This window comes from Manihot esculenta, chromosome 9, assembly GCF_001659605.2.
Source record: "Manihot esculenta cultivar AM560-2 chromosome 9, M.esculenta_v8, whole genome shotgun sequence".
Taxonomy (NCBI): domain Eukaryota; kingdom Viridiplantae; phylum Streptophyta; class Magnoliopsida; order Malpighiales; family Euphorbiaceae; genus Manihot; species Manihot esculenta.
Window position 1 is genome coordinate 714,327 of NC_035169.2, and position 72,089 is coordinate 786,415.

General features: G+C 36.7%; 2 protein-coding genes across 4 annotated transcripts; both read left to right on the top strand.

Annotated features, from left to right (window-relative positions):
- The first annotated feature begins 2,157 nt into the window (after positions 1-2,157).
- Positions 2,158-4,786, top strand: LOC110622313 (putative uncharacterized protein DDB_G0287975). Of its 2 annotated transcripts, XM_021766780.2 has the most exons (4): positions 2,160-2,463; positions 4,034-4,187; positions 4,281-4,502; positions 4,554-4,785. In XM_021766780.2, the coding sequence occupies exons 2-4, from the start codon at positions 4,038-4,040 to the stop codon at positions 4,566-4,568; spliced, it is 387 nt and encodes a 128-aa protein (XP_021622472.1). In that variant the 5' UTR covers positions 2,160-2,463; positions 4,034-4,037; the 3' UTR covers positions 4,569-4,785. The 2 variants fall into 2 exon arrangements, with proteins under 2 accessions (XP_021622471.1, XP_021622472.1); XM_021766779.2 differs by having other exon boundaries at positions 2,158-2,463; positions 4,281-4,786.
- A 9,984-nt stretch (positions 4,787-14,770) lies between these two features.
- On the top strand, positions 14,771-47,466 carry LOC110623411 (polyglutamine-binding protein 1). 2 transcript variants are annotated; one of them, XM_021768350.2, is made up of 12 exons: positions 14,771-15,145; positions 15,221-15,255; positions 15,343-15,412; positions 15,552-15,630; positions 16,226-16,422; positions 16,642-16,695; positions 24,022-24,178; positions 30,978-31,191; positions 36,852-36,965; positions 40,451-40,573; positions 42,400-42,451; positions 46,867-47,466. In XM_021768350.2, exons 1-12 carry the CDS (start codon positions 15,023-15,025, stop codon positions 47,017-47,019), a joined length of 1,371 nt encoding a protein of 456 aa, XP_021624042.1. In that variant the 5' UTR covers positions 14,771-15,022; the 3' UTR covers positions 47,020-47,466. The 2 variants fall into 2 exon arrangements, with proteins under 2 accessions (XP_021624042.1, XP_021624041.1); XM_021768349.2 differs by having other exon boundaries at positions 14,772-15,145; positions 16,639-16,695.
- The last annotated feature ends 24,623 nt before the right edge of the window (positions 47,467-72,089 follow it).

Genomic DNA, 72,089 nt, shown 5'->3' on the forward strand with positions numbered 1-72,089 from the left:
CCAACGGAGATTCCGCCGGAAGGTAGGGATTCCGATGCCGGAATCTAGCCGAGTATTACAGCCTTGATGAGCATTTGAGCTCCACTAGCATCACGGGCACTCCAGCCCTTCTTTCATCAGGCCTGCCTTACTCAACTCTGCTCCTATCAGGCAGGTCAGCCATTCCTTCTGGCAAGTCAGCCCTTCATTCTGGCAGGTTGGCCCTTTAGCAAATCTGTAATACCCCCTACCCAGTTAATTAATTAACTGAGCCGGAGACATTACATTCTGTAACAATTAAATTATAAGAAACATTTCTATATCAAACCCCTAACATACCTTTAAAATTTCTAATATTTAGTTACTATTTCCTCTCCCTCCACCTTGAATTTCCTCCTTGATTCTCCCTCTTACCTTGAATATTTAACTAGGGAAAAGACTTGGATGAGATGGCTAGTAAATTGGGTGAAAAATTGGAAGAAAATAGAGTAAATTTGAAAAGAAGAATTTTAGGGAAGAAAAATGGGGATGGATGAAACGAGACTTCTTTTTTTCTTTCTTGGAAAGAAGATGATCCTAACTCTTTTCTTTTCTTTTTCTTTTATAAAATTAATTTGGGTTAAGTGGCTAGCATTAAGCCACTTGTTCCAAATTAAATGTTTAATTTATCTTTTCTTTATCTTCTCTCTTTTCTTTTCTTTTCTTTTTATTCTTATTATTTATTTATTTTTTTTTACTTTATTTTATTTTTGAGATGTTACAACTTCACTCCGTCAACAGCTTTTGAAGAATTCAAGCATGACTCCTTCAATTAGAAAAGACAAAATAGGAAATAAATAAACAAAAGAAAGCAAGAAAATAAATTTTAAAAAAGGAAAGAAATAACTAAAATAAGAAAATAAAATAATTTAAAAAAAGAAAGAAAATAATTCAAATATGGAAAAAAAATTAATTATGAAAAGAAATGTTTTTATTTAAGGAAAGAAATAAAATTAAAAGGTAGCGATATTTTTTATTAGATAAGAAATGTATTATATTGTGAAAGGGATATTCACAAACATAGTAAGTAATAAGACTATATAAGGAAGAAAATCATATAAACATGGAGATAAAATAAATTAAACATGGCATAAAAAAAGATAAAATATGATAATTGATAAATTAAAATATGGAAAAAATAAATTAAATAAGACAAAAAATAATAAGAATTATGAGAATTACATTAATTAAATAATCTATTTAGATTTAAAATTGAAGGAAAAAAAAGAAAATCAAATCTCACAATTATGAAAACTCCTAGCTATCGAAAAAAAATCTTAGCGGCCTTCTACTATCTATTTCAAAGCTCAAATATAAGTTAATAATATGAAATAAAAAATCAAAACACAATAAAAATAGAAATAAATAACCAAAAATACAAAAATTGGACCAATAGAAAATTTTTATCTAATTCTTGATAATTATGATACTAAAAGTCGAAATTCAATAAAAAATAATCAATATATTCAGAAAATTATGAACTTTTATGGAAATATCTTGCATACATAGAATGCACGGAAGGAAAAATGAAAAACACTCAAAAGACTTATATTTTTTAATTATTCTAATCGGACTATTACGATGTATATTATAATTTGCACAGTAATTTTATTTGTAATATAGCATTATATTAGAGACAAAAATGTGAAAAAGTCAAAATACACAAGCTATAATGCGCTTCTCAAACTTAATTTTAGACTCAAAAATCATTTTATTTGTTGGTCCTAAAATCAAGTTATTAATTTTTGAATTTTTGAATACTATACCGACTCAAATTCATAACCAATTTAATATAAAATAAAAAAATATAAATAATATATGAAACTTGAAGGAAATTTCATGAACTTAAAGAAAAATATTTAAAGAATCAAAATCTTTTATAACCAATATAAATAATTTGAATAGATCTGATTACTTGGTTGACTATAAAAAAGTAATAGAATGCTAAGAAAAATCACTAACGCTTTCAAGTCTGTTAATAGCTCTAATAGAAATAGCGACGAGCGTTTCTACTAACGGAGTAATATAATCATTATGGATTCCATTAATGATTGTGTCCATTACTAATGGACAATCAGTTCTGTTAAATATCCGTTATATATATTCTAATGGATATTTAATCCGTTAAAAAAGCTTAGTAATTTCATTATCTTTGTAATATGTTATTTTGAACACAGCCATCCGTCAGTGAGTTTTACACCCAAAACGATAAACCCAAAACTATTCTCTCCTCTAACGAATTCCAAAATCCCCAATTCTCGCGCCAAATACCTAATTCTCTCACCTCTATCTATCGAATTCCAAAATCCCGACAGTGCCATCACTGCCGCCTTAACTGCCATCACCATCACCGTCCACTGCCATCATCGAGCTCAACACTGTTTGCACTCTTCCGTTATCATCACCGCCATAACAGTTTCCTCTCTCCGAAACGAAACATTGAAGGTAAGGTTTTAATTAGACAAAATTTAACTGCATGTAGTGTTAAATAGCATCGACTTGGATTCTATTAGTTTCATGATTGTGTTGTTGGTTTTAGTTAGACAGAAATGGGCTAAGAAATGAGCCAAATATTATTATGGAGTTCAAAATTATGTTCTGGCGAAATTTTTAGCTTCCTGATGTTCTTACAATGAAGTTTCTTGTCAATTGCTACTGCAACCATTCAGAAATAATTTCACCTCTTTTCCTTCTTGTCAATTGCTACTGCATCCGATTTCATAAATTTGAACTGCAAAAATTACTGACAAAATGAATGGGCCAAAGGAACTTGCAAAAAGTACATAACAGTGTGAAATCAAATTTAGATTTTATTTTAGCTTTAGTATTGTCATATAATAACTAATTGTGAACTGTAAACATAACTGAAGAAGCAGAATGACTATCACGAAAATTGAGAAGAGCTTCATGTCCTGGAAATGCTGAAGATGTAAAATGATAAGGTTGATGAAATGTAATTAGAGAAGTAATTTGGTTAGAAGAAAGAAAAAAATGGCAATATATAGGTGCTGGTAAATCACCTAATTTTTAAACTTTATCTTTAATGATTCCCTAGTCACAGGTCCCCAATTCCTGTAAACTGAGGCATTTCAATTTGAGTGGTCACTTTGATCATGGGTTAAAGATCATGCTCTGCTGGTGCTTGATGGATTGTCTAAATCAATAAGGATGGATCAAGGGACTAACCCCTTTCTCTTTTTTTTTTTTTTGTTGGGTTCTTTTTCCTCTTCATTTATTACTTCATTCTTTTGAAATGGCTTAACTGAGCCAACTCTTCTGATAATTTAACCTAATTCAGCCCTTGTTTTTAGTGTTGGGTTTTGCATATCTTTCTTGTATGCAGACCATTGAGATATTATTCATCTTCAATGAAAGCATAATTCAAACAAATTTTGTTATGGTCTTCTTTTGAAACTTCTGTTTGCTTATTGTTGAATGATTGCATTGAGGTTAATTTTTGGGTAAATTGCATTTTAATCCCTGAGTTATACCATAATTAATGGATTAGTCCCTATATTTTTTAAACCGAATACTTAAACCGTTTTATTTTCATTCCATCCAAATGTATAGTCTCTCTATCGATTTCTCCGTTAGTTCAAAGGTAAATAGATGGTCAAAACTCTGAAAATTATTTTTTCTTTACACGATACTCTTATTGCATCATACAACACATATAAAAAAAAACTTTTAAATCTAAAAACTCAAATCTTCTTATGTCCTTTCTCATTAATTTTTATTATTCATTAATTTTTATTTTATTAAGGTCAGAAACAAATCGTATAACATAAAAGTCAAAATAAAGAATTTTGACATGGTGAGTTATATAGTGAAATGATGGATAAATATAGAAAGTAAATAATAAAATTATATATATTGTATATAAAAACTCCTGTCAGCCTTTTTTTCTTGCCACATAGAGCCACGCTAATCGCACTAAGCTTACCGCCAATTTCCCAAGTTAAATTCTTTTGGTCTTATATAATTTCATTTTTGTAATCAATTTGGTGAACAAAAGAAATATGCAGATCCAAGTGAAGTGTAGCTGCAGCGCAGAGAGCTGCCCAGAATGGGCCATCGTGGAATTGCAAGGTGTAGTTGAAGTTCAGCCATCACTTCAAGATCGCCTTCAAAACCTCGTGATTGGGGAGCTTTGCCGCCCTTCTTCACAGGTTTTTACATATGCAGTTCTTATTCAATTTACCTCTCCAATCAAGATTATAGTTGATTTTATAATTTTTCTTTTTCCGGATTGCTTGCTGCAGGAGAACTACACTTTCACGGTTGGGTATCATGAATTGACAGGGTCTAAGGTCACCTTGAAGAAGCCATTGTTGGTTTTGAAGAAAGTCAAGCTTATGGATGTGGACCAGGGCAGTGAAAACAGTTCAGTGGAGGTAGCATTGGATGTAATCGGCATTATCCGCCGCAAGATTTTGTTCAAGACCAGACCCAGGGCCTTGATATCAAGTAATATTCAACCGGAGGGGAGTAGTAGAGGTGGAAATCGATTAGGATAGCGGCTTTGGTGAATAGAGGGTTTATGGGTATGATTTGATGATGCCATGACTGATCTAAGGGTAGAAATAAATGAGAGAATTTGGTATTAGGATTATGACTGATCTAAGGGTAGAAATAAATTAGAGAAATTGGTATTAGGATTATGGGATTTGAGAGAGATGAAATGAAAAAGAGGAGAGTTTAAGGAAGGGTGTTTATGGAATTAATTTTTTTTTTTTTAAACAGATTTTAGGACGAAAAATTTTTAATTTAGATGGAATGAAAATAGGGAGATTTAAATTTTCGATTTTAAAAATATAGGGACTGATTTGTTAGTTATAGTATAATTTAGGAATTAAAATATAATTTATCATTTTTTTATTTTCTTTAATTCTGGTAGAAATTCAAGTTTTAAATCATTTAGAAGAAAAAAGAAATCCACCTTAATGTATGGAATATGTTAGCTTAAAATGAGCTTTTTAATACCTTTTTTTTTAACAAAAACATCAAGATAAGTATCTTATTCCTCCTTTCTTCAACAAATTCTTCTGAGTATTATCCCTTCTATGAACTCATAATCTTCTATCTCAAGTTTCTTAAGTTGCAAAAGGGTTTTAACAATACTAGTATTTTAGGCATTGTCTATTATGGCTTTTGGCAGTGAACTTAAAAGTATTTAGAGTATACTTGCCTTCACTATACATTTGGCATTTGGCACTGTCTATTACGCACTTCACTCTGCTTTCAGCCAACATGATTGCCTTGCTATCTCTATGATTTCTCTCTCCCATTTTCGCAACAATATTAGGATCGAATCCTGCAAAAGCTTCACTCTGGATTTATTTCATAATAATCAGCAAACCAAACCTCCTCGACTCTTAAAAACAAATCATGTATATCCTCTAATTAATTTATTAATAATACCTGAATAGTTCTTTTCTTTTAATAATTTCAGTCCAATTGTAGTCAATCAACATCCCAGACATGGTGAACAGCTTGAACAATTTGTTGTTTTTGTAATTATTAAATTAAAATAATTTCTCACTAAAAGTTGGCATACCACTTCATAATTATTAGTAGGTAAAACCCATTTATTATTGATTAGATATAATACACATCTACTCGCTTACTTATCGTCGTAGACTGGAACTCCCCAGCTTTCATCGTGAAAGGTGACGCATACTTTATCTGTAATAATATCAAATAAAATTTCCAACTAGTTAGTACTATAAATAATTAAAACTATATATATATATATAAATGCTAGTCTGTATCCATAGATAATTAACTTAATGCTTTGAAGAAACAAATTTATAGCTCTTAACAACTGTTATAATCACAAAATCAGCTGGGGCTTGATTCAACCATTGCTTTCTTTCTTTGAATATTCCAAGTTCCTCTCGGTTACTATAAATCATGGTGGAAGAAGCTTCAAGAGTTTCTTTACTTAGTTATAATGATTGATCACTTGTTATTTGTTTTTCTTTTGCTTAGAGATTTTATATGCTAACTACTATGAGAATGTCAAATGGTTTTGCAATACAACCTTTAAAATTATCTTAGTTAAGATGCTCAAATTCGATCAAAGTAGTTTAAACTCTTAAGTCATAAGAAATCTATGGTAATTACACCTGATTCTATATGATGGTAAAAAGCATATTCTTTTTAAAGAAAAACTTCTTAGAAAGTCAATACTAGCAAAATCAAAGCTTAAATTTGATTATTTATTACTAGAATGCAGAGCAAAACACTTTAACAAGGGGATGAAACAGGTTGTATATTTGTGAATTATGATTAGTTTATACTTATTTTTGTTTCAATATTGTTCATACCTGCTTGTTAATATTTCATTCTTCAAATGCAAAACAATGATGGATCATTATACCGCTTTTGGCTGAGAGTGGCCTGCAATGAAATGAGTTTCTTCCCTGAATTGGTACTTTCTAGTGACTAGTACTGATGGTAATTTACTTAATTAGTAGTAAATTCTAATGACGTGGCTTTTGAGCACCCAATTAGCAGTAAATTAGTAATGACTAAGTAAATAATTAAGCCTAAACAATTAAATTTTGGATTATAATGATATTTTGAATGCTATGATGATTAGCACATTAAAAAATAAAAATACAACCTCAGTGAAAAGTAGAGGACATTATATGCTAGACTTAAACTAATATGCTTGAACTTTTAAGCAAATTGATCGATCCCACACGATATCGCCAGATTGAAGCCGGATGTCTTCCCGACTCAAAGAGAATTTATTAAATTCCAAATTTTTGGAAGGAATAAATGAACTTTCCAGGTTGTTTAAATGGTGATAAAATTTGTTATCCTTGTAGCCGATTTAAGTTCAAAACCGTAGCAGTCAAGTATCATCTAATGAAGAATGGTTTTATACAAAAATATTTAGTTTGGTACTTGCACGGTGAAATTGAAGTACAACATGGTTCTGATAATGCAGTATTAGACGTATCTCATGGTTCTGATAAGGATGATCATGCTCATTTTAATTAGTTTGAGGATATGGTAATGGATGCAGTAGGTTCTCACGTAATAAATAATGAGACGTGAGATGCCAAATTTTAATGCACAAAAACTGTATGACATGTTGAATGTAGCTAAGCAAGAACTATGGCCTAGATGTCAAAATTACTCTCAATTATTAGTGATTTCACGTTTGTTAAATCTTAAGGTAGAACATCATTTCCCAGCGAGGTGTTTTGACCAAATTTGTGAACTTATAAAGGAAATGTTATTGAGTGACAATGTCATGACAAACAACTTTTACTCAACAAAGGAACTAGTACAAGGATTAGGGCTTCCTGTCGAAAAGATATATAATTTATTGGGGGAGATGATACATTTATTGGGGATACAAAACTAACCAAATGCAAAGTTTGTGACCATACAATGTTCAAATGACAAAAAGACAATGTAGGGAAAGGTAGGACTCTTATACCATATAAGAAGATATATTACTTCTCTATAACCATGTTTGCAAAGACTTTATATTTTGTCTGTTACAGCAAAGTACATAACTTTGCACAATGGTCATGCAAATGAGGATGGGATCATACGTCATTATTCAGATGCACTTGCTTGGAAGCATTTCAATCAAACTCATCTAATTTTTTTAAGAGATGCCCAAAATATTAGACTCGGCCTTGATGGCTTTCAACCATTCGGTCAATATGGCCAATAGTATTCTTCATACTAAGTAATCTTAACTCTATAACCATCAGAAGTTCTGACCATAAGACCACCTTTCCTGTCGAAACAAAATATCTTTTATTAAGAACCAAATTGTCTTTATTTCACTGCCACCAATTAGTACTAAAAAATACTTGTTAAAAGAGATTGCCTCATTTGGCTTGATGTGGATAACAGATACTGACGATCTAGAAATAAATGGTCGGATATCAAAGACAACTGGATGGCGTACATGAAGCATATTATAGGATTTGTCATATTGATAATCAAACATGATTCGCTACAATCTGGATGTCATGCATATTGAAACAATATTTTTTAGAATATTTTCAATATGGTAATGAATGTGAAGGGGAGGACAAATGATAATATAAAATAACGAGAAGAGTTAAAGGAAATATATAGAATGCTAAAATTGAATAAAAATTCAATCAGTGAAAAATATCCAAAAATAAGTTATTGTTTGGACAAGGAATATAAGATGATACTATGTGATTGGCTAAAAACACTAAAAATTTCCTGATGGATACGTTTTCAATTTAGGAAAATATGTTGACAGTCAGAAGTTTCGGCTATTTGGTATGAAAAGCTATGACTGTCATATCTTCATACAACGCATTCTTCCCAAAGCTTTTGGAGAATTATTGTCGAATAATATTCAACAATCGGTAATAGAGCTTAACAATTTTTTTAGATAAATTACTTCAACTACAGTTACTAATTGGGACATGCAACAGTTAAATGAATAGATTCATATGTGATAGCGGTTGTCGAAGCCGTAAAAAATAAACCTATTATCAATCAACAAAATAATTTGTAAATAGTAGCAATAGGGTCGAACCACAGGGATTTGACACTACGGATCTTCCTAATAATGACTTGGACAAATAAATAACAAAAATAAAAAGAGGGGGGATTTGTTTGAGATGATAGTAGACTAGAATTAAAACTAAGTAAAAGAAAGCAATAATTAAAAAGATGAGTAAATCAATGGGAGAAAGACTCTAGTTGAAGTATGGATCTTTTTCAGTTGTTTAAAATTGATCATTGATTCTTTGATACTCCTATTTATTTCAATAAATTAGTTTAGATTGTGGAAGGCGCTTCTCACAACTAAATTCCTCCTTAGTTTTAGTTTGACTAGGAAACGTTCACTAATCAAACACTAGTTAACAAGTTGCCAAGGAACGTCCTTGGAGTTTTTTACTTTTCAACTGTTGACTGCATTAATACTTAGAGAAACCTAATTCTAACATTGCCAACTGTGTGGTCAAGTTTAGATTATGCAACAAAGTGTGTTTGTGTTCAAACAATCTAAGTAATTACAGACCTAAATTATTTAAACTAACAATTTATCACTTATGCAATTAAAAGCAACAGGCCTTAATTGATTCTAATAACAAAGCAATAATAGCATGAAAATCAAGTTGCATAAATATTGAAAAATAGGAGCTCAACAATGGAGTTTTAAATCTCCCAATTCATCACAAACTGAAAATTCCCAACTTGAACTAGAAAGGAAGTAGTTTAGCCATTCATGGTGGACAAAAACACACAAAAAGAAAGAAGAAGAGTAGAAGAAGAAAGCTGTTGTTGTTGCTGCTGAGATTCTGCAGTGAATTCGATGATGCTTACTGGTTTTGGTGCTCTCCCTTTTATAGGTGAAGAGTCCTAATTCAATTAGGACTTCAAATCCTTCTTTGATTTGGACTTCATGATGGTCTTTAATTCCTCCTTGCTTTTGTATTTTATAATAAATAAAATTCTTTTGGTGAAGGATTTTCTTTGGGGTGTCTTTTGGAGTTGTCATAGGATTGATCCTGTAGTGTTTGAAGTAGGATAAGACTTCAATGCTCTTGAAATTTGAAATTTTCCTTTTTCTCGCGCTGCTGTCCTCCTTTGCGTCAGTTTGATTTGGGCAGTGATTTGCCCAAATCGCTTGCCCAGATCATTTCTACAAGTCAGTCCCAGTTTCATGCTTTAGTTTCCTGTGAGTGATTTGGCCAAATCACTTCGACCCAATCAATTTTCCAGCTTTTTCTGCATTTTTTTCTCCAACTTTCCATTTTCTTCCTTTTCTACAAAAACATCACAAAAACATAAATTAAGCTGAAAAAATATGTAATTAAACAATAATAAAGATAGTAAAAATATTGCTAAATTATGTTTGATCAATATGATCCTTTGTAAGCTTGAACAAGTATTTCCTCCAAGTCTGTTTCACTCAATAGAAAATTTTTCAGTACACATTGCATATGAAACATCAATTGCAGGACTAGTATAATATTGGTGGATATATCCATTTGAGAGATATACTTCCTAACTGTTTACTAATATAACAACCTTGTTTATTTACACACAAAACTTTGCTAACTGTTATTTTGGGGTCTAATAACAAATACCTAAGGAAGTTAAAGAACAATGAAAAAATAAGGCCAAGATGAAATGTTCAATATGCAACATTTACTTGGTGGAAGAAGCATATGCTTTTTCTGCTCATTATTTTGAACCATATGTCATGACGAGACACCGAAAGTTGCCATGCAACTTGCCTGAATTTACGTTGATGATGATGTACCGAGTAAATTAAGCATATTCAAATGCTCAAGTAAAACACTTGGAAATGAGAAATTGAGGTATATGATTGAAGATGAAATCCAAGCCGCTCAAACATATATTCTCTTAAATTATCTAAAACTGAAAATATACATTGGGTATATATTAGTAATTTTAGTAAGAAATATAGATTCTGTTAAATTGTACATTCTATTAAAATCATTAATGTTAACTTTATATACATAACATATATGTAGAGCTAGTAAAGTCGACACAATCAAATATTATAGAGGCAATTATTGTTGGAAAACTGGAGAAAGAGTTTACCAATTGGTTTTATAATTAGGCAAATGATTTGCAGAATAATGGAGATAATCAAGTTTATAAAGGATTTGTCAAAGGGTCTACTGAGAAGTATCATAACATTTGATGGGTATATGGCCAATGGTTGTAAATTTAACATAATTAGAGGAAGTTCTAACAATAATACAATGAATTTTAGTTTATGTATAAAAGGAAGCAATTATAATTCATAAGAAAGTGACTACTATAGGCAGTTGGTAGAGATTTTGAGATTGGAGTATCTAGGGATACCTATTAAGAGAACTGTATTATTCAAATGTGATTGATTTGATCTAACACTATATACTAGAACCAAGGTACATAGAAAGTATAGGATAATTGATGTTAACAATAAGCGAAAGTTCAATAAGTATTAACCTTTTGTGTTAGCCTCTCAGGCAACACAAGTCATTTATGCTTCATATCCGAGCAAGCGCCATGACAAAGACGATTGGTGGGTTGTGATGAAAGTTAAAGGCAAACCTGTTGTATAAGTAGCTAACATATTTGCAAAGAAAGATGAACCTTTCCAAGAAGATAAAAATTGAAAATGCAGAAGTAAATCTAGATAATGTAATTGAACAACATTCACTGCATGATCCAAGTTAGGAATGATTAAAATTTATAATAATGTTTCCATTGATGAAGACGATTTCCTTAGTGACCCTAATCCATATAAGATATAGATAGTGATAACAAGTTCGAATATGATGTATCAGGATAAATTAATTTACATCCTTAAATGTCCTATAATTGTCCATATGCATACTTTTATGTGTAAGTAATTTAGTATATATGCAAGTTTGTTATTTAATATTATTGTATTTACGCAATTATTTTGTGCTAACAAAATTATTACTTTTTGTTTTTCATAGATGAGAGGTTATGGAAATGACACAGGTAGAGCACGAGAAAGGTTTAAGAGGTTAAAGGTACCCGTTCAGATAACTGACCATGCAAGTTGGGAGGAGCCACCTTCAATTGATGCAACTGATCATTAGCCAAAAGTACCACGAATGTGCACGAGACTTGGTGATACACTACTCTAGCTATGGGTACTACTTTCATAAGGAGTATAAACATCTCATGATGATCCAGTATGTCCACCATTAGCTCCATGTTCCATTGCATCAGCTCCACATCCCACTGCAGCTCCTCCACGTCCCATGGCAACTCCTCCACATCCCGCTTCAACTCCTCCACATCCCAATGCAGCTACATGACCTTCGGTATCGCATGCACAATTATCTCATCCTGCATCCTCTTCTCCTACAACATCAACTAGTATAGCAACTTTTACATCAGCATCTGTATCACTCGATCCTTTTAGGTCACCTACGAATTTAACTACTGTTATAAGTGACATAATCATTCTAACAGACCATTTCTCTTATTAATAATGTGTAAGAATGAATTAATTTTTGGTTAGTTTTAAATGCATTGTTATTCTTTAAACACTAATTGATGTGAATATATATTGTATCCATCGAAGTTGTGTAGTCGTCGAATCACTCTTATAATAAAAGTGTGATTGGTTGCGAAAGGTCACTATTGGAAGATTGTACCACATGACGCGAATGATTTTATTGGCAAGAATTCAAGGTGAGAATAAAATTATATGTACATTGTACCATATTGTGCAACATAAAATGACTAACTGATATTATATTTTAATATTTTTATGAAAATACTTTCTATAGGATGAAGCAATTGACAACTTGGTGAAAATTGCACGACAAAAAAAGGCTACTGACAGATATAAGGGGCTTATGTATGAAATCAAAAAGGGAAAGACAAAGAATCTAGCTATATTAGATTCTATTTTGAGGAAGTGGCAGGAAACTTGGAACACTTTTAAGTATAAAGAGAAGTGTGAAAAGTTTTCTACCAATAAATGCAGTGAGGCTGAAGGGATAGGATCTAGCATTTCCAGACACACTTGTAGATCAGTTTCACAATATATTCATCACCAGAAGACGATATTAATAATTATAAAAATGTTTATTTATTTATTTTTTATTGTCATGATAATTGTTATTCTTAATATACTTGTTAATAGAGGGAAAAATTAGAAACAGAACCACATATTCATGAGTTTTTTAAGGCTAAACATAAGAAAAGGAAGACAAATGAGTTTGTTGACATCAGGTCCCAATCTATTTTATGTAAGCTGATAATATATTCAGTTATGGTTAATTTTTATTTTCCTAAAATCTTATCAAATAAATATTAAGTTAATTAATTTTATAATTTGAGAGAAATTTATTCACTCAAACATCCGCTCCTGCATCTCCAGTTCTACAACAACAACGTGATGATGTCCCTGTCATTCAAATGATGAGTTCACTAACTTAGTTTAGTTTAGTATATATTTTATGTTGCTCCGAATATTCGACACTTTTTATTTAATTTATGTAATTTGGTATAAATTTTATATATATTAAATGTTTTAAATTTTAAAAATCTTTTAATTTATATATTGATTGGTTTGGTTCTTGCATATATAGAAATGATGAATATATATGAATAATATACAAAGATTGCATTATGCAAATTAAGGGTTGTGATTTGAAAATAAAATTACTGACGAATTACCTAACAGATTTTAATTGGTATTGCTAGCAGAAGACATCACTTTCTATAGAAAATAAATTAATTTTTCAAAATATCAATGGACAATCCTTTTGTGTCAATAATGAACCACTAGTGGAGACTTCCATTAGTAAAAGATCATATCCATTCTGAAATATATTCAATTTGAAAAACTAGAAAATATAATCAAATTATATTTTTCTTTATAGAAAATATATTTTTTAAATACTTTTCACCTTAATTTTTATATTAATTTTAAAATAAAGAGAAAACAAATTCATGCATACATATATATAAATTTAATTATATAATTATTAAAACCATGTTTTATTTCTATTCTCTAATGGAAAATCACGTTTTTCAATTTTCTAATATAAGAAAGAAAATATGGAAAACAATCATTTCAATATTTTCTAATTCCTTTATAAAATTTAGAAAATAGAAAATTTGATTTTGTTTTTTTATTAAAGTAAAAAGTTAAAATGAATACATTTTCTAATTTTCTAAAAAGTTAGAAATAATTCTTTTGGAAAATAGGTCTATTTTCTATAACTAGATACATTCTTTAAGTTTTTATAATAGAGAACAAGATAAATTAGAAATTTGAGAATTTAAAAGGTATTTTTGGAATTATATTTTATTTTTTTTTCTTTTATTAGGCTTTTATGATTGACTTAATAAAATTTTGGACGAAATGGTATGTAATTTTGATAAATGAACTAAAATATGAGATCATTATTATTTAATTTCTATAATATAGAAAAACTCAGTAGTTAGTCTATTGATTTTGAAAAATATATTAAAAGATCTGACGTTTTTAAAAGTCTATTAGTTAGTTTCTTTATTAATTTTATCTCTTAAGTATTGTAAAAAAGTTTAAAATGTATATAATAAAGGATTAATTAGTAAATTTTTTAAAAATTTGAGAGATTAATTAATAAATTTTTTAAAATTATAAGAATTAAATAGTAAAATATTTAATAGAAAAAATTAATGGAAAAATTGTCTAATAAATTTTTTAAAATGTTAAAAAATGTTTTAATATATTTTTCAAAATTGAAGAATTAATTAGTCAATTTTTACATATCATAAAAATTAAATAATAATTTTTCTTTAAAATATTAAATTTTAAAAATAAAAAAATAAATTTATTTATTATACTATATCTTAAAATACAATTTAATTTTTAATTAATCCAAAAATGAAATGGAATGGTATGATAGGCTGAATTCTTTATTCCTCTACTATTACCGATTTATATAAAAACATTTCTGCCTCCATTTTATAATTTTTATTAAATAAGATTATTTTATTAATTTTTTAGTTATATCCGTATTAAATATATTAAATATTTAAAAATATTTTAACTTTTTATAAAAATAAAATAAACTAAAATAAAATTTTAATAATTAATTTATATGTTATTATAATTTAAAAAAAAGTAAATGGATAATATATCCCGCAAAAAAAGATAAAAATGATGAGATTAGAGAATAATTTTTAATTATGTTTATATGGATGGTAGATGCTCGCTGAACTAAATATCTACAGGTTACTATATTCCCCGTATTCTTTTTTTTTGTTTTCATTTATTTCCGAAATTATATTCCCGGGTAACAGGTTTCTGAAAAAGCTTTAACAAGACCGAAACGGGATTGATGAAGTCATTGTGGCTCTCAAGGGCAAACCCCAATCTATAAAATATTAGGAAGCACTTGCTTGTCAAGGAGGTTCGTTTGACTCGTTTCCACTTCAATTTGTAAAAAAACCCTAATTGAGCCTCAATCACAGTCTAAAGAGAAAACAGATGGGCGAGGAATTGTTTCAGAGGGGTGAAAATCCAGTGCCTCAAGTTTATTATAATCCATCACTATACAGCACTGAAATTGACATTGACTCTGTAGCCCAGAACGCCGTTCTGCGTGAGCAAGTAATCATCTATACCTTGCTTTTTCACTGCTTAACCATTATATTTTTATACGATTTTTGGGTTTGTTGTCGATAGGAAATTGCAACCCAAAGAGTTCTACAAGTTCAAAGGTTAGTGATGATTCGCTATTAGGTAACATTTATTCCAAAATTGCTAGAATGATGGTTAAATATGTGGGTTCTTGTGTATGTATTTAGAGAGGCAGGTGCAACTCCAAAAGATGATACAGATATTTTTGCTGAACGCCGTGACCCCAATGCTTTAAAGGTCTGTGATATGCTGATGTTTTTGTATGATAATAAACATTTTCTTGATAGTTAGTCGCATTTATGTGAATCGTTATCTCTTAACTGTTAGTGGTGTAAGTTCTCTACTAGATTTTCATTTATCAATATGTTCTTTGCAGGAGCACCTACTGAAGATGACCACTGAACATCGTGCCGAAATGGCTTTAAAGCGCAGGAAGCCTGCTGCTGTTGAAGAAGGTTGGTGATGTATTGCCTTCGTTGTTATTATATGATATGGTCACATCTTTTTCCCTCATTTGAACATGAAGAATATGTAGCATGTCTGATCACTGAAGATTTTCTTGGCAAATTTTGCAAAGAGGAATTAGCTGGAAAGGAACAATATCCTTTAGACATAGAGGGGAAGAATTTGCTATCGTGAAAGAGCTAGAAACTAGCCTTATGGTTCTTCTTAATGGAAGAAAATCTAAGGGTGAGGGCAATGTGGGTTTCTCAAATATGCATGGATAGGGTTTTGTATATGCATAAGGGTGACAAAATATCAAGGTGAGTGTTGGCTGCCAAATAAGCTCTTGCTGCATAGATCTGAGAATATATTTTACTTTTATATGACCAATCTATGTAGATAGGAATGTTACTTTGCGCAGTGGTATTTAGCACAGGCTATTCAAGAGAACAACAAAATTTTTAGTTTGTTGCAATTTCTTTGAATTGCTGAGTTTTCTAAATGGTGCATTCAAACAATATACATCTGAATTTCAGCCGTGGACTGATCTGATTTAACTCCAATTATTTTGTTTGAAGATGTGCTAATCCCTTGCTTTTATGGCAGGTCATGTAGAAATTGGAAATGGCTATGGTGTTCCTGGTGGAGGTGCGTATTATGGTTCTTCAAGGCCAGAACTTAATAAAGAGTCAGAAAAGAAGTCTGCTTCTAAGGAACTCCCTGAGTACCTTAAACAGAAGCTGAGAGCAAGGGGTATTCTAAAAGATGACACAGGAAATGGCCATCCTTTAAAAGACGACAGTGTAAGTTTATTTTATTTGAGCCCCTAGTTGCCTCATTTTTATTTTTATTTTATTTTTTTAAACAACATATGTAATTTGTTAGCCATTTGACATCACATTTTGCAATCTCAACTTGCATGTCTATTTTAAGTTTTCTTGATGTTTGATTTTTGCACTATTGGTGTTTATTTTATTTATTATTTATTCTTCTCAAACACTTGAAATTTTGAATTGTAGAAGTTGGAGACAAGTTCAAGTCAACCAGTTAATATTGGAAAGTTGCCTTCTGGATGGGTATGTGTTTTTGTTTGTATAAGTCTCTTTTTATAGTTGTGTTTTCTTTCTTCTAAGATCAAAGAACTATTAACATTCTTGCACCTGAGGATTAATTTCATCGTCCCTCAACTTAGTTGTCTGTATCTCTGAATTCTCTTAACTTTAATTTATGTTATAAAAATCCCTTAACTATAATTTGAGTTACATCAAAATTCCTGTAACCTATTATTATTGGTTTACAGGTTATCTTATGTTTAAATTTCACTCTCCGTCTCTAAACTTTGATGGATGTATCACAACCACTTTAATTTAAATGATAAAAGTTTCTAAAATTCAAGCTATTTTAGAATTTTTACAATAATATTCATAAGTAAATTATAATTATGATTTTATAATTTTCTTTCAAAAATTTATAATCAACTTAAAAATTTAATTTTTTTTGTTTATTTATTTGCCATTTGTTCAAATTTATAGTTAGCTTAAAATTTATAATTCGATTTTAGGTTGATATCATATTTTTATTTTTATTTATTTTAATGTAATTGATATCATAGATTATGTTTTCCTTTTCAAGTTGGAGCTTAGATATTTATCATGTCCAACTTGTTACAAAGATATTCTATCCAAGATCCATTTAAAGCTTTAGTGAATAGATCACCCAATTGCTCTGCTATCTTCACATAACTCGTGAAAATTAATTTTTCTTAAATCTTCTCACAGATGAAATGGCAATCAACTTCAATATGCTTAGTCCGTTCGTGGTATACTGGGTTGAAAGTAATGTGAAGAGCAACTTGATTATCACACTAAAGTTTTGCTAATGACACAACATCCAAACCAACTTCTTCCGTTAGATGATTTATCCACTGAATCTCATAAGTGAATTGAGCTATGGCTCTAACCACATTTTGCTTATTACTCTTCCAAGACACTAAGTTTCTTTCAACAAACGCAGAGTAGCCTGTAGTTGACCTTCTATCACTTTTGGATTACGCCTAATTAGCATTTGAAAAACACTCAACTGCAGTATGTCCATAATCATGGTAGATTATACCGAGTTCAAGGTTCCTTTTTAGATAACATAGAATTTGTTCTAGAGTGGCCCAATGTTTCACTGTAGGTGTAGACATGAGCTGGCTTACAATGTTCACTGCAAAAGTAATATTTGGACGAGTCATCACCGTAAGATAGTTCAACTTTTCAACCAACCTCTTGTACCTCTCTGGGTTATCATAGGGGTCGCCATCATCTTTTGTGAGACATATATTAGGAATCATTGCTGTGCTGCAGAGTTTAGCTCCCAACTTTCCAGCTTTTGCAAGTAAGTCAAGGACATATTTTCTTTGAGATAGAAAAATTCCCTTTTTACTCAAGATTTTGACTCCTAAGAAATACTTAAATTGATCCAAGTCTTTGGTATGAAAACTCGCATGCAAGAAGGATTTGAGAGAAAAGATTCCTGCACTATCATTTCCTGTAATGACAATGTTATCGACATACACAACAAGGAGGATAATACCAGTATTTGAATTTCTATAGAATACTGAGTGGTCACACTTGCTTTTTTCAATCTAAATTCTTGAACAACTTTACTGAACTTGCCAAATCACGGGGACTTTGCTTCAATCTATACAAAGATTTCTTCAAACGATAGACTTTCCCATACTCCCCTAAGGAATAAACCCAAATGGTTGCTCTATATATACCTCCTTAGAGATCACTATGTAAAAATGCATTCTTGATATCTAACTGATGTAAAGACTAATGATGAGAAGCAGCTAGGGAGATGAATAAGCGAACCGAGGTCATTTTGGCCACAGGAGAAAAAGTGTCAGAGTAGTCAAGGCCATAGGTTTAGGCATAGCCTTTAGTGACAAGACGAGTCTTAAGCCTTGCTACAGAACCATCTGGATTAACTTTGACAGCAAAAATCCATTTACAACCCATAACTTTCTTGCCAAGGGTAAATCAACTAGTTTCCAAATATGATTTTCTTTTAGAGTCTTGACTTCCTTAAGCATTGCATCACGTTATCCAGAATGGGTCAGGGCCTCCTTCATTGTCTTAGGTAAGGAAATGGAATCTACAGAGGCAATTAAAGAGGTAGAGGAAGGAGACAGGTGATCATAAAAAAGAAAATTAGCAATAGAGTAGGAAGACTTACATTGTCGTTTACTTTTGCGAAAACTAACGGGAAGGTCGAGGTCACTCAGTAGTTGATCTGATGGCGAAGTAGATTTTGGTGCAGGTGGACATATACATCAGGTACTGGTCTCCCAGAGTAAACTTGAACAATTGCCGGTTTATCAGAAGGCTGACTGCTAGAAGGAATGCTACCATCAGATTGTGCAGTAGAAGGCACATTAGAGGAGTTCCCACCATCAGATGTTATTCTATAGATGAGCCACTCATCGTCCTCCACCTCACTAGTAAAGGTTTGTGCAGTAGTAAAATGAGAATTTGCTCAGAAAAGGCTACATTTGTTGAGACTAGATATTTATTGAGATTTAGAGAGTAGCATCGATACCCCTTCTGAAGGTGAGAATATCTCAAAAAAATACACTTCAAAGCTTTAGGATCAAGTTTAGTCACATGAATCTCGAACATAACAAGTGCTGCAAAAAAGCCGTGGTTCTAGAGGAAATAATGGCTTATTAGGAAAGAGGACATTATAAGGAGTCACCATTTAGTATTGGAGAAGACATGCGATTAATGAGGAAGTATGCTGTAGAGGTAGCATCAGGAATGGCTTAGGAACTTGCATTTGAAACAGCAGGGCTCGAATAGTCTTAAGAAGATGTCGATTCTTCCTTTAAGCTATCTCATTTTGACCGGGTGTATCAACACATGACGATTGGTGAAAAATACCATTTTGAGTCATGTAAGCTTGGAATGATTCTGACATATATTTTTTAGCATTGTCACTTCACAAAATTTGCACAGAAACATTAAATTGAATCTTGATTTCAACATAAAAGGCAAAAAAATGAGAAAACACTTTCGAATGATGCTTCATAAAATAAATCCAAGTCATTCTAGAAAAATTAGCCACAAAAGTGACAAAATATCTGAGTTTACGCTTAGACTCAACCGGACATGGTCCCCAAACATCCGAATGAACTAATTCGAAAGCAGACTCAGCTCGTTTATAGACTCTAGGACTTAAATAGCTTCGATGATGTTTTGCAAGATGATACAACTCACACTCTAGTGAAGATACCTCATGAAATTGAGGGCATGGCTTCTTCAAAACCGAAGAAAGGATGTCCAATCGATAATGTGCTTCGAACGAAGACACAATAGTGGAAGTGGAACAGACAATAGACTGAGGCACCCATGCATTCAAAATGTAGAGACCACTAGATACATGTCCTTTACCAATAATCTGCTTCGTCACAAGATTTTGAATGAATGAGATAATGATAAAAAAAAAGTGAGACATAACAATTTAGGTCTTTGGTAAGTTTACTCACAGAGATTAAATTAAAAGCAAGATTATGTAAATTTAGCACAGATGATAGGGTAATAGAAGAAGTGAGTTTAACGGTCCCACAACTCTCAATATTATAGGTTGACCCATTAGCTATGATAACAAGAAAAGGTTATATATGAGATCGGAAGCTGGCAAAAATATGAGGATTACTTATCATGTGATCCGTGACACCAGAATCAATGACCCATTTGTGTGAAGTGGAGATAATGCAAGTTTTACCTGTCTCGGTAATAGTAGCTACTAGAGTAGACCCTTTCAACTGATTTTTTTTTAAAATTTTGGTAGGCGATGGGATGATTTCAGTAATATGGATCTTACTATTAGAAGCCTTTTTAGCCAAAACTTAGCACAGAACACCAATTCACTTCACACAATTCTTCAAGGCACAAAATTAGGCCTTAAAACACTAGGATCTAGAGCTTCCTTAGTCACAACAAAGGAGAAACCCAACTACAGCAGCGTCCGATGGCAGATCCGCCGCTGGAGACTGGATGGAAACCACGGGGCGACCTCGTAACAGGAACCGTAGGCTCGCCGGAAGCGTCATGCTCCTCCACGCCCTGGCGCGTGACATATCGAACCGACCTTCAAACGGCGATAACTGCCGGACTTCAGGGAATGGCCATAAACACACCTGCGCGCCTTGAAAAGTTGGAGGTGAGACCAAACGGGTACCGGATTCCAGTGACCCAACTAAACAGTTTCTCTTTACCGAGAAACTAAAAGAAAAAAAAAAGGACCTTTAAACCCAAATACTCTGATACCATGTGACAAGACAAGAAACAATTGGGCAATGTATGTGTGTCTTCTCTATTGAAATAATTGTGTTTATATATGATTACTAGTCCTTGTTAAGGCAACTATTAAGAATCCTTAATCAATCAATCAATAGTATCAATTAGCCTATGATTATATAATCTCCTTTAATTATATACAGATTATATTCACACTCTAACACAAACAAATCAATTAATCAAGGCTTCTCTCCTATAGTCTTACTTCCTTTTCCGTTCCCACACCTGTAGTGCCAACACAAGCAACTCCCATTCCCCCTCTGAATCCCTGTTCTCCCCAACTGCAGCAACAATAACTATCTGCCAGTCCTTATCATTATTGTTGCTAGTATTGTTATTATTAGATGCAGCCCCTGTAGCCGCTGCTGCAATGCGCTTTCTGCATATCCTTGTTGCGATCAACTCCACTGCCTCAGTCAGATTTGTCTGCTGCTCCCTGCCCCTGCATGTTCGGTAATGCAGCACTGGCATTGTTCATCGTCTGATTACAGCTGTCATCACATAATTAGAGGAAAACAAACTCTTTGGACAGAAAACGGAAAATCGTCACCCTTATGCACCTAAACCCGAAGCCAGATTTGCTCTGCAGCCAACCCAATTGAACAACTTATGAAACTCAACATACAATAAAAAACCCAAATAGCATCCAATGTATGCTATTGTCAAAGCCAATAAAAACTAAACAAAGCCCCTAGAAGAATTGAAAGCTAGATGTAGAAGTAGAATGCAACGCAAATACGATACAAGTATACAAAATATACAAATAAATAAATTGTAATAAATATTAAAATCAATTTTAAATAAACTAAAAGAAACTCTCAAAATAGAAATGATTTTCAAATTTTAATTTGTAGTGATTTATGTAGTAATTCAAAGAATTTTTTAGAATAAAGTTGTACAATACAATTTTTATTACTTATTATTTTGTTTGTTTACTTCTTATTTAGTAATAATTAGATTCATAATATATAAATGTTTTGTTTACCAATTATTATGGATTGTAGACAACACTAATAAAATAGGTGGTATAGGTATAAAAAAAAACCAACTTATCATTTGTGGCATCTACTTATACTCTCGTGATTGCAAATTAAGAGATTTGTTAGACAACTCGAGGAATAAAATAAAAAACTAATAAGCAATTTGTTTAATTGATACAATTGTGACCTATATCTCACAAATATTTTTTGATTCCAACGAATGATGATGCTATAGCCTCAATCTGATTATTTGCAATTTCTAAGGGTTGTATTGTATGTATGAAATCCTTGATTAATGATAAGATACATAAGTAACTAAATTGTAATTGTAATAACTACTTTTTTTTTGTGATCTGCATAGATTTGTGGAATCAATTACTATTCCCAAACCGTGCAAAAGAGAAAAATGTTTAGGTATATTTCTATACTGTACTAAATTAAGTGGAAAAAAAAAAGATGGTTATGACCTGTAGTGTTCCATCAACACACTGACACTAAGGGGGTTATATGATATACCTGATGTGAAAGTATGCTAGTATTTCTATTAGAAAATAGGAGGTTTCCAAGTCCATATACAAGTGCTCATTACTTCTTAGGTTGTAATTGCTATCTTATTAGTTTTAACCATTGTAGCAAGTGAATATTTGCAACATGAATTGAACTTGAGCTTTAGGTTTATGGATCCCGTTAATTAGTGCATAAAATGTCTTTTTTCGGGAGCTAGAGGAAATACATCTCAAGTACACGATTTAGTAGGTATGAGAGGATTATTATTGGATCCACAAGGACAAATAGTTGATTTAACTATTCAAAATAATTTACGTGAGGGGTTGTCTTTAATAGAATATAGTTTTTCTTGCTAAATTTGTATTTGTTGTTCATGAAAAAATAAGCAAGATAAATTTAGGAAGTACACACATCTTTTTGAATTAATAATTCAATTATGGATTAATTTTTCTATAATTATTTATTATTATAATTATTATTAATTATAAATATTATTAAATATAAAATTATATATTTTATTATTTTGTTATTACAATTGCATTTCTTTTATTATATTTCATTACATTATTATATACGTTTTATTGTTTTGGTTTTCTTAATTTAGGTTCTAGTAAAGATTCTATTAGTATGGGGATAATATATATATACTATGGAGTATAGAGTCTATTTAGATAGAACAAACAGGAACTTTATAAACTATAATTAGTTAATTTATACAGTTAGAAGAAGAATTCAAATGAGGTTTGAACTGATTCGGCAAAAATGAAACATTCTCAAAATTCTTCATTGATATGAAATACTGTTTTTTTACGGTCATTCCTTTCAAGACCAGTTGTGGTCTTACAAACTATACTAATGGTATGGACAAATTGCTTTCCTTTTACAAATTTGTAAAAGATATAAGCCGCATTAAAAGCCGAGTACTCTATCATTAAGTTAGAAACTCCCCCTCCAAAAGATAAAAAGAAAAGATTATGTAGGTGTAATGGAATCAAGTGAAAAATAAATAAAGAGATTGAATCATACTACACAATTAAAGCATTAAATTATCAAAAAATTAAAAGAAATGAAATATAAAAATTCTAATCAATTTTGAATAAAAAAAAGAAATAAAAAATACAGATATAGATAAAATAAAATTTTATAGCTCACCTCTTGTCTTTTATGCTATCTGTTCTTATTGTTCACTATGCCTTTTATCCATTTTAATGCCAAATGCAAGAGGGGGCTGGTTTAAGGATAGAATTGAACTAAAAGGAAAAAGGGTTAATCACTGTAAATCCCTAAATTAAAAATTGCAGCACCTGTAAAAAAAGTGTAGATATTTTTTGAAAAAAGAAAAATGGCTTTTAGTAAGAAGAGAGATTTTTGTTTGTTGTATAACATATATTGGCAATGTATTCATTTTAGACCTTGTAGAGTATGTTGAAGTAAATATCTCTTGAAATTTGAACTTAGATGCACTATGCTCCTTCTCATCCTTTTGCTTAAAGTTTCTCAGTCTATTTTGTTATCATGGCCTTCTTTGATGCTGCTGCTGCTACTGCTAGTTTTGTTCGTTTCTATTCAGGTTGAAGCTAAAGATCCCACCAGCGGTACTACATATTATTACAATGAAAGCATTGGAAAGAGTCAGTGGGAAAGGCCAGTTGAAATGTCTTCAATTACACAAATGCCATCACCTCTACCTCTAGAAGACTGGGTTGAGGCAGTGGATGAAACTAATGGTATAGTGCATAATGAAAATCTATTTTCCTCTCTCTCTCTCTCTCTCTCCTCCCTCTTCCTACTTTATTTATCATAGGTGAAGCAAGCAGAACTAGGGGAAGGGGGATCATGGAATCAATGTATTCAATAATATGCATGTCTTTGGTGTTTCATAGTATTGCAATATATCTAATAATCTGTTTGTAGCTTTAAAGAGAACATAACTCTTCTCTTGTTCCCATTTTTTGGAGCTAGGCACTATGTCAACCAAAATTTTGAAAGACGTATGATCTTTTATGATCTTAAACGTATTAGGAAAAAATTATTTACTGTTGACTTATTTGCTAATCCTAATTGATTCTAGAGATTTGATTTGATTTGATTAGGATCCTTAATTATCTCTGTAATTATTATTTGATTATTTGCTTCCTGTTTAGATATGATTCTTTGTGTATAAATAGCCATGTAGACATATTGTACAAATCAAGAGTGAAATACAAGAATACTCAAAATTTTCCCAAAAATCTTCATGGTATCAGAGCCTTTTTCCTGATTTTTTGGGTTCAAATTCAATTTTTCCTCTTTAGGGTTTCAAAACCCTAGATTTACTTTTTTGGTACTAACCCATTTAGGAGCCCTTCACTCTCTCACCGCCGGCACCAGAAGAACCGCCGGACTGCCGCCGGCCGACCGACCTGCTCCGACGCCGGAAAAGCTTGCGCGTGAGGCTCACGCGCCACCTCTTCCCGGCGCGTGACCCGGCGCTTCCTGGCGCGTGACCCACCGTCTGTCACTGCTTCGCCGCTCCGATCACTCCGGCGACGATTCCGACCATCTTCCGGCCTTCCCGTGCTGTTACCCGGTCTTTTTGGTGAATCAATTGGGCTCTCTTGTGTGTACAACCTTGGGTACCTCATATTCTTTCAGGGTTCATAAATCTTTACTATGGCAGAAGGTAAAAGGGTCTCGATTCCTAACTCTGATAATCCTTCCTTGCAAATTAGTCCCATAAAACTTGATGGAACCAACTATCTTGCTTGGTCAAGGTCTTGTTTGTTGTTTATCAAGGCTAGAGGGCTGCAGGGTTATGTCACTGGTAATAAAAAGCAACCTGATGAGCGTGATCCAGATTTTCCTCAATGGGACTCAAATAATTGTCTTGTTATGACATGGTTACTGAACTCGATGCAACCTAATATCTCTAAGTCCTATTTGTTAATTGATACTGCTGCAAAAATATGGAAAGCTTTGTCCTTAACTTATTCCAAGATTGGGAATGATGCCCAAATTTATGATATTCGGAATAAGATTCATGGTACTAAGCAAGGAGAAATGACTATCTCCCAATTTTATTCTGAGTTATGTGGCTTATGGCAGGAACTTGATTACTATCAAGACTTTCAGGCAGACTGCACTGGAGATACAGTCAAATTTCAGAGAATGATTGAAAAGGAGCGGGTCTATGATTTTCTTGCAGGGTTGAATAATGAATATGATCCAATTCGAGTCCAAGTGTTGGGAAGAAATCCTTTTCCTTCTCTACAAGAGGCCCACGCTCATGTTCAACAAGAGGAAAGTCGTCGACATGCTATGCTCTATACTGCACCAGTTGAAAAGGCTGGGTTGACTACTAGTTTGAGCACACCACAGCCTCCTACTTCTGAGAAAGATCAATTACACTGTGACTATTGTGGGAAACCGAGGCATACCAAAGAGACTTGTTGGAAGTTACATGGTCGTCCCACTAGAGGTCGTGGAGGAAAACGAGGTACCTCTAGAAATCAAGCTAATTTAGCAGAAACTGTGGAGGAGCCTTTTAAGGAGACAACAACGACTGAGTTTCTTTCCGCTAATGAACTTCAGAGTCTCAAGCGCCTCTTGTCTCATATTGACACCTCTTCATCCTCTGGTGCCACATCTAACTTTGTAAAGTCAGGTAATGCTTCCTCTTTTAATAATGTTCCATGGATTATCGATTCTGGTGCGAATAGACATATGACAGGCTCTTCTAAAGGCTTTCTCAATTATTCTCCTTCTCTAACCAAAGATAGTGTCAGAATTGCTGATGGCTCTTTTACTCCAATATCCGGAACAGGTTCTGTTATTTGCACATCCAACATTAAATTATCATCTGTCCTTCATGTTCCCCACTTTCCTGTCAACCTTTTATCTGTCAGTGCTATCACCAATGCCCTTAACTGTAAACTTGAATTCTTTCCTGATCATTGTGTTATTCAGGATCTTCGCACAGGGAAGAGGATTGGCAATGGTAGGCTGCATGATGGCTTATACATGTTGGAGAGTGATCCGGGTTCTTCGATATCTCAAGCTTGTTTTGGAGAAAATAAGGATGTCAATCGGGAAATAATACAATGGCACCGGCGATTAGGACATCCATCATTTTTTGTCTTAGAAAAACTTTATCCTGATTTGTTTGCTAAAACCCAGTTTGGCTCTTTATTTTGTGATGCTTGTGAGTATGCTAAACACACTAGAACATCCTATCCTTTGAGTCATAATAAAAGTCAAATTCCTTTTGCAACTATTCATTCTGATGTTTGGGGGCCTACTCAAACTGTCTCCTTATCTGGTAATCGATGGTTTGTCACCTTTATTGATTGTTGCACTCGAATGACTTGGGTCTATCTGATTAAAGCTAAAAGTGTTCATAAGATGATTTGTACTCAATTTAATACTAAGGTGAAAATTTTGAGAACTGACAATGGAAGAGAATACATGGATAGTAGCTTTTCTGCCTATTTGGAGAGTAATGGGATAGTACACCAGACTAGTTGTCCTTATACTAGTGCTCAAAATGGCGTTGCTGAGAGAAAAAATAGACATCTATTGGAGGTAGCTCGATCTCTTATGTTCACCATGAATCTACCCAAAGCATATTGGGGAGATGCAGTTCTTGTATCTGCTTACCTTATAAATAGAATGCCTCTCAAGACCCTTGACTTTATGAGTCCTTTGGCAGTTCTACAAGGGAAGAATTCATACGTTGTTCCACCAAAAGTATTTGGGTGTGTTTGTTTTGTCCATACTAGAACGGCAGGGAAATTGGACCCCAAGGCCCTTAAATGTGTGTTTGTTGGGTATTCTCCAACACAGAAGGGATATAGGTGTTATCACCCTCCCTCTAGAAAATACTTAGTCAGTATGGATGTTACCTTTCGAGAAACTGAACCCTACTTCAATACCACCCACTCACCTCTTCAGGGGGAGAATAATGAGCAAGAAGAGGTGATCCAAAATTGTGTGATTCCGGATAATATGGTTCAACTAGAGAGTTTGAGTTCTAATCGACAGGGGGAGATGTCCAATCAGGGAGGAAGAATTGGTCGTTTGGACAAGCCAGATTTGAGAAGGTATTCAAGGAGAGACAAGGCAGAAGAAGCCATTATGCAGTCTACTCAGAGTCAAGAATCTTCTTCTGGTGAGTTATCCACAACTCTTGAATGCTTCAATGATTTAGATAAACCGATTGCACAAAGAAAAGGGGTCAGATCTTATACTAAACATCCTATTTCTAACTTTGTTTCTTATGAATCCTTGTCTCCTTCCTATAGAGTCTTTGCCTTGTCTATTTCCTCTGTGTCTATTCCACAGGATTGGAAGAAAGCTCTTGCAGAACCTAAATGGAAGGAAGCAATGATTGAAGAGATGAAAGCATTGGCTAAAAATGAGACCTGGGAGCTCGTCACTCTTCCACCTGGAAAGAAACTCGTTGGCTGTAAGTGGGTGTTCACAGTGAAACACAAAGCTGATGGTACAATTGAACGATTTAAGGCCAGATTGGTTGCTAAAGGTTTCACCCAAACCTATGGAGTGGATTATCAAGAGACATTTGCCCCAGTTGCAAAAATGAATTCAATCAGAGTTCTGTTATCTTGCGTGGCCAACTTGGACTGGGACTTGCAACAGTTTGATGTGAAGAATGCTTTCCTCCATGGAGATTTAGAGGAAGAAGTATTCATGGAAATTCCTCCTGGGTTCGCTGATGAGAAGACACAAGGAAAGGTGTGCAAGTTAAAAAAGGCTTTGTATGGGCTAAAACAATCTCCCAAAGCTTGGTTTGACAGGTTTAGCAGAGCCATGATGTCCTTCGGTTACCAACAAAGCAATGCTGATCACACTCTGTTTATCAAACATCATAAGGGTAAGACCACCCTTCTTATTGTGTATGTTGATGATATAGTGGTGACAGGTGATGACAAAGAGGAAATGGCTCAACTAAAGAGGTTGTTAGCTCAGGAATTTGAAATCAAAGATCTGGGAAAACTGCAATATTTTCTAGGTATCGAGGTGGCTAGATCAGAAAAAGGAATTTTCATCTCTCAAAGAAAGTACATTCTGGATCTTTTGGGAGAAACTGGTATGATGGGGTGTAAACCAGCAGAATCTCCCATCGAAAGTAATCACAAGCTGAAAGCAGGAACTGGTGAGTCCGTGGATATTGGAAGATATCAGAGATTGGTAGGAAAGTTGATTTATCTCTCACACACTCGACCGGATATAGCCTATGCTGTTAGCTTAGTCAGCCAATTCATGCATGACCCTCGCGAGACTCATATGCAAGCTGTACTTCGCATCTTGAGATACCTAAAGTCTGCGCCAGGGAAAGGGCTTCTTTATTCCAAACATGGTCATCTCCGAATTGAAACTTTTACAGATGCAGATTGGGCAGGATCTCTCGATGACAGGAGATCCACATCTGGCTACTGCACAGTTGTGGGGGGAAACCTTGTCACTTGGAGGAGTAAAAAACAAAGTGTTGTTGCTCGGTCAAGTGCGGAAGCAGAATACAGAGCAATGGCCCAAGGAGTGTGTGAACTCTTATGGTTGCAGAAGTTATTGGAAGAGTTGAGATTGTTCGAGAGAGACAAGATAACCTTGTATTGTGACAATAAAGCTGCTATAAGTATAGCACAAAACCCAGTCCAACATGACCGAACGAAGCACATTGAAATTGATCGGCACTTCATTAAAGAAAAATTAACAGACGGTGTCTTGAGCCTAGTTCATGTGACTTCTACTGAGCAACTTGCGGATGTGTTTACTAAAGGGTTTAACAACAAGATCTATCATAATCTGATTTGCAAGTTAGGCATGTGTGACATCTTTGCACCAACTTGAGGGGGAGTGTTGACTTATTTGCTAATCCTAATTGATTCTAGAGATTTGATTTGATTTGATTAGGATCCTTAATTATCTCTGTAATTATTATTTGATTATTTGCTTCCTGTTTAGATATGATTCTTTGTGTATAAATAGCCATGTAGACATATTGTACAAATCAAGAGTGAAATACAAGAATACTCAAAATTTTCCCAAAAATCTTCATTTACATTTTGAAGCTGCATGATAGTCCTAAAGTTTGCTAGGTGACTCTGGTCTTAGAGGACCCATCATATTTGTCTTGCACGTGTAATTTTGACTAGTATCTTTTTAGACAATGACAAATCATCTCAATCCCAAAGTCGTCATCATCATTGTCCTTCTGACGACGGGTATATTTGTATCACTTGGAGTAGCCTCCAATCGATGCTCCTAACGTCAACAGACGAACCTTCATCATCCTTTTCTGCCTTTCGCCTATCTATTTCCTTACTTCGATTAGTGGAGCGAACCTCCCTTGACCCTTCAACCCTTGCTGCACCATCTCCTTGAGAAGCATTGTCCTTGTTTTTGCACTCAGCATTGACAACCACTAACTTCTTTAGACATTCAACCATTTGACCAGGTGTCATTGCTGAAATACATCAAGTAGATTGAGGTTGGAAGATCCTGCTTGATCTCTTACTGCTGTTGGGGTATAACAAGCCTGTCAGTGCTACTAGTAGGCTACTTTTCAGCATTGCAAGAATTGTTTGTCATGATTGAAAAACTAGTAATTACCAATGGAAATACAAACAATTTTGAGATAAGAAAACTATGGAGATGAATGCACAAAAACACCAAAGAAAGAAAAGGGAAGAAAATAGGATCCAATTGCTAATAATTAGTTTGTCCCACAGATGTCGCTAAATAATGTTGCTGTAGATTCCAAATGCCCTTGCAACCTGCATTCAAAGCTAATAGAGCAGTTCAGTAGCCTAATGACAACCATCTCGACACTTAAGTCGGTAAAAAATCTTATAAATTTTGTATGAAAGCTTGATGAATGAGTCATGAGTGTAAATGATTGCATATCTGACTTCTTGGAAAGAGGAGAGATAAAGAGATAAAATTAATGGATCAAAATTATAAATAATTGCAAAACTAAGGGATGAAACTGTAGGTAGATACAATATTTAGGGACTACATAGTAATTTATCTTAAAATATTAACATAAAAATGGATGGAGGACCTAAATGTGTGACAGAATCAAAACCGAGACACTAAATAGTTTAATCTTCAGAATACAAGGACCAAATGATTATTAATGTTAAAACCTAAAGATTAAATAATAAATTTCCCCATGAATAAATTAACAGCGAGGGTTGATGTGATGACATCAATGCATACTGGTGAAGGGCATTGGTAGAGTCAGAGGGGAGATGGGATTGATAGAGAATTAATTAGAGAATGGCTAGGGTTTGTATCAAAAACTTAAAACATACAGGAACTCTACTCAATTGTTTTTTGCTGAGTTTACTAATAAAGTAACCTTGATCCAATTTCTGATTGAGTTATATGGTGGTGTAGACCAAACCAACCCAATCGACCTTCTAATAAACTTGAAAATGAAATGAATATTTATGCACATGTGAAAAAGTTAAATGCACGCACCTCTTTATTTTGCTTCCACTGAAAACTTTTGTGTTCTATGTACAGGACAAAAGTATTACTACAATACAAAGACCAATGTGTCACAGTGGGAGCATCCTAATTCTTTAGAGATTGTTGCCTTACAACAGCACTGTAACATATCAGATTCTGGAAATCAGAGTTGGAATGACCAGTCATTTGAGCTAAAGAAATGCTTGGGATGTGGTGGATGGGGAGTAGGCCTTGTGCAAGAATGGGGCTATTGCAATCATTGCTCACGGTAAATTCATCAGCAATGTGTAAATTAGGTTTTCTTTTCTTTTTTTTCGTTTCTTTTTTTCCTCAGCAATGTGTAAATTCATCAACATGCTTGGGATGTGGTGGATGAATTTTTTTCAAACTTGCATATAACTTAAGACAATGTTGCAAGCAGAATCAATCATCAATTTCTTGACGAAAAATGTTCCTCCATGAGTTAGCTTTCGATGAGCTAAGGGTGGCTAGATTTGGATTTCCAAAACTCAAGTTATGATAAAATTTCTCTATGTTGCCCAGTGACACAATCAATCACCCCTAGACTCTGGCTAATTGCACCAATTCCATTTTGCACAGCATTAAACTCAAGGGTAACAACACAATTCAGCAAAATGACCTTCTACAAACTTTTACCTCTATGTTGTAGGTTTCATTTGAGCAAAGTTTCAAGCCATTTGGACACCTCTAGTTCCAGTTATGCCTTGCTTACAATGGCTGTACACAGGGTACTAATTTAACAGTAGCATCAACTTTGATTTAACATAAGTTTTATTTGGTGTGTAATTTGACTTAGCTCCCCTCATGAATGTTTTTTCATATCGTCTTAGCTTTCTAATGCATTAAGAATCACTTAAATTAGGTACCTATAGCTCAACTTATAGCAAATTAATCCCAGGCAGCCAGGGAATTTCCTACAGGTCCAGCAGGCACCTGCTTCCCCTAAGCTGACATATTGGTCTTTATGAAACTTTTAGCCATATGTCTCAGGATCGATTTGGTCCAAATTACACAGTTTTCTATCATCAGTTATAGCATTTACAATACAGATTGCCAACACAGTGTCATCATTTCCAGCGAAACAATTCAGCTTTGATCATTTTACTACCCATTTTCATTCTAATACACATTAATCATCCTAGAGCATTCAAACAGAGTAGAATACACATTTTAATGCAATTAATACCATCAATTGACATGTACAAGATTAGGGATACATGAGCACTGTTGACTTATTTCTTGATTCTAGTGATATTTATTTGATTTGATTACGGATTCTAGGTATAAATTAGGATCCTTAATTATCTCTGTAGTTATTTTTTGATTTTAGCTATAATATTTCAGATTCCTAGGCTAAGACTCCTTTTAGATGCAATCTCCTCCATATCATCTCTAATCACAATTGTGTTTTCAACATAAAAAATAAGTAGAGAGATATTACCTTTTATAGTGTTTCATAAACAATGTGTGATTTGCATTATTCTAATTTCAAAGGAGGTATTGGCCTTACTAGATCTATCAAATCATGCTCCGAGTTACTGCTTTAGACTGTATAAAGCATTCTTTAATGTGCAAACCTTCCCTTTTGTTATTCTAAATTTCCATTATTACTTATTCTTCTAGATCTCCATGCAGTAAAACATTCTTGACAAGCTGCTGCAAGTCCCACTTAAGATTTGCTGCACTTGGTAAATTGCAACTCATTGTTTCTGTTAAATTTAGAATAACAAAAGAGAAAGAAAAAAATAACACAAGAAGATTTAGGTGGTTCGGCTATGAAAGCCTACATCCATGAACACAATACCTTAAAGGCTACATCTTTATTGAATTGGATTATCTTATTATAATACAAAAGGTTTCCCTATTTATAACGGAGGATCTAAGACACCTAAGATATAATACCATAAACTAAGGGATTCTCCAACTATAATAGGAATATATCAAATTCTTTATTTTAGAAATATATAGATATATATTATTCTTTATATTTAGAAAAGCAAATCCTATATTAACTAGGAATAACTTCCCATACCACTTGCCCTTAATTGTAGCATAGAATCTCATCGATTCAAACACTCCTCCTTGATGAGATTCTATGTAGAAGCCAAAAACTTCCTCATAACAACTTACAACCAGCAATTCATGGGCATATTAAAAAACACTCGTATAAAGGCACTAACACAAAGTACCAAAATACAAAATAATCATTAGAATTGCATTTCCCTCTCCAAAGGCAATGCTGACGAGGAAACATTAACACAAAAATTCCTCTCTAGAGGTAATATGTTACAATCTCAGGTAGTGGATCGCGTCATAGAATAGTAGATGGGGAAGAAGCTCATTAGATGGAGCTCTTAACACCACAGACTCGTTAACGAGAGTCTTAAATCTCACAATTTTGGAAATAAATTTTACTTATTTTATTGAATAATGGTAACCTTTTATATAGTGGAGGTTCATATAATCATAGTACTTCTAACTAAAATAGAAGTCTAACATAAGTAAGTAAAATCTAACAACAAATAAATAAGATAAGATGTAGAGATAAGATAATTGATGAATATAATCTGTTTGTTATGTATTTAATTTATCCGTTATCCATAACATAATACCTATGAGGAAATATTAACATAAAACAAATCATAGGATTGAACAAATTCTTCAACATTATCATCGAGTAATGTATGCATAGAAAGTTAGAAACATGAAATTATATTTTTATTTCAATGCAAAAGGCACAAAAAAATGGAAAATAAATAAGAAAAAACTTTTCGTTTAATATAACCAAGTCATACGTGAATAATCATCAGTAAAGATAACAAAATAGTAAACTCGTCACCATCGTGGATAAAATTGGATAAGGACCCCATCATAAGAATGAACTATTTTGAATGGAAATATTTCCCATTATTGACTCTGGACATTAAAGGAAGACAATGATGCTTAGCATACAAACACAACTCACAATCTAAGGTTGAGATATTCTAATATTGGGACATTTTTTTTCCTTCAAGGAAGATAGAGGGATAACCCAGTCGACAATGCATCTCAAAATTCAGAATACTGGAAAAAGTAATGGATCTTGGCACCTCTGTCAAGGATGTAAAGATCTCTAGACTTGTGATCTCTACCAGCAATCTGCTTCGTCTTAAGATCCAGAAATACACAAAGTTTGGGGAAAAAAGAGACAACTCCTCAAGGCATGGGTGAGTTTACTAATAGAAATTATTAAAAGAAAACTCATGTAGACTCAATACAGAAAATGAGGAAATTGACGAAGTTGCATTTAGAGTTCCAGAACCTAAAAGACAGGAGGTGTATCCATATGCTTAGGTAACATTTGAAGATGTAGTATGAGACTTAAAGGTAGGAGAAGAGACTAGGATTATTTGTCATATGAACTGTAGCACCATAATCAATAAACCGCTTACATGATGAAGAAACAAGACACGTGTTGGATTTTCCGGTTTCAGCGATTGCAGTGATAGGAGGGATGGTCTTGAATACTAGGAAAACCAAAAAGCACAATACAACAACAAAGTAGTAGAAGAAGAGGAAAAATTAGTTGGACTTCAAATCCAACTCTGAAAATATGAAGAAGGAAAGCAAAATTTTTATATAGGAAGAAAGAGAAAGAAGGCCTAAAATTATAACGCTCTGATACCATGTGAAGTTTTTAGAAAATAGCAATGAGGAGAAAAGGAAGGAAGAATAGAGAAAGGCAAAACACAAAAGATTACATTTATATTAACTTGTGTTATTTTCATAATACATAAAACTCCGTATTTATAATGGAAATGCATAATATATATGGAATGCTATTGATAAACCATAAATCACTTCTAAGACTTTGCTAAACAATCTCATGATTTTCTCATAATCATGAGATTCTTCAATGAGTATCCTATTTATTAAGGAATAATCTCATTAGTTCCAATACATGCTAACCTAATGAATAATTACAAGGACATCCAACTCAAACATCTATTAGTGGAAAGAAGAAGGAGAACAACCACTTGAAGTTGAATCCAAAATTCAATTTGAAGTTGACAAGACTAATGTTGAAAAATTAGAACTAGAAGCTTTGATTGTGCTTCGTTTTGCTATAGTGGATGGAGTGTTATGGGGAAAGAAGCAACTCAACCCATGGAGATAATGGAATTCAAGATTTATGTAATTCTATAATTTTTAGTTTCCATTGATTTTATTTGTTTAGATACTCCTAAGAAGGTGTTGAGCTCTTCAAATCCATCTTGATTTTCCATGGACTATCTTCGTATGCTTTTCCAATAAAAATTCTCATTATTATCCACCTACGACTTTGAGGGAGGATTTATTGCAAGTGGGGAAGATGATATGGAAATTGTCGCCTTTGGGTCATGGCAAGCAATCTTCACTTTGGACGATTTTTCTTTTCCGAGTGTGGAAGAATGATACAAGCACTATGAAACTAAAACAAGAGTAACAGCTCAAGGAATGCTAAGGTTCAAAAGTGCATAATCAGGAGCAGAACTACCCTCCATAATACATGCATTAGGGCATATCCAAGCAGCCAAAACATGCCTTAGGGTGTGGTGTGGCCAAGGCAGGGAGCTTCAAGCAGCCTCATTCCCGTGTCCAACAAACCTTAAATCGCACTCTAGGAATCCTACACGCCCTACAATGTGCTTCTCTCGGTTCAGGAAGTTAGGTCTAACAATCCCAAACATGTTAATTACATTTCCAAGTGGCCCAGCAATCCTAACATGATCCAACCTATTTCGGAAGAGTTTCTACTTGTTTTGGAAGAATTTTTAATTTGTGACGAAGATACCTTTAAATCTAAGAGAAACCATTTGGTTAATTTAAATGAACCTAACTGAAAGTTTTAGCACCTCTAAAATCATACTGAACTAATCTTAAATGCAGTAGAAAATTGAATTAAATAAAAAAAATATGATTTATATATTATTAATCAATGGTTTGTTAATTAAAAAAACCATTGTAAATGTATTTTGTCTACAAAGAATAATAAATATGATGTATTGTTTATTGAAGAACAAATACAGAATAAAATGTTAATCATAAAATTATAAAAAAAGATGATAGATGATATTTCATTTGACAAAATTATAATTTTATGTACTAATTAATAAAAGAAATCAGTTTTCTGTTTGTTTGGTTATTGATTTAGAAAAATTGAATATCAACAATTTGACAAATTACTAACTAGGCCGAGCTGATTGCTGAATGTCCTGTTACCTGAATAATTGAATTTCGTTGGCTTGGTTATTTGAATGATGTTCACTTCTACAGTAATGTCCCAAAGTTCTTTTTATGAAGTCTAAACCCTTAAGGTTTCCATGCCTTTGCTGTAATTCCATCTCATATGTATTGGCCAAAATTTGTTATTTTTCATAATACAAGCTATAATTGCAAATTTGGAAACGTTTTAGGACTTTTTCAGTGATAAAGCTCTTCTAATGCACTGGGATTTTGGTTTAAAAATATGAATGTTTGTAATGTCCAGTCCACCTTCAAGAAATGTTTTTTTTGAACATCGAGGAAATTGCATGGAGAACTCAACCTAGTAGAATCTATATTTTCATGAATACTGAATACTGCAAGATGCCTATGCTTCTTGATGTAGACATCAAAGTGACTCATTGTGATTCTCTTTCTCACATGTTAACCTGCAGAGAATTAGACAATATGTCAAAATGTTATCACTTTTTCATTTTATATAAAATATATTTTAAAGACTGATAGACAATGTGCAACTGAAATTTTGCTTTAGCTTCTTAGTCCCCTTTTCTTTTAATTCTCTTCCTTGTTCCTCACAAAAGCATATATATGTTGATTTGTCTTTATCAAATCAATGTCTATGTCATTGATTTACTTATTTTTGAAAACCTTTATTTGGTGCAGAGTTCTCAATATTGCCCAATGCCACAACACAACATCTAGTTTCGGTGAACAACAACGGACCAACAATTTTGCAAATGTCAAAAGAGATTCTGATAAAAGGGATTCAAAGCAAAGGTACTTGATCTTACTCAAATCTTTAGGAGATTAGGCCTATATTCTAAAGTGGATTTGATTAGAGAAGGGAAAAAAGGGTATGATATAGGTGTAGGGGAGATGATTCTTTGGCTCAAGGAATTGTGTTGAACCAGGATGAGTCTTATGTCATCTGGGACTCCCACAATTTTCTTATGTGCATTTTAGATATTGTGGTTTCTTATGTGCATCTTAGATATTGTGGAGGAATTAAAGAAAAGAGGATAAAGTACTTGGAAAAAAAATGCCGATATGGAGGAATTTTCTTGTTGAGCTCTCGTGCCAAGGATCTAGCCAGTGGACAATGAACAAAGAAATCCTTATGTTTTGCAACGGCCTTTCCCTTATTTCAATTCTTGCCTCGCCTTGATAAACCTATGATGAAAGAGTGACAGTGCTCGAAAGAGGGAACTCTTCTTAGCACCTCAAGACTCAATTAGAGAGAGCCTTAATCTTGAAAGAATTGTGATATGCAACTTCTCTTTGCCCAAAAGAACATTTAGAGTGCTTAACAAATAAGTGGGGAGAACGTAACAACTGAAAGATGATGCAAATGTTCCTCCCAGGATATGCTATAAATTAATGTATCGTTGAAGAAGACTAATACAAATTTACGCAGATAATTATGAAATACCTTGTTCATGAGACCTTGAAATGTAAAGGGTGCATTTGTAAGATCAAAGGGCGTATGACCATAAATTCAAGATGGCCATGGTATGTTTGGAATGTCATCTTCCTAATATATGAACTATCCATGCGAACTTGATGGTAGCCGGAATGCAAGTCCAGGTTAGTAAAATATTGAGCTCCATGTAGTTCATTTAACAATTTATCCACGATTGATATTGGAAATTTGTCTTTGTGAAGAATTTTGAGAGAAATTTTTAATTCTATTCTAATTGAATTGATCTTTACAAGGTTTGAGTATTTATACACAAAAATCAACCTAAATTAGAAATATTTACAATAAGAATAAAATCCTTACAATTAAACTCTATAATCAAGCCTAATTAGGATCCCAATGATCTGAATTCTCTTAATTAGGAACCTTTTATAGTTTTCAACACTCCCCCATAAATTGGTGCATAGATATCACACATGCCCAACTTGCAAACCAACCAATGTGTGATAGGTCTTGTTGCTGAGCCCCTTGATAAACACATTAACTAGCTGTTCATCGAAAATCATATGATCTAACGAACCTCAAGATGGTTCTTTCTACTCCATTTGATGCAACCATAATTGTGCCTTACTAAGCATGTGGAATGCTGCTAATCGAACTTGATGCTCTTGTGTTAGCTAATTAACAAAGAACTGCTTGCAATGGTGTAACCATCTCAACAGATCGTCTGAACCATCATAAGTCGGAAAATCTAGTTTGGTGTAGCGGGAAATGGTGGAAGTGTTTCTGGATTCATTTGTCCCTGTTGGATTGGGATGTGCAGCATGACCTGTTGATCTCCATAGCTGCTTCTCAGTATTGGCTGTTACATTAGCTGGATATCAAAAATGTTTATCTTCATTGTGATCTCCAAGAAGTGTATATAGAGCAGCCATTGGGTTTTGTTGCTCATAGGGAGAATGAGAAGGCCTATCGCTTGAAGAAATCTCTGTATAGCTTGAAGTAGAATCCCAATGCTTGGTTTGGCAAGTTTAGTGAAGTGATTCTAAGTTTTGGACGAAGCAATTGCGATCAATCAGTTTTTTACAAACAATCGAAAGTTGGCAGTATTCTCCTTGTTGCATTATGTTGATGATATTGTTATTACATGGACTATATGTAGGGATTGTTTCTCTCAAGTCCTTGCGTGCAAATTTTTATACCAAAGACTTATGCTAACTCAAATACTTCTTGGGAGCCAAAATCTTAAGAAGCAAGAAGGGCATTTTCTTTCTCAAAGAAAATGTCCTTTATCTACTAGCAGAAACTGAAAAGTTGAGAGCAAAGCCTTGCACATTACCTATGACTCCTAACGTACATCTTACAAAAGATGACGATGATCTCTTTACTATCTTACAGTGATGGTTCGATTAGACATTGCTTTTGCAGTAAGTGTAGTGAGCCAATTCATGTCTGCACCTACAGTTAAGCATTAGGTAGTGTTGGAACAAATTCTATGTTATTTAAAGGGAACACCTGGACTTGGTATACTATTTAGTGATTATGGCCACACTCACATGGAGTATTACTTAAATGCTGATTGGGCTGGATCTATAAGTTATAGAAGGTCCACTTCTGATTACTGCATTTTTGTTGGAGGAAACCTAGTGCCTTGGAAGCGTAAGAGCTAAAATGTCATATCCAAATCGAGTGCAGAATCTAAATACATAGGCATGACTTAATCCACTTGTGAAATTTTGTGGATAAACCATTTGTTGGCAGAAGTCGGTTTAGATCCCTCACCTCCAGCAAAGCTCTAGTATGATTGTTAGGTAGCTCTCCACATTGTCTCCAACCCAGTGTATCACGAGCGGACTAAACATATTGAAGTTTACTGTCATTTTATCCATGAGAAAATTCAAGAAAATATAGTTTTCACCGGACATGTGAAGACAGGGAAACAACTAGGTGATATATTTACAAAAGCTTTAAATGGGTCTCGAGTGGAATATTTTTGTAATAAGTTGCGCATTATTAATATCTTTGCTCCGGCTCGAAGGGGTGTGCCAAGTGAAGACAGGGAAACGACCCACTGCATCACAAGCGAACTAAACATATTGAAATTGACTGTCATTTTATTCATGAGAAAATTCAAGAAAATGTAGTTTCCATCGGACATGTGAAGGCAGAGAAACAACTAGGTGATATATTCACAAAAACTTTAAATGGGTCTCAAGTGGAATATTTTTGTAATAAGCTGGGCATAACTAACATCTTTGCTCCAGCTCGAAAGGGAGTGCCATGTGAAGACATTAAAATTGACTCTCATTTTATTCATGAGAAAATTCAAGAAAATGTAGTTTTCACCGGACATGTGAAGACATGAAAACAACCAGGTGATGTATTCACAAAACCTTTAAATGGGTCTTGAGTGGAATATTTTTGTAATAAGCTGGGCATGATTAACATCTTTGCTCCATCTCAAAGGGGAATGCCATGCAGGGGATTGACTTACCTATTACCATAATAGGTAGCATGATTATAGGACATATATAGGAGCGGATTGTGTCTAAAATGTATATTCTATCCAAGGATCTTGTATCTTGTACGTTGTATATATATTACCACTTTTCACAGAATGAAATATACTGAAATCCTTTCAATTCTTGTTCTGTTAAATAGAAGGTCAGAGTTCTAAATGGCAAGTTAAAGTTTAAGGACCTTAATATTATCCATGATAAGTGTAGGGACTATAGTTAAAATTTACTCTAACTAATGAGCCTTGTCTTTACTGTTGGTAATCAAGTTGACAGTTTTGGCGTGTGTTGTTCGCTAATTCTTAGTTGTCGTTTCGACTTGTGTCTAGGTCTTGGAAACCTCCTGTGGCGAAAGGAAATAGGAGAGAGAGCAGAAAGCGTGCCCATACCGAAGATGATGAGTTAGACCCTATGGACCCAAGCTCTTATTCAGATGCTCCCCGAGGTGGCTGGTATGTGGTATCTAATCTAAATTCATGTTTTGGCTAATTATGGCAATAGTCATTAAAGTTATCCCTGAATTTCATTCTGGTCATGGCATTTCAAGTTTTACCAGTACAAGAATTTTACAGTTTTGTTTCAACAAAATCACTAATGCCAAATGTTTATAGTGATTTACTTAATTATGTAAAAGTTTGTGGACAAGTCCAACAAGACTGAATGATGGAAAAGGAATCCACATAGCCTTTACCACAACTAGTTCGGGATTAATTCTTAGGTATTATTGTATTATATAAAAAGTCTAATTTTATTTCTGGAAAATTTATGAACAATGACTTTATCGAAACAAAACTAAATTGAGTAATTTTTTCCTAAAACTAATTGAAGTTTAGTCATCATACTAAAATTTGCTTTGAATAGAAAAAGCCAAACGTTTGCGCAAATCTACATTTGCATTCAAATTTTTTTTCTCGGATAATAAAACTAAAACTTTAAGATTACTCATGATTTTAGCTAATAAAATAAATTGAATGTTAAAAGATTAATAGTAAGTTACAATATGGTCCTTGAAGTTTTATTTGATTAATGAAATAGTCTTTTAAAATAAATATTTTTATTTTAATCTTGTCGGTCCTTATCATCATTAAATTCACTCATGTATCTTTTGTCATTTATATTACTTTCCCCTTCAAATATTAAATAATTGTGAAACTTAACTTTTAAATTAAATTTCACATATTTTAAATTTTTATTACCAAAGCATAAAATAACAAAAATTTTATTTTTAATTTAATTTTAACAACATTTAAAATTTTGTTAGCCTTTGAAACTTGTGTGCTCGATTTTCAATATTACAAGCATCAATAAAATAATCCATCAAAAGTTCTATTAAATATTTATGCATAATATTTCATGCGCATAATATTGATAATCATTTATGTTACATTTAAGTCAGATCTAACTCACTAAAAAAACTAGGTCAAGAGGATGAGTGCCTATGGCCCATACAAGGTCATATTACCCTTTTCCAAATTGATGTGGATTCCCCTAACGCCCAAAATTTTATTAGTGCATGACATATGCATGGGAGACTCAACATCGGATGGGTAGGCTATAATACTATGTTAAATTTGGGTTAGGTCTAACTCAAGCTAGCTCAAGGAGAGGAGAGGAATATCTATAGCCCATATAAGGAGCACATTATCCTAACTAATGCTGGATTCAACAATTTATATAAGTTTCAATAGCTAAAAAAAGTTTTATATAATCTTATTATCAATTTAAGAAAATATTATTTTGTCATTTTAGTATGAGCTAATAAAAAATTAAAATATATTAAATTTAATTTATACTATTCTTTGATTATTGGGAAAGGGAAAATAATATAATTGATAAAAAAGAACATGGTTAAATTTAATAGATATGGTGAAAATAAAAATATTTATTTCAAATGACTATTTTATTAATCAAATTAAACTTAAAAGACCATATTGTAATTTACTGTTTACCTTTAAAATTCAATTTAGTCAATTGGCTAAAATCTGACTAATCTAAAATTTTTGTTTTATGTCCAAGGAAAAAAAAGGGTTGGGATATAAATGTGAATTTATACAAACATTTGGCTTTTTCTGCCCATTAAGCCTACTAAATCAGTGATGAGTTTGCTGCAACTAAGCCTACATATTTTAGTCGAAGTCTTTTGGTAAAATGCTAGTGTCTGATTCCTTCTCATGTTTTTTCATGGAACCAAAATAGTTCATACTAGATTTGATACAAAACAATCATGATAGTAGTTTTGAATGATGATTATTTATTTCATCTACTGCTGATTCTGCAGGGTTGTTGGCCTGAAAGGGGTGCAGCCACGAGCAGCTGACACTACTGCTACGGTCAGTTACTTTATTATATATTTGGCAATACTCCCAAACAAAAAAAAAAAACTCTTTCCCTCTCCAATATATTTGAGTGTTCAATAAAACAGGTGTGTGTATATATATATATATATATATATATATATATATATAGAAAATGAACAATTAAGTGAGGGCAATAGGTGCTGGATTGAAATGCGATTTTTAACATAAGAGAAGCAACTGTCACATGAAAATTTATACTGCAATAGATGTTTATTTTGACATATGCGATAAACATGTTTGTAAAATCCAGGTAAGATGGCAAAAGGGCTGTGGGCAGATTTGCCCCTCCTAAAAGCAGCTAAATTAGTTGCATGATCTTTCTTGTGGTCTTGTGAAACTGAAAATACAATACCTGAAGCCTGCTTCTGAAAATTGAGTGGACTTCAGTTGAACTTATTACTATTTTTAGTACGGTCACGTGAAACTTCAATCCGTACCTATGGAGTACTCAACTCTAATTTTCTTTCAATAAAATATTTGCTAGATATTTATAAGATAATCAAGTGAAATTAGTCAAATATAACATTACAATTACAATTAGGACATAATAATATCTTGTTTAGTCATTACATGAAAGATTTGGTTACTCTTTAGAAAGACCTTATTGAAACATAATTGAGTTCCAGTGATTTGCTGATACCAATTTAAGTTTTCGAACTGTTAACCTCATGGTTATCTGGAAAGTGATAACCCTTGATAAGGGGATGTGGTAGGCGGCACCACTTAGCTACATATTAGGTACATAGATGATATAGGCCAATTCACATCAATATACATCATTGTACGTGAATTACATTTGTTCATCAAATGAATTATACTTGTTCATTTTGTTGGCTTTTCATTTTATAAATTTCGCACCTACAAGCATCTGCTTTGACACTTAGTTACTTGAAATGTTATACCCATCATATATTATTGTAAGGGGATGTGGTAAGTGGTACACCACTTAGATATAAGGTACATGGAAGATAAGCGTAGTTGGTACACCAATTTAGATTGTTGTACGTGAATTACATTTGTTCAGTACATGAATTATGCATTGCATAGAATTTAACCAACATATTTCCAATATAACTCCAGCAGCATAATAAATTGAAATCATGTCCAGTCCTGTACACCATAAAGTTAAAAGATACAGTAATTCTAGTTTTATTTATTTCTTTATTCAAAACAATGAATACTATTGCCACAGAAAGACACATGCAAAATTGAAAAGAAAGAAAGCACTAGAACCTTATTTCAGCAAGCTCACTGAAACGTTTTCAAATGCTGGCAGACCATGTTGTCCAAGAATGAATACGTCAGTAGCAGCACCAAGATTAGGGTTCTGCTAAAGGAGAGAGAATTGCATCATAGTGCTGAAGAGCCATATCAACCGCTTCTGTCTGGAGCCTCCTAGACAATAAGACAATAAGCTAGGAGAGGGGGAGGGGGCATATTTTCCTTCATCAATTTACTTGATAGGCAAACACCATAGGCACATATAACAAATAAGCAAAATAAGGAAATGCAATCTGATCATCATTATTGCTCAATGTCAATCTAGCAGCATTGAAGGAACAGAAAAAATTCTTTTGAGAACATAAAGAAATAAAGAAAAAAGAAAGTCCAACCAATCATTTCATTGGTGAGAAAATATGAAAAAAAAAATTGGGTCGTCGCTTTTAGCTTCCAGAAAAAAAATTTCCAATCCAAGTATCAAACGAATCGACCTCATTTGTGCAGAAATTTTAAAAATAACAGTTGCAGAATGCACCTGAGAATGCATTTTGCAGGTGCACCTGCTGCTAGTGCATTCTTCACTGGTGCATTCTTCACTGGTGCATTCTGCAGCATCTGCTGCAGACTGCACCTGGAAGGTCTGATCAAGTATCCCATGTGTTGGACATTTCCTAGTGAAAGTATTCCATGAGTTGGATCTCCTGCCATCTAGTTTTATTGCACCTTCACATTGTGATGCAGAAGAACAAATTGTGAATTTAAGTATGTGGAAACAAGTCCTTTAAAGCATGACAAGTCCTTTAGAACATTAAAAAGTATCCCATGCGTTGGATCTTCTGCCCCTGTTTTCAACATCACATGACCAAGTCCTTTAAAGCACTTTCATCTTCCTTTTCCTTCAAAATCGATTTTAAGAACACATATATGTCCACAAAGATCCAGCTCGCATGTGTCTACATATGATATATTTATTTTCAATCAAACTTTACTTTAAGTGAAGAGGTGCCATAATGAACTTGCCCACTTCTTAGAAGAGGTCGATTCATATCTTATTACCCCTTATTGGGGATTAATATCCTTAACGCATATTTTCTTTCCATTTATCTCACACGGGTAGCCCTTATTGGACATGTTCTTTGATGTCTCAGCAGCGTCTTTCTCCTTTCCTTCATTCAAGAACATGCGCTGCACTTGTGTTATCTCTACCTTACTTAGAGAAGGTACTTGAAGTAAATTGTGATGCAAGTACTGTTGGGATAGGTGTTGTATCCTAAGAAAAGAAACCTGTAGCATACTTAAGTAGAAAACTAAGTGATAATAGTAGAAAGTAGAGCACCTATGACAAAGAATTCAACTCTGAACAAATATTTGAAGTTGGGAATAAGGTAATGGCCTTTCTAAGACGGGAAAAAGTTTCCTATGGGCGCTTATCGCAAGTTGAAATCAAAGAAGTATGATTCTTATACGATTGTTTACAAGATCAATGACAACGTCTATGTTGATTTGTCGAAAGGTTTGGGAATCTCAAAGACCTTCAATGTTGCTGATTTATATCTTTTCCATTCTATGAATGAGCTTTTCTACTGATGACTTCAATTTGAGCTCGAGTTGTTCTTAAGTGTAGGAGAATGATATGGAGAATTGAGAGTAGCTGTCTCCTGTTTTGATAGCAATTTTTGGTCTTCTAATTTGACTATAATTCTTTCTTTTTCTATTTCTATCTAATTTGGAATTCTTATGTTATTTGGAATTCATATTTAAACTTTCCTACTATTTTTAGATTAGTTTAGGAATTTTTTTATTTTATTTAGGAAACTATTTTGTAAATCCTACATTTAATTTATTTTTATTTTGGTAGGAGTTGTCTTCCTAAATTATAAAATTCTATTCCTATTTTAATTAGAGGAATTAAAACTCTATAAACACTCTATTATCTTATGTTAGAGCAATTAATAATTTGATTTCAATAAAACAACAGAGAATTTCTCTCTTACCTATTCTTTCTCACACGTGTGTAAATGATATTTTGCTACGCTAATCTTGAAGAGGAAGTTTACAAGAGAGACCAACTAAATTACACTGCCCAAAGGAGAGCCACATGGCTCAATAGGCAAGAGGGCGTGTAATTATCATCCAGCCCATATGATATTCTGTTCAATTTTGGAGTTTTTGTATTTTTATTGGACATGAATTAGGCTTCAAAAATCATGTAAAATTTGCCCATCATAGTAGTAGGATAAGTTTTGTTACTTATTTTGGTAGGATTAATTAGTTTTTCTATTTCAACTAAGATTGAGCTTAGATTGGGCTATATATATATATATATATTTATGTGTGTGTGTTCTATGAGTAATGGGTGACCTAACTATGACATTATGTTGAAGATAGATTTTCTTTATGTTATTTTCATGTTAGTTAATTATCAATGATCTTTACTCATGGCATTTTCTATCCTGTTTTCTATCAGTCTCGTTCTTATTAAAGTTGTGCGAGTTTTTTAGGAAACATCGTGAGTTCCACATCAGCATGCAAAGCAAGGCTGATTAAACGTTAGCCTGAAGTGTAATATAAATGTACCCCAAATATATTGTTTTACCAAGTGTCATCTACCAGTATCATGACTTAAATTGCAATGAACATTATAGGTTATGGAATCATATGTTATCAGGTCAAAAGCATGGCTATATGATGTAGAAGTAGCACAAGTAGAACAAACTCACAAGAGAAAAACTTGAAATGTATATATTCTCAATAAATACTTAAAATTACATGGGTACTTATAGACTAATAATAGTTTCTAGTACTACCAGGACTAAGAATCCCAAAATTCTAAACCTACTATAACTTTTTCAATATTCCTAAAAATAACAGAATTTCGAAATAATTGAAACATAAACTTCCTAATATTAATTAGAAATTGTATGAAATTAAATCAAAATCATTTCTAATCTAATTTTTTTTACCGCATCCATATGTAATGCTTTTCATACCGCATATACCCTTGTATTCCCCCGCATTATTCCCCCTTCTTCTGTCTGTTTCTCACTCTCTCTTTATGGCGACACGCATGCGTGCTCAGTCATCTTATATCTGTTTTTGACCATGTGAAGTTCGTTGTTCTATTTGTCAATGCTTCTCAAATGCTATGTTCTCTTGGGGATTGCCAGGGTCCTCTGTTTCAGCAGCGCCCGTACCCATCTCCAGGAGCCGTCTTACGAAAGAATGCTGAAATTGCTTCGCAAACTAAAAAATCTGGCTCTCATTATGCACCTATCTCAAAGAAAGGGGATGGGAGTGATGGGCTTGGTGATGCAGACTGAGGTTCTGATGTAAATGGTGTGGATTTGGAAAAATGGATGGTTATTTTAGGGCTACAACTAACGGTGACAGAAAAGCACCAGGCTGCTGTAGCTGTGAACACAGGCTAATTGGTTTCCGGGCATTTTGGCTTTTTTCTCCAGCAAATTTGTCTATTTCATGGTTTTGCGAGATAATGACCAGACCAGCAGTGTAGCATGATGGAGTGCCTGTGCCTGCCTTCTGAGGAAATGAAATGATGTCTCCAACAGACTCTTGCGTTTTGTATGGTTCATCGTGTATTTTCTACGCTTGTTGTTTTTACATATTTGTTATAAGATATGGATCATAATAGCTCTTAGGATCCAAGTTGATTTTTTTTTTTCTTCCCTTCTCTGAGTTGTGAATATCGACCATTTTATAGTCTTTGCAACGTACCGATTTTGTATATGGCTAACTTTTCGTTTTCATCTTGAATTGCGGTGGCTGTAAATGAACAAAATTGCTTGCAAGCTACATGAGGTTAGGCTTAACAAAAGTTTGACACGATTCGATTACTTTATAGAAGTGGAGCTTAATTTAATTTTCAAAGTTATGTAATAAACTTATTAATATTTAGTTTATTAAAACTTGTGAAAATTTATCTTAAAATTAAAATTCAGTGGGATTACAAATGAATTGAATTGCTAGTAAACTGTAAGAATCAGCTTGACCAAAATATCTCTGGTAATGCACGTCTCTAAAAAAATATACCAGACATCTCCAAAAAAATTAAATTTAAGTTTATTAATATTTAATCTGAAAACCGATAAGCTCGAGTTTTTTAAATTAATCTCATGTTGCTTCACTTAACGAATTTAGTAAGTTGAAAACCTTTTTTAATAAAATTTTAAACATCTAAGTTTTAGAGTTGGAGTTTTTGTTTTGAGAATGAGTGATTATCCTCATTTTATGAATGCATGTGGGTTCTTTTCTTGGTTCTTTGATGATTAGTGACCCTAATTATGTTTTGAGTAAGTTTGGTAACATTGCATGTGTATTTGGAAGCATTTTGGTGGCTGCATGTTTAGAGCAGAATCGGGTTTTGCCTTGTTAAAAAATCCAAGTTCGGCCACCGAACCTGCCTATGGAGGCAGTCATTTGGCCGCCTAACCTGCCCTTGGAGGATTGACCTTTAGATCTGTGAAGGAATCTTCGGCCGCCGAAAGTCCCTTGACCAACTTTTTCCAGCTCATTTCCTACGTATGTTTTTGTATGTTTTTGTATGTTTATAGGGGTTTCTTGGGGGTTGTTTTAAGTATTGTAAAAATTATGTTTGATCCCTCATTTAAGTCCGTCTATGTAGGATCAGACTTAGAAAACTGTAAAGACTTGCAGTGAGATAACTGCTTTAAGGTTAGATGTGCGTTAGGCAAAGGTGAGTAGAACTAAACTGAATCATTATTTAAAGAAATCAAACTTTTAAGCATGTTCATGCATTACGAATGTCATGTATATGTAATTAGGTTGTTTGTATTAGAATTCACGAATATGATGCATCGTATAATTTATTATTGTTGTGGATGGACGTTAGATGATCTACTAGCCCTCAAATATGTTGTGATATGTTACAACAGATATGGAAAGACTAGGACTGCCCATTCTACGCCCCTGACACTATGTAAAGGAAAGAATAGGGCTGCCCATTCTACGCTCTTAGCACTATGGATATGTTATGTTATGTTTAAGAGGAAGTCCTGAAAAGCCCCCGTCGTGGGCCAGACACTATTGGAATCTGTAAAGAGTTACTAGTGATAAGTCTATCTTGATGTGAATTGCTTTTGTTGTAACGCATTCATATGATTGGTATAGACTATGATGAGACCTTTTCATCAGTTGCAATGCTTAAGTCAGTTAGAATTCTCATTGCCATTGTTGCGTACTATGATTACGATATATGACAAATGGATGTCAAAACAGCTTTCCTTAATGGAAACTTGCTCGAGGATGTGTACATGACACAACCTGAGGGTTTTGTAATCCTTGAGAATTCGGGAAAGATTTGCAAGTTTCAAAGATCCATTTATGGATTGAAGTAAGCATCTAGGAGCTGGAATCTTTATTTTGATGAGACAGTAAGAGACTTTGGATTCATCAAGAATGAAGATGAATCTTGTGTTTACAAGATGGTTAGTGGGAGTGCAATTGTGTTTCTAGTCCTATATGTGGACGACATATTACTCATTGAACATGATATCCCTACCTTGCAAGGTTAAGACTTAGTTAGGGAATTCTTTTTCAATGAAGGACTTAGGTGAGACTGCATATATCCTTGGTATTAAGATCTATAGGGATAGATTTAAGAGGATAATCGATCTGAGTCAAAGTATTTATATTGACAAAGTGCTAAAAAGGTTCAATACGCAAGATTCCAAAAGAGGATTCTTGCCCATGTCTCATGGTATTCAACTCAGCAAGAATCAATATCCTGTGATATCTTGTAATACCCGGCTCGGGCAGGCATCGGAATTCCTACCGTCTGGTGAAATCTCGGATGTCGGATTCGTTTTGGCGGGGTATTGCAAGGGAAACTGCAGTATTCTCCACGGTTTGCTACCATGTTTTTCCATGTTTTATGGTTTTGAAAGGAAAGGGAAGGAGTTTTGAAGAGAAAAGACCAAGGAGGCAGAATGCAGGTTCGGCCGCCGAAGGTAATGTTCGGCCGCCGAAAGTGCTATAGGTTCGGCTTCCTAAACTTCACGTTAGGCCGCCGAAGGTTGTATGGTTTTGCATGCAGTTTCGGCAGCCGAAGGAAGGGCGGTTGGCCACCTATTTAAGCCCCGTTGACTGGCCATGGAGGGTGCTGGAAGCTCTCTTTGTGGTCAAGGTGGGGTTTAGGTTCTCCTTGGATGTTTTCATGGTGTTTTCCTCAAATCTTATAAGGTTTTCATGAGTTTTTACTTGGGTTTGAAGGTTTTGAGTAAAAAGAGGAAGTTGTGGAGCTTGAAGCTTGAGGAGCTTGGTTTCTCCATGCTTTGAAGCTAGGATCACACCAGCCAAGAGGTAAGTGTTGATCCGTATGTTTTATAGTGTTTTCAGCAAGTTTTATGGAGGGAAAGGGAAGAGTTGCATGGTGAGGTGTAAAAGGAGGTTTTTGAGGGTTTTTATGCATGAGTATGTTTATGTGTTATGGGTGTTGTTTGTTGGGGTTTTTAGGTAGTTTTGGACCCCTTTGTGCATATCTTTGAGTATATGCTTGCTATGTGTGTTGCGATGCATGTTGAGTGAGGTTTGGGGGACGTTGTGCGTGAGGTGAGCTAGGTTCTGCCTAACTGGAGAACCCAGCTTCGGCCGCCGAAAGAGGGTTCGGCCGCCGAACGTGTTGAGGAGGTGGTTTCGGCTGCCTAAACCTGCCCCCGAAGGATGGGACTTTCGTCTCTGGAGGGGAGGTTCGGCCGCCGAAGGTGCCGCCGAAGGTGGAGACTTTCGTCTCTGGAGTATGGTTTGGCCCCCGAACTTTGCCTCCGAAGGCTTCGGCCGCCGAAAGAGGAGATTCGGCCGCCGAAGGTATGCGAGTTTCGTCTCTGGACAGGGTATTCGGCCGCCGAACCTGCCGCCGAATGTGTTCTGTCCAGCCTTCTTTTGCATGCTTTGTGTGCTTGTTTCAGGAGCTTTGAGAGGGATTTTGGGAAGTTGTTTATGAGTCGTTTAGCGTATGGTTGACACCTCATTCGAGTCCTTTGTGTAGGATTGGACCCGACAGTTCAGGAAGGTCGTCAGGTTTAGCAGTTGCAGAGTCAGTCAGGTTTCTGCTTGAGGAGCAGAGGTGAGTAGAACCAAACTTAATCGTTTTACTGAGAAATGGAATGTATGAGCATAGTTCATGCATCATGGATGCCATGATATATATTAGGGTGATTGCATTAGAATCACGAAGTTGTTGCATTGCATATTCTTGTTGAGTATGATCAGAGGTTAGGTGGACCCAGGCGACTCCAATAGCCTAAGCTTCGGCTCCTGTCATTGTGTCAGGTCAGTTGGGCAAGTACATGTCGGAATGCCCTGTGTAGCTCCTTTGGGGGGCTCAGTATTGACAGAGGGTATTTTTGGGGTCATGTCTACCTTTGTGGAGATTAGACCAAGGCGACTTCACTAGCCCGTCGAGGGAGTTGTGGGGTCATGTCTAATCCATGATATATTGAGATGTTTGTTTGGTGATGCATTTTCATATATAGTGCGTATGAATGAACTGTTTTCAGTGTTTCTACTCACTGGGCTTTAGAAGCTCATCCCTTTCCCTTAATCCCAGTTTTGCAGGTTCAGAGTAGCTGGGAAGGGCAGAAGCATCAGAGGTGCTAAAGGATTGCATGTGTAATAGTATAGTGTGGACATGATGTATCTAGAGAGATATATGTAAAAGTGATGTAATAGTTAGTCAGTGAATGTATAAATGAGATAGAATGTGCTTTTGCCTATAGTGTATGTTAATCCCTTGAGTCTATGCATGTATCCTGTTTTATAGTTTCTTGATGAGAAATGAGTCAGACCAGGCTTAATATATGTTGTGTTTCGAAAACCCAGTGAATTATAACTGTGAGGGAAGACAGGGATTAATCCCCTTGACCCAAGACCAGTGCATAAGAAAGATCAGGTTTGATTCCTGTGATCCATAGAGAGGCCATTAGAGAAGACCAGGTTTGATTCCTGTGACTCTATGGTAGCCAAGTTAACTTGTGATATGCTGACCCTTACAGAGTGGGTTCTATGCTGCAGAGCGCATAGAGCATGGAGGTTACTTGGTAGAGCATCACTGGTGTATGATAGATAGCCTGAGGGCTAGCTCAGATGAGTATATCTGAGTATTTTGGTTCATATGCTTGGACCTACAGAGAGTGTTTTAAAGGTTAAGTCTGGTAGTTTTAAAGTACAGTTTTATCAGTTAATAGTCCAGTCGGATCATGTATGGGATTTTAACAGGTACACAGAGTTCATAGCAGGCTTACTACGGGTCTAGGCGGCCTTAAGCCGATCTGGATCCTAGTGCCGAGCAGTTTGGGCCGTTACAAAGAGGGTACCGGTTTCCGGGCTGTTACAGATGGTATCAGAGCAGTGGGCCTCAAGAGTACGGTGTGTGAACATGTTTGTTCAAGGATTAGAGATATCCCACATCGGAAAGAGGTTGGTTTAGATGTTCTAGGAAGGCAAAGCACACTAAGTGAGTCATGTCCACTAAGATAGGAAGTTGTTTTGCATGCTGATGTGACATGCCCATGTATATAAACATGTGCATTACTGTTATGTTATGTATGCATGTATCTATTGTAGGTTCATGTGTTTTCATATGAACATGTGTGCTAATGCTTGTTTCTTTGTGTGTTGTTCTTCAGGAGAGCTAGAATGATTCGTTCTGTGGAGTCAGATCCATCAGAGGGATCTGATGAGGAAAATAGAGAAGAAATGAAGCTAGAAAGAGCATCAGGAGATCAGAGAGAGATAGAAGTAGAAAGAAAAGATGTAGGTGTACAGGTGAATATGGACGAGGAAGATGACCAGAATAGGAAGACTGAAATGTCAGGTGTAGGAGAGAGTGAACCCTCCACTTGGAGTACAGCGACCTGGAACGGAGTGAAATGGGGGAACACTAGCAAGAAAAAAATGAGAGGCCTTAAGGGGTCAAAGAAAAATAAGAGGCTAGGTTATGATGTTGGTGTAAGTTCGGGTAGAGGCAGAGCAAAATGTGTAAGGTGTGGAAGGTTGCATAAGGGAGTTTGTCTTGTTGGTACGACAGGATGTTATAGGTGTAGACAGGAGGGGCATATGATGCGTGAGTGTCCTATTGCGCTTCGCATAGTTCAGTCCCAGCAAACTTTAGCAGATAGAATGGCTCCGGCCAATAGGCAAGAAAGAGAGGCAACCACATCTGATACCTCTGTGCCAGGTATGCTCAATTGTTTTGAGTGTTTGGATATGTATTTTTGAGGATCCTGAGAGGATGTCAATTGTATAGAAAAGTAAAGGTTAAAAAGATAGAGATTCAGAGAAGAGTTAATAGTTAAAGGATTTGTGAACCAAAGAAGAGTTAGAAAGAATGGCTATGAGATGTTAGAATATCTCAGGTTCCTAAAGAAGAACAAGAGAAAAGGAAGAGCTAAGACTGAGCTGAGAAAAGGGATTAGAGTCAGTCTGGGATTAGGTGGTAGTTGAGGCAGAGGAAAGGGTAAGCCTTTTCTTTAGAGATTCTCGAGGGAAGTTCCCTTAGCTTTGGCTTGGATCTTCACCCTGATTCAGTAAGAGGCTAACACATCGAACGTGGTGACGTTAGATACGTTCACTTAGAGGCGTTTGGATGTGTATGCTGTTGTTTAGACCCTAATGTTTCGCTTTCCTTGGTGTTGTGAGCCGTTGATAGGATTGGGTTTGATGACTTCTGGGCTTAGAGTGTTTTCCTTGGGTCAGTGGACCTGAGAGTGTGCTCCATCGAGGTAAAGTCAGTCAGTTCAGTGCAGAGTTTGTGGTGAGTAGATGCGATCCAGCTGACCTTATGGTTCTAGAGTTGACTGTGTGATGTCATTCTAGGGCGGATTGATGCATTACTCCTGGTACTACCTGTGTCGTCAGAGACAAGGTAGGAGAGTTTATAGTTGAAGATGGATCAGAGTAGTCCTTTTAGGGGACAGAGTATAGCTGCCTAGAAGTTGATGTCAGCCCACAGGCTCACAGAGCAGGAAAGGTTATCAGAGGGTTGTTTTTGAGAAAGTTTGTCAGGACAGGGAATCAGCCTCAGTGCCCTTTTCTAGTGAATACTAGATGTTGCCCAGATAGGCTGTCAGGTTTACCATCTGTCAGGGAGGTAGAGTTGGAATGAGACTGGTATCTGGACGCAGAACCATTGTTTCCTTTCTTTCCTCGACAGAATGGCACCTGCAGAGAGAGAGCTAAGAGTTATCAGAGTAGTAAAAAGAGGCTTAGTAGTGCAAGGTTTTATCTGACTTAGTACTTCACCCTGGTTTATGCCTTGTTGGTGTGGGAAACGACAGATGAATCCTTCAGGTTTTGTGCTACTAGAACAGTAAAACAGTGAGTTTTAGCTGGGAAGTATGTACTAAGTGATCCTAGTTAAGATTGATTAGTAGAACAGGGAAAATGGTAGTATAATCAGCGAGTTGGATGCTGCCAGTTGAGAGTGTGAAACAAAGGTTAGTAAAGAGATTAGCTAAGTAAAAGATAAAGAGAGAAAAAGGACTAAGGATCAGAGTAGCACAGCGAAAGCTGTGGAGTTTAGATCTTGTTTGTTCTTGTTTGTTTGTTTTAACATTCGAGGACGAATGTTTTTATAAGGGGGGTAGATTGTAATACCCGGCTCGGGCAGGCATCGGAATTCCTACCGTCTGGTGAAATCTCGGATGTCGGATTCGTTTTGGCGGGGTATTGCAAGGGAAACTGCAGTATTCTCCACGGTTTGCTACCATGTTTTTCCATGTTTTATGGTTTTGAAAGGAAAGGGAAGGAGTTTTGAAGAGAAAAGACCAAGGAGGCAGAATGCAGGTTCGGCCGCCGAAGGTAATGTTCGGCCGCCGAAAGTGCTATAGGTTCGGCTTCCTAAACTTCACGTTAGGCCGCCGAAGGTTGTATGGTTTTGCATGCAGTTTCGGCAGCCGAAGGAAGGGCGGTTGGCCACCTATTTAAGCCCCGTTGACTGGCCATGGAGGGTGCTGGAAGCTCTCTTTGTGGTCAAGGTGGGGTTTAGGTTCTCCTTGGATGTTTTCATGGTGTTTTCCTCAAATCTTATAAGGTTTTCATGAGTTTTTACTTGGGTTTGAAGGTTTTGAGTAAAAAGAGGAAGTTGTGGAGCTTGAAGCTTGAGGAGCTTGGTTTCTCCATGCTTTGAAGCTAGGATCACACCAGCCAAGAGGTAAGTGTTGATCCGTATGTTTTATAGTGTTTTCAGCAAGTTTTATGGAGGGAAAGGGAAGAGTTGCATGGTGAGGTGTAAAAGGAGGTTTTTGAGGGTTTTTATGCATGAGTATGTTTATGTGTTATGGGTGTTGTTTGTTGGGGTTTTTAGGTAGTTTTGGACCCCTTTGTGCATATCTTTGAGTATATGCTTGCTATGTGTGTTGCGATGCATGTTGAGTGAGGTTTGGGGGACGTTGTGCGTGAGGTGAGCTAGGTTCTGCCTAACTGGAGAACCCAGCTTCGGCCGCCGAAAGAGGGTTCGGCCGCCGAACGTGTTGAGGAGGTGGTTTCGGCTGCCTAAACCTGCCCCCGAAGGATGGGACTTTCGTCTCTGGAGGGGAGGTTCGGCCGCCGAAGGTGCCGCCGAAGGTGGAGACTTTCGTCTCTGGAGTATGGTTTGGCCCCCGAACTTTGCCTCCGAAGGCTTCGGCCGCCGAAAGAGGAGATTCGGCCGCCGAAGGTATGCGAGTTTCGTCTCTGGACAGGGTATTCGGCCGCCGAACCTGCCGCCGAATGTGTTCTGTCCAGCCTTCTTTTGCATGCTTTGTGTGCTTGTTTCAGGAGCTTTGAGAGGGATTTTGGGAAGTTGTTTATGAGTCGTTTAGCGTATGGTTGACACCTCATTCGAGTCCTTTGTGTAGGATTGGACCCGACAGTTCAGGAAGGTCGTCAGGTTTAGCAGTTGCAGAGTCAGTCAGGTTTCTGCTTGAGGAGCAGAGGTGAGTAGAACCAAACTTAATCGTTTTACTGAGAAATGGAATGTATGAGCATAGTTCATGCATCATGGATGCCATGATATATATTAGGGTGATTGCATTAGAATCACGAAGTTGTTGCATTGCATATTCTTGTTGAGTATGATCAGAGGTTAGGTGGACCCAGGCGACTCCAATAGCCTAAGCTTCGGCTCCTGTCATTGTGTCAGGTCAGTTGGGCAAGTACATGTCGGAATGCCCTGTGTAGCTCCTTTGGGGGGCTCAGTATTGACAGAGGGTATTTTTGGAGTCATGTCTACCTTTGTGGAGATTAGACCAAGGCGACTTCACTAGCCCGTCGAGGGAGTTGTGGGGTCATGTCTAATCCATGATATATTGAGATGTTTGTTTGGTGATGCATTTTCATATATAGTGCGTATGAATGAACTGTTTTCAGTGTTTCTACTCACTGGGCTTTAGAAGCTCATCCCTTTCCCTTAATCCCAGTTTTGCAGGTTCAGAGTAGCTGGGAAGGGCAGAAGCATCAGAGGTGCTAAAGGATTGCATGTGTAATAGTATAGTGTGGACATGATGTATCTAGAGAGATATATGTAAAAGTGATGTAATAGTTAGTCAGTGAATGTATAAATGAGATAGAATGTGCTTTTGCCTATAGTGTATGTTAATCCCTTGAGTCTATGCATGTATCCTGTTTTATAGTTTCTTGATGAGAAATGAGTCAGACCAGGCTTAATATATGTTGTGTTTCGAAAACCCAGTGAATTATAACTGTGAGGGAAGACAGGGATTAATCCCCTTGACCCAAGACCAGTGCATAAGAAAGATCAGGTTTGATTCCTGTGATCCATAGAGAGGCCATTAGAGAAGACCAGGTTTGATTCCTGTGACTCTATGGTAGCCAAGTTAACTTGTGATATGCTGACCCTTACAGAGTGGGTTCTATGCTGCAGAGCGCATAGAGCATGGAGGTTACTTGGTAGAGCATCACTGGTGTATGATAGATAGCCTGAGGGCTAGCTCAGATGAGTATATCTGAGTATTTTGGTTCATATGCTTGGACCTACAGAGAGTGTTTTAAAGGTTAAGTCTGGTAGTTTTAAAGTACAGTTTTATCAGTTAATAGTCCAGTCGGATCATGTATGGGATTTTAACAGGTACACAGAGTTCATAGCAGGCTTACTACGGGTCTAGGCGGCCTTAAGCCGATCTGGATCCTAGTGCCGAGCAGTTTGGGCCGTTACAAAGAGGGTACCGGTTTCCGGGCTGTTACATATCTGATGAGCGAGAACAGATGAATAAGATTCCTTGTGCTTCTGCTATTGGATGTATCATGTATGCCATATTATGTACTAGACCAGATGTCTCATATACATTAAGCACAACAAGCAGATATCAGGCAGATCCCGGTAAAAGTTACTGGACAGCAGTTAAGAATATCCTAAAGTACCTTAGAAGGACTAAGGATGCATTCTTAGTTTATGGAGGTTTGGAAGATGAGCTAGTTATAAAAGATTACACAGATGCTAGTTTCCAAACAGACATAGATGACTTTAGGTTGCAATTAGGATTCGTATTCACTTTAAATGGTGAAGCTGTTAGTTGGAGAAGTTCCAAGCAGAGCACTATAGGAGATTCTACAACAGAAGCTGAGTATGTAGCAGCATCAGATGCAGCTAAGGAGGCAGTTTAGTTGAAGAAATTCATCACAGAGTTGAGAGTGGTTCCTAGCATTGCAAATCCTATAGACCTTTATTGCGATAACAATGGTGCCATAGCACAAGCAAAGGAGCCTAGATCCCATCAGAGATTTAAGCATATACTCAGGCGATTTCACCTTATTCGAGAGATCATTGATAGAGGAGATATCAGAATATGCAAGATAGACACAAATGACAACATTGCAGACCCATTGACCAAGCCTCTCTCACAGGTCAAGCATGATCAACACACTAGGTTTATGGGTAATAGAAATTTGTATGATTAGCCCTAGTGCAAGTGAGAGATTGTTAGTGTATTTGCCCTAGGTCATTATCTTGGACCTTTTTGTATATCATTTTATTTATTAATAAAAGATGTTTTATTATCATTATTATTTATTTGCATGTTACATGATAATGATTATCATCCCTAATTATTTATTATTATGATGATAATAATAAAATATGACTAGTATGATTATTGATTGATAATCATGAGATGATTATGTGTATATTGATATAAATCAATAATCATAGATACTTGTTAGAGAATAAAGTATTGGATGAACCCACATTGAGATCACTATATGGGTTATTGTCATAAGTGAATCTCAAGATAATTATGTTTTAATCCTTTAACTTGAGATTGTCATAGTTTCCAATATAAGAACTGTTATGTTTTTACATAACGAAATATTACCTTTAATCAGATAATCATAAAGGTTATGATTGAGCATAATAGAAATTATATAGAGGATATTGAACAATCAAGATAGAATTTGTCTCTCTCTTTGAGAGAGATATCTTCTGGGCTACTCGATAAGTGAGACTGAGAAATGTATAGCCATGCTCAAATGAATTGATAATGTGATCAATATCATTTGGTTTTATCAGTCTACTTAGGATCGATAAATTATAAGTTTGAACATTATAAGTTTGACATTGACCATGACTTATGTTCAAACTAGATATCGTGTGATAAAATGATTAGTACATATTCTATTTATTAAGCTTTATCGGACTATCGATACTCATCTTAATTGGGTAGTCATAATGTCTTACCAGAGGTCGCTTATGATTTATGGGTCTTATCGGATTATACCTATTGCCAATTAATGTGAGCCTATTGGGTCACACACAAAAGAACGTTATTGATGTGTTATGTCATATTAATGGATAAGAGCCCATTAGTATAATTAATAATAATAAAGATATTATTATTAATATTAATTATTTGTTATTATAAGATAATAATATTTAAAAGATCTGCAGTCTATTTGTAACTGTTACAGATAAAAGATTTTTTGTTATTTTCTTTTGAAAAAAACTTATCACATAGATAAATGAGTATCTGCGAGATTGTGATAGTTGGGTATGAGCACAACTCTTTTACGAAAAGAAGTGTGGAGAAAAGGAAAGGCTGAGAAAAATGAGGGATTATAAAACACCTTCTTTGAATTGTGGAAGCAAGGTTTTTTTTATGTGATCGTTTTTCTGGATTGCAGATTGGGAGCACATAGCTAATCCATCCGTTGAGAGAGCTAGCACTTTAGACGGAAACGTTTGTGTGGATAACATTGAGAGTGTTCATTTCAGAAGCAGCACCATCAGTCCGGAACAGTTTCTTTTCATCAAGTCTAAAAGGTTAGTCTTTTTATCCTTTTTTTTGAATTAAACGAAGCACTCAAATCCTGAAAGGGGAAACATAGATCTTTTATTTTTTCATTGCGTAATTTTGGATTGCAGTGATCTCTGGGTTTCCTTACACCTTGGTCTCTGCGATCATTAGTTTTATTACTGTAAGAAGATAGAGTTAATTATCGCATCTCCTGAAAATTCAGTTAGTACCAACTAATTGATAGGGGATCCCATGATTATAAGTGTAATGAGGATCTGCTGGATTATGTTCTCTAACGATAACTTCCAAGTAGAGTCTCGCCCTATAGTTGAGAGTATGAGTCTTGACGAAGAGTTGAAACCTAAAGCGTTTGGGTCTTTTTTTCCCTCGATGAGACTGAGTATCATTTGATTAGACTCTTTCCATGTGGCCCTATCTTTGAGCGCTAGACATGGCCTGCTTTGGGTGATTATTGTGTTATATCAGGAGTCTCTCCACTGGTCTTCGATTCTTTAGATTCGAAGATGACAGTTCTCTGCACAATCTAGGGTACCTGGCCTGTTTAGATTGGCCTTCCATGCTCCCGTCGCTTTACCTGCTCCTGCCCATAAATGATAATTACCTTGTTTTGTAATTTTTATTTTTAATGAGAAATCTATCCTTCTGTCATTATTTTCTCTAAGTGTTTATATACTCGGTACTCGATTATAACCCTTGTCCGACTATAGCCAAATAATAATTTTTAAAAAATTGGTAAAGGGTTAACACCCTGCCAAAAGATAACTCGGTGATTATTGCCTTTGCCAGAAAGTGACTAAAATAGGCTTGCTAACTGGACACAACACTCGGTCACTAACCTAACTAGTGGTCTGGCATAAAATACCTTTAAAACTTTTTTGCGAAACGGGACTAACACTCGATGTGTTGCCTGGCTAACACCCGCTTTGTGGTTTGGGCATACAATATCTTAGAAACTTTTTACAAAACAGGACAAATACCTGGCCATATAGCCTGGCTAATACCCGCCTTGTGGCCTTGGTATAAAATACCTTAGAAACTTTTTGTGAAGCAGGACTAATACCCAATCATGTTGTAACGACCCGGGAATCGGACCGCTACCGGCGCTAGGATCCAGATCGGCTTAAGGCCGCCGGGACCTGTAGCAAGCCTGACATGTAACCTGTAAACCTGTTTAATCCCATACATGATCAACAATCATACATAAAAATTTAAAACTTTTCTTTCATACATTCTATCATACGCCAAACTCAACCTGTGCATGCACTGAACTTATACATAATCATAAACCTGACCCCTCTGTGGGATCTCATCAATGCCCCCAATGGGGTGACATAACAAGTGTTGAGTTAGCTAAACATGGACATCAATAAACATTAAGATCATGTATCAAAAGGGATTACAATATACTATGGTCAAGCACACTTCTAACCTCAATATCATTACATCACGTATCTATACATCATTATACAAACTGTCATGTCCACATTCTAACTATTACATACATATGACTTCATTACTCTTCTTGACTTCTCTGTCTAACCCGTACCTGCAAACCTGGGGAATTTGGGAGAGGGGTGAGCTACTAGAGCCCAGTGAGCAGAATCATAAAGCATTTAAAACACATGCTATCATGGAATGCATCACATCACAACTAATCATATCAAGGATGAACTTGTCACCAATTAGCTCTCTACATAATCCAATCATGCCAGGGGCGTAGTGCAGGCCACACCTAGTCTTTCTCTTATACATAACATAACATAACATAACATACATATTCCATAGTGCCGGGAGCATAGTGCAGGCCACATCCGGTCTTTCTCTTACATAGTGCCAGGGGCGTAGTGCAGGCCACATCTGGACTTCCATATCATATCATCATGTCATAACATATGAGGGCTAACGGATCATTCAACATTCATCCACATCAACAACATATTATGCAATGCAACATATTCGTGATTTCTAATGCATACAACCTAAAATATCACATGGCATCCATGATGTATGAACATGCTCAAAATTGATTGATTTATTTAAAAGCATAAGAGTCATTCCACTCACCTCTGGCTAGCTCTGACACTGACTGAAGCAGTTGACTCACTGCTGAGGTCCTCGGTTCCTCGGGTCCAAACCTACACAGGTGGACTCAAATGAGAGACCAACATACTAGAACATAACTCTAAAAACATCCCCCAAAAACCCCATAAAACATCTCAAAACATCCATGCAAAACATGCAAAGAAAGTCAGGCAGGTTCGGCGGCACCTTCGGCGGCCGAAACTCCCAGACAGAGGCGTAACTCATGCATGTTCGGCGGCACTTTCGGCGGCCGAAACTCCCAGACAGAGGCGAAACTCATGCATGTTTGGAGGCACTTTCGGCGACCGAAACTCCCAGACAGAGACGAAAGTCTCCTTTCGGGGGCAAGCTTCGGCAGCCGAAGGCTGCCTCCACAAGGGGGTTCGGCGGCTGAAAGTCCCTTCGGCTGCCGAACCTGGTTTCTCCCAAAGGGCAGAAACTTGGTTCAAACATGCACAAACGCCTCCAAACTCGAACCATCATGCATTTAGCTCAACCAAAACATGCATACAAGCTCCTAGGGGTCTCAAACTACCTTAAACCCCAACTACAACACATCAAACACACATTACAAGCCACATTGTTCATGAACATACATTTATACCCATAAACATGACTATAACCTAAACATGCATTCTACCCCCATGAACTTCATAAAACTTACTTAAAACATAATATAGGCTAGAGATCGACTCTCACCTCTTGAAGATCGAGAGTAGAGGCGACCAAACTTGGAGTTGGGAGAGATTTGAGTTCTTGAACCTCAAAGCTCCAAAACTTTGCTCAAAAGCTCAAATCTTCAAAACAAAGTTAAAAAAAATGAAAAACTTGAAAGATCTAGAGGAAAAACATTAAAGATCGGTGAGGGACGACGGAGAGCTCACCTTGGCCGAAAATGGGGAAAAGCTCGCCCGTTTTCGGCTAAGGGACCCTTTTATAGTGGCTGTCCAGGCCACGTTCGGGGGCCGAATGTGCCTCCGCATGCATGCCATGTTCGGCGGCCGAACTTCAGGTTCGGCGGCCGAACCTGGACTTCCCTCACTTATGCCTTCGGGGGCCTAAGGCTCACCCAAAATGCATGCATGTTCGGCGGCCGAACTTTGAGTTTCGACGGCCGAACCTGAGCTTTCCTCCAAGGTTGTTTTTATTCAAAAACTCATTTCCTCTTTACTTAAAATCATCAAAAACATTAAAACATTTCATGAAAACATGGTTTTACCCATCTAGAGGTCTCCGACATCCGAGATTCCACCGGACGGTAGGAATTCCGATACCGGAGTCTAGCCGGGTATTACATTCTCTCCCCCTTAAGAACATTCATCCCCGAATGTTCCTCAACTAACACATAGCATGACATACACATAAAACACATGAAACATATAAGAAACTAACCTTAGAAAAGATAAGGGTATTGCTGGAGCATGGACTCCCGTGTCTCCCAGGTGCACTCTTCCATATTGTGGTGGTTCCATAGGACTTTCACCATCGGGATTTCCTTGTTTCTCAGCTTTCTGATATGGGTGTCTATGATCCGCACTGGCTGCTCAACATAGGTGAGATCCTCTTGGATCTCCACATTAGGCTCACTAAGAACCTTGCCCAGATCTGACACAAATTTCCTCAACATTGAAACATGGAAAACCGGATGGATTCTTGCCATTGAAGCAGGCAAATCTAACTTGTACGACACATTCCCAATCTTCTGCAAGATTTCGAAGGGTCCGATGTATCGCGGAGCTAGTTTACCTTTCTTCCCAAAGTTAACCACTCCTTTCATTGGAGACACCTTGAGCAATACCAGATCTCCCTCCTGAAACTCTACCTGTCTTCTGCGGATGTCTGCATAACTCTTCTGTCTGCTTGCAGCAGTATTGATTCTCTCTCTGATTATGGGCACCACCCTGCTGGTGATCTCTACTAGCTCAGGCCCTGCCAAGGCCTTTTCTCCAACTTCCTCCCAGCAAACAGGTGACCTGCACTTCCTCCCATATAAAGCTTCATATGCAGCCATCCCGATGCTAGCATGATGGCTGTTATTGTAGGCAAACTCCACCAAAGGTAGATGCTGCCTCCAAGAACCGCCAAAGTCCAGCGCACACATTCTGAGCATATCCTCGATAGTCTGGATGGTCCTTTCGGACTGTCCGTCCGTCTGGGGGTGGAAGGCAGTACTGAAATCCAATCTAGTACCCATGGCATTCTGCAGACTCCGCCAAAACCTGGAGGTGAACTGTGGCCCTCTATCCGACACTATCGAAACCGGAACCCCATGCAGCCTGACGATCTCATCTACATATACCTGCGCCAACTTATCCACAGAGTAGCCACTCCTGACAGGGATGAAGTGAGCAGATTTGGTGAGTCTGTCCACAATCACCCATATGGAGTCCAATCTGTTGGACGCTGCCGGTAACCCCACTACGAAGTCCATAGCTATATTCTCCCATTTCCACTCTGAAATAGGTAGCGGGTTAAGCATTCCAGTCGGCTTCTGATGTTCCAGCTTCACCCTCTGACACACTTCGCAGGCTGACACAAACTGTGCCACTTCTTTCTTCATCGCTGGCCACCAATAAACTTTCTTCAAATCTTGATACATCTTGGTGGCTCCGGGGTGAACTGTAACGACCCGGAAACCGGACCGCTACCGGCGCTAGGATTCAGGTCGGCTTAAGGCCGCCGGAACCCGTAGCAAGCCAAACATACATCCTGTGAACCTGTTCAATCCCATACATGAACCAAAACATACATAAAAATTAAAACTTTTCTTTTATTTAAACATTTCTTTACCCAGCCTAGCCTGTGCAAGCATAACCATAACATAAACCCCTCATTGGAGTTCTCAACAAATACTCCAATGGGGTACATAACATATATCAGGCTTGGGTTACATAAACATCATAAAACATTTATCTCATGTATTCAAGGGATTACAACAGACTCTAGTCAAGCACACTATAAAACTTACATTACATTACATAACATACTTTTACATTATGAATAAACCATGTCCACAGCTATGCTATTACATAAACTCCTCTTACTCTTCTGACTCCTCTATCTACACGGTACCTGCAAGACTGGGGTTAGGGGAGAGGGGTGAGCTAAAAAGCCCAGTGAGCAAAAAGTAAAAACATGATATTAATTCCTCCATTTTTAGGTGTTTTATTCTCCATTTTATTATTAACATTTGCTTTAATTCCACACTTTTTAGGTATATTATTATTCATTTTATTAATATCATTAAATAACTAAACTTTTACTTCACATGCTTTCATGAAATGCAACACATCACATTTAATCACATAAAGGATGGTATTGTCACCATTAGTCCTCACATCTCCAAGTGCCAGGGGCGTAGAATGGGCCTCGCTGGTCTTTCTCTTACATAACATACATAACATAACATTCCAAAGTGCCAGGGGCGTAGAATGGGCCTCGCTGGTCTTTCTCTTACATAGTGCCAGGGGCGTAGAATGGGCCTCACTGGTCTTCCATAACATATCATCATAACATAACATTAGAGGACTATGGATCACCCAATAACCATCCACATCAACATCAAATTATGCAATGCAACATATTCGTGAATTTCTAATGCAAACATCCTGAAACATCGCATGGCATTAATGATGCATGAGTATGCTATCAGATTCATTCATTTGTTCATTTATTCATTACTTAAAAACTTAGGGAAAATCCCACTCACCTGGTGACCGAAGCTTTAACGACGGACTCTGAAAGACTATCTCACAACCGGGGGTCTCGGGTCCTCGGGTCCGAACCTACACAGGTGGACTCAAATGAGGCACCAAACAACAAGAACATAACTCTAAACATACCCCCAAAAACCTCCTAGAAACACCTCAAAACATCATAGAAAACATGCCAGAAAAGGCTGGGAAGGGCACTTTCGGCGGCACCTTCGGCGGCCGAAAGTCCCTCCAGAGCCGAAAGTCAGGCAGGTTCGGCGGCACCTTCGGCGGCCGAAACTCCCAGACAGAGACGAAACTCATGCATGTTCGGCGGCACCTTCGGCGGCCGAAAGTCTCGGACAGAGCCGAAACTCAAACTTTCGGGGGCAGGCTTCGGCAGCCTAAAGCTGCCTCCCAAGCTGGTTCGGCGGCCGAAAGTACCTTCGGCTGCCGAACCTGGTTTCTGCCAAAGGGCAGAAACTTGGTTCTTCATGCCCAAAACAACCCCCTACACAACCAATCATGCATAAACCTATTCTACAACAAACATACTCAAGCATACAAGCTCCTAGGGGTCTCCAACAAGCTTAAACCCCAACTACAACACACAAGCAAGCCACATTGCACATAAACACACATTAAAACCATGGATTTTTCATAAAAACCCATCAAGCCTACTCATGCATTTCTACCCCAAAAACTTGCATAAAACTTACTTAAAACACATATAGAACTAGAGATCGGCTCTTACCTCTTGAAGATCGAGAGAGAAACGATCCTAGCTCGAAGATGGGGAGATTCGAGTTCTTGAACCTCAAAGCTCCAAAACTTGCTTGAACTTTAAAACTCTTCAAAAACAAGATGTAACTTGTCAAGATCTAAAGGATTTGAGGGAAAACACTTAAAATGACCATAGGAGGGCTAAAGCTTACCGTCGGCCGAAATGGGAGAGAAAACCTCGCCTGTTTCGGTCACGGGGTCTCTTATAGGACAGGTTCTGCCACCTTTCGGCGGCCTAACGTGCCCCCACATCTCATGCATGTTCGGCGGCCGAACATGAGGTTCGGCGGCCGAACCTTGAGTCTTTCAAACAAGGCTTTCGGAGGCCTAAAGCGCTCCCAAAACCCCTCCATGTTCGGCGGCCGAACTTAACTTTCGGCGGCCGAACCTGGCAAAGTCTCCTTGGTCTATTTCATTCAAAACTCAATTTCCTTTTTGCTTAAAAACATAAAATACATTAAAAACATTTCATAAAACGTGGTTTTCCCCTTCTAGAGATTTCCGACATCCGAGATTCCACCGGACGGTAGGAATTCCGATACCGGAGTCTAGCCGGGTATTACATTCTTCCCCCCTTAAGAACATTCGTCCCCGAATGTTCACCAAACAACACATAACATGGCAAACATATAACATACATACTAAGCACATCAACACATAGGGATCTAACCTTAAAAGAGCTGAGGGTACTGCTGGAGCATAGACTCCCGTGTCTCCCAAGTGCACTCTTCCAAGTTGTGGTGGTTCCATAGGACTTTCACCATCGGGATTTCCTTGTTTCTTAACTTTCTGATCTGTGTGTCTATGATCCGTATTGGCTGTTCAACATAGGTGAGATCCTCTTGGACCTCCACATCAGGCTCACTAAGAACCTTGCTCGGATCTGACACAAACTTCCTCAACATCGAAACATGGAAAACCGGATGGATTCTTGCCATTGAAGCAGGTAAATCTAGTTTGTACGACACATTCCCAATCTTTTGCAAGATTTCAAAGGGTCCGATGTATCGTGGGGCTAGTTTACCTTTCTTCCCGAAACGAACCACTCCCTTCATTGGAGACACCTTGAGCAATACCAGATCCCCCTCCTGAAACTCTAACTGCCTTCTGCGGTAGTCTGTATAACTCTTCTGCCTGCTTGCAGCAGTCTTGATTCTTTCTCTGATTATGGGTACCACCCTGCTGGTAATCTCTACTAGCTCAGGCCCTGCCAAGGCCTTCTCTCCAACTTCCTCCCAGCAAACAGGTGATCTGCACTTCCTTCCGTACAAAGCTTCATATGGAGCCATCCCGATGCTAGCATGATGGCTGTTATTGTAGGCAAACTCCACCAAAGGTAGATGCTGCCTCCAAGAACCGCCAAAGTCCAGCACACACATTCTGAGCATATCTTCGATAGTCTGGATGGTCCTTTCTGACTGCCCATCAGTCTGGGGGTGGAAGGCAGTGCTAAAATCCAATCTAGTACCCATGGCATTCTGCAGACTCCGCCAAAACCTGGAGGTGAACTGGGGCCCTCTATCTGACACTATTGAAACGGGAACCCCATGCAGCCTGACGACCTCGTCCACATACACCTGTGCCAACTTGTCCACAGAATAGCCACTCCTGACAGGGATGAAGTGAGCAGATTTGGTGAGTCTGTCCACAATCACCCATATAGAGTCCACTCTGTTGAACGCCGCCGGTAACCCTACTACGAAGTCCATAGCTATATTTTCCCATTTCCATTCTGGAATAGGTAGCGGGTTAAGCATTCCAGCCGGCTTCTGATGTTCCAGCTTCACCCTCTGACACACTTCGCAGGCTGACACGAACTGTGCCACTTCTTTCTTCATTGCTGGCCACCAATAAACTTTCTTTAAATCTTGATACATCTTGGTGGCTCCGGGGTGAATGCTGTATCTTGCATTATGAGCCTCTCTCATAATGTCTCCTTTTAGCCCTATGTCGTCTGGTACACATAATCGACTCCCATAGCGGAGGATCCCTTTACTGTCGAATCTGAACTCACTATCATTGCCTGACTGAACAGTCCTGGCAATCTTCACTAACTCGGGGTCCTCATGCTGTTTCTGAGCAACTTGCTCAAGGAACACGGGTGTCACTTTCATCTGAGCCAACAAGGCACCTGTACCCGACAACTCTAACTGTAGCCCTTCTTCGATGAGCTTGTAGAACTCCTTTACTACTGGTCTTCGTTCTGCTGTGATGTGGGATAGACTGCCGAGTGATTTCCGGCTTAAGGCATCAGCTACTACATTAGCCTTACCCGGATGATACTGGATTTTGCAATCGTAGTCACTGAGCAGCTCTACCCATCTTCTCTGTCTCAAATTCAAATCTCTTTGACTCAGGATGTGCTGCAGGCTCTTATGATCTGTAAAGATCTCACATTTTACCCCATAGAGGTAGTGCCTCCACATCTTGAGTGCAAAGATTACTGCTGCCATCTCAAGGTCATGTGTGGGGTAATTCAACTCATGCTTCTTCAGCTGCCTAGAAGCATAAGCAATCACCCTCTCATTCTGCATCAGTACACAACCCAGTCCCACACGGGATGCATCACAAAAGACTGTAAAGTCCTCATCACTAGATGGCAGAGCTAAAACTGGTGCTGAAGTCAACCTCTTCTTAAGCTCTTCAAAACTCTCTTCGCACTGGTCGGTCCACAGAAATTTCTGATTCTTCCTGGTTAACCTGGTCAGAGGAGCTGCTATCTTTGAGAAGTCCTGAACGAACCTCCTGTAGTAACCAGCCAAACCCAAGAAGCTTCTAATCTCTGTCACTGAAGTGGGTTTTGGCCAGTTAGCCACAGTTTCTGTCTTCTTGGGGTCCACCTCAATACCATTCTCTGACACTACATGCCCCAAGAACGAAATGCTCCTCAGCCAGAATTCACATTTAGAGAACTTGGCATACAAGCCATGTTCCCTCAAAGTCTGCAAGACCAACCGCAGATGATGGGCATGCTCTTCTGCATTCCTGGAATACACTAAGATATCATCTATGAAGACAATAACGAAGTGATCCAGGTATTGGCTAAATACTCTGTTCATGAGATCCATGAATGCTGCAGGGGCGTTTGTTAACCCGAACGGCATCACTAGGAACTCATAGTGCCCATATCTGGTTCTGAAAGCTGTCTTCGGCACGTCCTCATCTCTGATCCTCAGCTGATGATACCCAGATCTCAGATCTATTTTGGAGAAACAACCTGCTCCTGCTAGCTGGTCGAATAGATCATCGATCCTAGGCAACGGGTACTTGTTCTTGGTAGTGACCTTGTTCAACTGTCTGTAGTCGATACAAAGTCTAAGGGATCCATCCTTCTTTTTCACGAACAACACTGGAGCACCCCAGGGTGAGGTACTCGGTCGGATGAAACCCTTATCTACCAGCTCTTGCAACTGTTCTTTAAGCTCCTTCAGCTCTGCTGGCGCCATCCTGTAGGGAGGGATAGAGATCGGTCTGGTTCCTGGCATCAATTCTATCTCGAACTCTATCTCCCTCGGAGGCGGTAAACCTGGCAGTTCGTCTGGGAAGACATCTAAGAACTCTCTAACCACAGGCACTGAGGCGGGCTCTCTGACATCTCTGTCTAGCTCTCTCACATGAGCTAGGTAACCCTGACAACCCCTCCTGAGCAGCCTACGAGCCTGTAGGGCTGATATCAAACCTCTAGGTGTACTCCCCCTGTCTCCTCTAAAGACAACCTCTGACCCATCCTGACATCTGAACTTAACTATCTTGTCTCTGCAATCCAAGGTAGCACCATGGGTAGATAGCCAATCCATCCCTAGAATGACGTCAAAATCTGTCAAGTCTAGAACCACAAGGTCGGCGGATAGGCATCTTCCCTCTATGAAAACTGGACTGTACTGGCAGACTGACTCTGCCACTGACGGGTCACACTTGGGTCCACTGACCCATAGGGGACACTCTAACCCAGAGACCATCAAACCCAACCTCTCGACCGCTCTCGGAGAAACAAAAGAATGGGATGCACCCGGGTCCATTAAGGCATAAGCATCTGAACAACCAATGATGATATTACCTGACACCACGGTGTTGGATGCGTTTGCCTCCTGCTGTGTCATAGTGAAGATCCGTGCTGGAGCTGACGGACCTTCCCCTCTGTAAGCTGATGAAGAAGAGGCTGACCCTCTCCCTCGGCCTCTGCCACTGGCCTGTGTCGCGGCTGAAGCTGCTGGCTGTGCCACACTACCTGAAGTAGTCTGCTGGGGTCGCGCCATAGGAACTGCTCTAGGACACTCCATGGACATGTGTCCCTCCTGCCCACACCTGTAGCAGGCTGTTGTCCCAAAACGGCATACCCCTCTGTGTAGCTTACCACACCTTGCACATACTGCATTATCAGCACCAGAGCTTGAGCCACTTCCTAGTCCCAGACCTGATTTGATCTTGCTCCAGAACTTATTCTTCTTTGGTTTCTTAGTGGTACTGCTCCACTTCTTACTAGCTGAACTCAAGGATGAAGGATCTATCCTTCCCCCACCTGGGGTCTTAGAACCTGAAGGCTGTGTCACTGACTGCTTAACAGTCCCCTCGATGATTGCACTAGCCTCCATTCTCCTGGCCATGTCTACAATGGTATGGAAACTTTCTCTATCAGCTGACTGAACCAAGGAGGAATACCTGGAATGGAGCCTCATGATATACCTCCTCGACTTCTTCGAATCTGTGTCCAGATGTTGCCCAGCAAACGGCAACAACTCTAAGAATCTATCGGTGTACTCATCGACACCCATTTCATCTGTCTGCTTCAGCTGTTCAAACTCAATCATCTTCAGTTCCCTGGAACTGTCAGGGAAAGCCCATCCTGCGAACTCATTCGCAAACTCCTCCCATGAAAGACTGTCCACCCTCGGTTTCACATAGCCCTTGAACCACTCACGGGCCTTTTTGCATTTCAGGGTGAAACCAGCCATCTGAATGGCTCTGCTGTCATCCGCCCCTATCTCATCTGTAATTGTTTTGACCTTCTCCAGGTACACAAACGGATCATCACCTGTATCAAACTGGGGAGCACCCAACTTCATATAGTCGGTCATCTTGGCCTTGCTCCCTCCAGATGAGGTAGGTTGAGGTCTTTGGGTTTCTGGAACTGTGGGTTCTGCTGGTGGTGGAGGTGCGACATCCCCTGGGATAGGGTTTGCCGTGCCTGGATGGAAGGATGGAGGTGGGTACATAGGGTACTGTGGATACTGTGGGTAGAAAGGTGGATATGGCATGTGAGAAGGGTAAGGATTAAAACTGGGGTAATCCGATGTACTTCCCATCGAATACCCGGGGTATGGTGAAAAAGGTGGGTACTGGGGTGGTGGAACAAACCCCGAGGCCTGAGTGCCTCCCTGAGACTCACCCATGCCCTCTTCTGGCATGTTTACACCAAGGTTACCATCCCTCCTCTGATCCACATCCATCTCTACTTCTTCATCAACTGACATCCTTTCTTGAACTGTACCCCTTACTGTTCTACTTCTACCCAGATCCAAAGACCTTCTAGGGTCCCTCACTGCTCTGTCCCTGTTGGACCTGCTCGACATTGCCCTTGGCAATGCTGGAGGACGGGCACTCGTGCCCTCATCCTCCGGTGGTACTCTAGTCAATCTAGCTGATCGACGAGTTCCTCGCATTCTGTTTACTGAAAAACAGCACAGATAATAAAACATTAGCATCAAATGGTTCATGTGGAAACACATGAACCCTCATCACATACATATCACATAAACATATCTCATGGCATATCATACTTTCATGCAAGACAGGACTCGACATCCTATCCTAGTGGACATGATTTCCTATTGTGCTTGACATTTCTATCACATCTATGAGCCCGACACTCTAGGTCCGACCATATGAACCTAGGGCTCTGATACCATTCTGTAACGACCCGGAAACCGGACCGCTACCGGCGCTAGGATTCAGGTCGGCTTAAGGCCGCCGGAACCCGTAGCAAGCCAAACATACATCCTGTGAACCTGTTCAATCCCATACATGAACCAAAACATACATAAAAATTAAAACTTTTCTTTCATTTAAACATTTCTTTACCCAGCCTAGCCTGTGCAAGCATAACCATAACATAAACCCCTCATTGGAGTTCTCAACAAATACTCCAATGGGGTACATAACATATATCAGGCTTGGGTTACATAAACATCATAAAACATTTATCTCATGTATTCAAGGGATTACAACAGACTCTAGTCAAGCACACTATAAAACTTACATTACATTACATAACATACTTTTACATTATGAATAAACCATGTCCACAGCTATGCTATTACATAACCTCCTCTTACTCTTCTGACTCCTCTATCTACACGGTACCTGCAAGACTGGGGTTAGGGGAGAGGGGTGAGCTAAAAAGCCCAGTGAGCAAAAAGTAAAAACATGATATTAATTCCTCCATTTTTAGGTGTTTTATTCTCCATTTTATTATTATTAATATTTGCTTTAATTCCACACTTTTTAGGTATATTATTATTCATTTTATTAATAACATTAAATAACTAAACT

Bases quoted from the DNA above. Each gene is read 5' to 3' on its own strand.
- LOC110622313 (XM_021766779.2), top strand. From the start codon at position 4,038: ATGCAGATCCAAGTGAAGTGTAGCTGCAGCGCAGAGAGCTGCCCAGAA. The intron at 4,188-4,280 runs GTTTTTACATAT...TGCTTGCTGCAG, and splicing joins TTTGCCGCCCTTCTTCACAG to GAGAACTACACTTTCACGGT.
- LOC110623411 (XM_021768349.2), top strand. From the start codon at position 15,023: ATGGGCGAGGAATTGTTTCAGAGGGGTGAAAATCCAGTGCCTCAAGTT. The intron at 31,192-36,851 runs GTAAATTCATCA...TATTTGGTGCAG, and splicing joins TATTGCAATCATTGCTCACG to AGTTCTCAATATTGCCCAAT. The intron at 42,452-46,866 runs GTCAGTTACTTT...GGGGATTGCCAG, and splicing joins CAGCTGACACTACTGCTACG to GGTCCTCTGTTTCAGCAGCG.